Raw genomic sequence first — 72089 nt, forward strand, 5'->3', positions numbered from 1 at the left:
TGCCAATGTTTATTTGTGAACCTATGCTGTGTGCTCTATCTAGTTCTTTTGTTCTATACTTCCTCAGTGAAAATTTTCTATATTTTCCTGTGAGTAATATGCTCATTCATTGGAAGAATACTGAACCTCCTAAGTATCAACTGCCATTTTTCGCAGGTATTATCTACATTCTGGAGATATTGAACGTGCCCAGAAATTTTTTGAAGAATACATGAAATCAAGGGAAGCAAGCTATGGTGGAACTATATGTGGTGAGTTCTATATTATCTGATATGCCAACTCATAATTAATTGTCATTGCCCTGTGTTTGTGCAATTTGAGGATTATCAATGCACCTCTTTCACAGACGCTGAATGTGCTATCGTATTGCTTTTCCATAGGAGCCATCATCGAAGCTTGTTTACTATACGGGAAAGAAATAAACCTTCTCGTATAATCCTGTTGATCAAGTCTGCGCTCCTCCGTACGACGTCGCTTTACTCCCTGAAAACACAAACGTGAGCTAGCCAGCGGGTGTGTACCGGATACCCCTCCAATGCCTAAGTCAGCAAAATCAAAGTTGTGTTACCTGTCCATAGGTGATGCTATGAGCTTTTATAGGTTCCGGGTGGCATAATCCTAGTAGGACTCTTACTCCTCCACGTAGAGTCCTCCTTGGAATCATATTCCTGAAAGATAATGCTTATCCTTCAACACTCCACTCACTACTTGAACCAAGTGAGATGGTTTTACCATGGTCGGATTCCAATATGACCGAGGTAAGCATGGCTATGCTAAGCCGCAGAGTAGATCGAACTATCTAGTTCGGTTCTTCCTTTCACTGCTCTTACCTCGGTTTCTCCTGTACAACCCATGGCGTGCTTAGACCGAGCTAGCAAATAGCAAGGTTCTAACCGAGCTAACCACAGTACGCTATGACTGAGCTTACTGCAAAGCTCTCTTGGACCGAACTAACTTCATGGTTTTCTCAAACCAAGCTGACTTCAAGGCCTTTTTTACTCAACCCTTCTTACTATGGCCCACAACGGCCCATTACCCAGCTCGGCCCAATTTAGATATAAATTACCCTCTCAATTGCCCCTTAATTCCATCTGCGCAGCATGATAGGGATTACCTATCTACTAACCGAGCTAAAAATCTTTAGCCCTCCAATCAAGCTAAAAGCTTCTAGCTTTCCAACCGAACTAGATCAACACCGAGCTGTCCTCATGTCCGGTCAAAACGTCTCTTCAGTCTCTATAACTGAATTTATTTCTATTCCAAGGACACGTGGCAGACTCTGATTAGCCCAATGCAGCTGTTACGCCGTCTTCGTACTTCATGTTTTTTGAACAATCCCGCCTTTTTGTCCTTCCCTCTACACAAAAACAAACCCTTCGTTTTTTAACCAAATACATCACTACTCATTTCCCTCTCTCTCTCTCTCTGAGCTTTTATCTCTTCCAACCTTGTTCTTGTAGACCTTGCGTTTGTTGCTGTTACTACCTCCATCTTCAGTGCTCTCTCCTTGAACTGGTGAGTGAATCTTCTTCCTTTCTATTGATTTCGCACCTCTTTTGCTACACAAAGCATGTTTATTTGTATGTTTTTCAAGGCATACACAATTTTTGCTTTCATTTTCTAAAAAAAACCTTTGTAACACAACCACTGTCTATATGAATAACCTGGAAAATGATAGTTTTGATCCAAAATCATTGCTCAACCGAACTAGGATACTGTTTGTAATAGGTACGACCCAGGCCGGACTAAACTACCGAACGAAAACTTCATACCCTACTCGTAGTTTTAATAGGCCCTACCTCTTAGCCGGGCTATCGAACTGCATTAAGTTTGCGCAATACCGCGCTAGAAAGCCCTAACCACCGACCGAACTAAAACTTGGAGCTAAACGAGCTCCCATAGTTAAAAACCGAACTAAGAATGCTGCCCCAAAAGTTCAACCGGGCTAATAGCCCCTTGCTCAAACCGAGCTAAAAACCCGTAGCACCTCACATAGCCGAGCTTTATTTATCTTGCCTTTGTTTCTTTTAGCACGGTCCAGCGATCTGTGCTTAACACTTTTGTTTTTCACTTTGCAGACTTAGGTTGCCCAGGCACTCCTTTGAGCACTCAACTGAGCTACTCAGCATCATACTTCAACCGAGCTAATACTCCTGTTTAATTTATTTATAAATTAAACCATAAATGGGAAAGTATAGGCTCTTAGTTAACTCACCAGGTGCCATGGCCGAATTCTGAAAGGATTATAACATTCCTGATGATGTCCACCTCACCTTAGCCGACCTAGATATCATACCATGGGGAAAACACGGCTTCGTTCCCTTTACCCTTCTGTCCATAGTAGAAACCAGACTAAGATTCCCTGTACAGCCTCTTCTCTGTGAATTCCTTAGGCAGACCAACCTTTGCCTAACCCAATTTTCCACTAATTCTTACCGTATAATAAATGGTATTGCCGAGCTAAACCGCCGGGCTGGCCTCAATCTCGGTTTAGCCGAGCTCTTCTATCAATATTCTATAGGCTCCACCGAAGATAGATGGGTCTATTATTTAAGAATAAGACGCTGGCGTGAAAAGATAATAAAGGATACCCCGGATAAAGACGTGAACGATGATGATTTCTTCTGGGTATCTGGGAATTTTGAGGACCAACAAGCCCAGATCCCTGGTGACAGAATAAATTGGAACAAGGGTGTAGCCGGTAAAGTTTCCTCGGCTTCATTCTATGCCTTTCTTTACTTCGGTTTTCTCATCTTAAACTGCACTAACTGTTGTCTTCTTTTATGCAGATTTGAACTTTCTCAAGTCCCAATACAGCTACCCAACTTGAATGTACTTCGCGCCGCCCTGCGATATTCAAACCGAAGTTGGACCAAGCTATTGAGCTTTCAGCCGACCTACCGATATAGTGGCAAACGACAGACCAAGGTAACTGACTTTTTGTTGGAAGCCTCTCCTGAACCGGACCCAAACTTGCCCCAAATCAAATTGATCCCTCTAACCGCTGAGCAAGAGATGGCCAAGAAACGAACTGTAAGGGCACTCCTGACCGAAACAAACTAGCCCGAGGTACCACCAGCCGGTCAGACTCAGGAGACCGTGGTGACTCTTCCATCCCATCAACCCTCATCATCTCGTCCCAATAAGCGTGCTTGGACTTCCACAACTGAGCCACGCCTTGTTGATGAAGAAGATCCTATCCTTCCGCCCAGCCCTCCACCGAGCCCACAACCAGAGCGTTCTGACCGAGCTAGCTCTTCCAAATGGGCTCCCAAGATCACTTTTCAGAACCGTGCTATACGGGATACTGATTCAGTGGTCACTGAAAAAAACCACCTAATGGCATTCAATCTGGCCAAGAGCGTTTGCCTTCCACCCGACATGGAGCACCATGACCACCTAACCGAGCTGAAGGCCCTTCGCTCGTCTACAAAATCCATGGTGCTAGTAAGTAGCTCCCTTGCTTATCTTTCAAATTCTTATAACTTTCTGCTCGGTCGTACTTAAAAGTTTCTTTCCATCCATTTGCAGGCCATACAGAAGAACCAAATCGCTCACAAGCGAGTGTTGGAACTTCGAAAAACCACTAGGCAGGCCATGGCAAAGGCCAACGAAAAAACCGCCGAGCTAGAACAGGCCAGAAAGCAGATAGTCGAGCTACAAACCGAGAATGGTCGTCTGACTGGTCTTGTTAGCTCGGCTGAAGCAGACAAGCAAAAGGCTGCGGCCGTGATAAAAGATAAATATCTTCGCGAGCTAGCCAAGCTTGAAGGAAAAAAGAATGCCGAAATAACAAAGCTCGAGAAGAAGCTGGAAGATACGGAGGACCGTGGTTTCAAAGAAGGTGAAGCCCTGTACATCGAGTAGTGTGAAGCTGGGAAGGACATGTTCTTTAAATGCGGGTGGAGGAGGGCTGTTGCGCAGCTCGGTCATGGACCTAAGACCGAGGTCTTCAATTCTCCTCCATATTTCATACCGAGCTTACTGGCGAAGTATGCTGCTACCGTTCAGTAACAATTTCTGGAAGAGGAGGATGAGGATGAGGCTCTAGAAGGCAACACCCAGCTCGGTCGCCAGTCTACCTCCCCCACTCCAGAGGTCTCCATCCCACCCTTGCCTGCTGATGCGGTGCTTTCGACCGAGCCTCCCCAAGGGGTGCTTGCCACAACCGAGCTATCCCTAGGTGAAGACCAGATTGTTCTTGATGCTGACTTAGATGATCTTTTTGCTTTTGGACAAAAAATTGTAACCGGGCTGAGGCCCCTCTTTTGTACTTGATTTGAATCTTCAATGAAAGTTTCTTTTGTTTTTCAACTGTTATCTCAGTTTACATTTATGCATATGTTTTTCTTTCTAACTGTAGTCAGAATGAAGTATAGTTTCCAGCCGAGATACTTATCTCAGTCTTAATCTTGATACCTCTTACCATGCCAGCCAACCTCTTCAGCCTAGGTCTTTACTTCGACTAAAGATTATAACAAGCCTTGCTGCTTATCTCGGCTGAGGAGTGCTAAGTGTTGGTTTTTCCAGCCAACCATTCTTCAACCTTGATCCTCATCTTGGCTGAAGAATAATAAGTGTTGGTTATTCTGACCAACCTCTAAGTTGGTTATTCCTGCCAACTTTGAGTAACGTGTTTGGTTATTCCGACCAAGCATCCTGTAGCCTGGATCCTTATCCTGGGCTTAGGAGAGGTGTTGGTTATTTCAGCCAACCTCTAAGTTGGTTATTCCTGCCAACTCAGAGTAAAGTGTTTGGTTATTCCTACCAACTCAGAGTAAAGTGTTTGCTTATTCCAACCAAACGTCCTGCAGCCTGGATCCTTATCCTGGGCTTAGGAGGGGTGTTGGTTGTTTCAGCCAACTTCTAAGTTGGTTATTCCTGCCAACTTAGAGCAAAGTGTTTGGTTATTCCGACCAAACGTCCTGCAGCCTGGATCCTTATCCTAGGCTTAGGAGGGGTGTTGGTTATTTCAGCCAACTTCTATGTTGGTTATTCCTGCCAACTTAGAGCAAAGTATATTGTTATTCCGACCAAACGTCGTGCAGCCTGGATCCTTATCCTGGGCTTAGGAGGGGTGCAAAGTTGGTTATTCCGGCCAACTATGCTTACAATGTCCCTAACTTACTAAAACAATCTTTTATAGAATGAAACAACTATGCTGAAAAGAAGCAACTTGTTTTATTGAGAAAGAAAAAAGAAAATTACAAATACTTAGAAGAAAAGCTAAAAATAAAATAGTTTGAGATTGGCAATGTTCCATGGCCTGGGAATGGCTTTGTTGTCCTCATCTTCTAAGTGGTATGCCCCTTTTCCTGCTGATCCGACCACTTTGTAAGGTCCTTCCCAATTGGGCCCCAACTTGCCATCTCCGGGTACCACGGTGTTTCCCATTACTTTGCGCAATACCCAATCTCCAATCTTGAATTGCCTTGGGTGCACTATCTTGTTATACTTTCTGGACAACTATTGCTGGTATGAAGCGATGTGAACCAATGCTCATTCTCTTCTTTCTTCTGTAAGGTTGAGCTCCAATGCTATGGCTTCTCTATTTAAGTCTGGATCAAAATTTTTGCTTCTGATGGTGGGGAGGCCAACTTCCAGTTGTATTATTGCTTCCATGCCGTAGGCCAAGGAAAATGGTGTTTCGATAGTTGACCACCGTGGTGTGGTGCAGTAAGCCCATAAAACATGGGGGAGCTCCTTCGCCCACTTGCCTTTTGCTTTCTCTAACCTTTTCTTTAGTCCATCCAAGACGACTTTGTTTGATGCTTCCGCCTGGCCATTCGCTTGGGGGTATACTGGTGTAAAATTATAGAACTCTATCTTGTACTCTTCACAAAAGCCTCTGAAAATTTTGCCGTCGAACTGAGTGCCGTTGTCAGATATCAGAGCTTTTGGTATGCCAAACCGAGTGATGATGTTTTGCCAAACGAACTTCTTTACCTCTTTCTCTTTTATTGATGCTAGTGCTTCTGCCTCCACCCACTTTGTGAAGTAGTCTGTTGCTGCAAGAAAAAACTTTTTGTTGCTGGGTGCCGTTGGAAGTGGTCCTACTATGTCCAAACCCCACATTACAAAGGGCAATGGACTAGTTAAAGGTAGAAGCTCTCTGGCTGATTGATGTATTTGGTGTGCGAACTTCTAGCATTTCTCACACTTCTTGACATACTTCTCAGAATCTGCTTGCATGTATGGCCACCAATATCCTTGCGAAATGGCTCTGTAAGCTAATGATCTTCCTTCTTGGTGGCTTCCGCATACGCCTTCGTGTATCTCGAACAAGAACGCTTCAACTTTGCTAGAATGGACACTCTTTAGGTAAGGTCCTGTGAAGGATTTCTTGTACAAGGCCATTGATGGAGAGAGCCAAAATCGCTGCGACTTTGCTCTTATTTTGTTGGCTTTTTTCTTCTCTTCTGGTAGGACGTCGGCTTTTAAGAATGCTATGATGGGATCCATCCATGAAGGGCCTAGTTTGGCGCAACATACTTCTTCTACTTCAGGTTCTTCAATGCTTGGTCTTGGTAAGTAGTCAATCAGTAACGGATGTGGGACGGATGTATCTGCCATTGAAGCAAAGCCTGCTAGTTCGTCCGCTCTATTATTTTCTTCCCTGCCGATTTGCTCTATCCGCACTACTTCAAATTTCTTGATCTCTTTTCTGACTAACTCTTGGTACTTAGCCATCCTGTCGTCCTTTTCCTCGTAGTCACCTGAAATTTGGTTTACCACCAGCTGTGAGTCACTGTAAACCATTAGCTTGGTGGCCTTCATGTAGGATGCTGATTTTAAGCCTGCCAGAAGCGCTTCGTATTCCGCTTCGTTGTTTGATGCTGGGAAGCCAAGGTTGACTGCTTGTTCTATCACTAGGCCATCTGGTGAGATGAGGACTATGCCTAGTCCTGCACCGTGCCTGTTGGATGCTCCATCCACGAAGAGCTTCCACATCTCTCCAACGAACAGTTTCCAACAAGTGGAGGGATCAGATGATGATTTGGGATCAAGAGTGTTGCTGGTGTTTTCTTCAAGGTCCATACTTGCCTTTTGCCCCTCGCTATCTAATTGTACCAAGTCTTTATTTGTTGGTGAGTGTTGGCTTGGTGTAGTATGATTTGCTTCTTCCTCCCTTACTTTACTCTGGTCTGCCTTAAGGTCTGACTGGGTATCCTGCACCAGGGGTTGCGCTATTCTGGCGTCAACTTCCAACCTTAGTTCGAATGTATCAGTCAGGTTGACTGGGAAGATATGATGACTTCCTGGGGTGAATTTTGCGACAAAGTCTGCCAAGGCTTGGGCTTTTATCGCGGTTCGAGGTTGGAACTTGATGTCGAACTATCCCAACTCGACTGTCCATTTCAAGACTCATCTAGAAAAGTTCACCCTCTCAAACAAAGCTTTTAATGGAAAAGCTATGAGGACGATTATAGTGTGGGCGTGAAAGTAGTATGACAATTTTCTTGAGGCCATCATCAAGGCTAAGGCCAGTTTTTCCAATGGTAAGTACCTGGTTTCTTCGCCCAGCAATATCTTGCTAACATAAAAGATGGGCAGGTGTTGGATTCCTTCCGCTCGGACTAACACTGCGCTGATTGTGTGCTATGAAACTGCTAGGTACAAGAATAGTTCTTCTCCAGGTATTGGGGTCACTAGCAATGGCGGAGAAGACATGCATTCTTTTAAACTTTCTAGGGCGCGGTCCCATTCTTCATCCCACTCAAACTTGGCCTTTAATGCTTGAAAAAATGGTCGACATCTGTCTGACGACCGACTGATGAACCGATTGAGCGCGGCTGCCATACCGATGAGGTGTTGTACTTCTTTTACTGAGTTGGGCCTCTCTAGATCTTGAATTGCTTTGATTTGAGAAGGGTCTGCCTCTATACCTCGGTTGGTCACCAGGAAGCCTAGGAATTTGCCAGATCCTACGCCGAACGCACACTTGGATGCATTAAGGCATAGCTTGTGCTTCTTTAGGATCTTAAACATCTCACCTAGGTCCTTGAGATGGTCATTCTTATCCTTGCTTTTGACCACCATGTCGTCGATGTAAGCCTCCATTGTTCTGCCTAACAATGGTTCAAACATCTTGGTGACCATCTGTTGGAATGTTGCCCCTGCGTTCTTAAGGCCAAAGGGCATGACCTTGTAACAATATAGTCCTCTTGGTGTCGTAAAAGATGTAACCTCCTGGTCTGGCTCATACATGGCGATCTGATGGTACCCTCTGTACGCATCAAGAAAGCTAAGACGGTTGTGTCCTGCCATCAGATCTACCAATTGGTCTATCCGTGGAAGAGAAAAGTTGTCCTTTGGGCATGCCTTGTTGACTGTTTTGTAGTCCACACAGACACGCCATTTTTCATTCTTCTTCGGTACCATTATTGTATTGGAGATCCATCTAAGGTAGTGCACCTCTCTGATAGTTCCTATTTCTTGGAGGTTTTCCACTTCTTCCGCCACTATCTCGGCATGGTGGAGTGTCGATCTACGAGGGTGCTGTATAATTGGTCTAGCAGTTGGGTGGATATTCAATTGGTGACAGATGAAGCTTGGGTTAATGCCAAGCATGTCACACGACGTCCAGGCAAACACTTCGATGTTAGAGATCAAGAATTCCATGACCTCTATTCTCTCAGTGCTGGACATAGATGAGCCAAGCAAAAAGAACTTATCCGGGTTCTTTTCACCTATTCTTACCTGTACCAAGTCTTCCACTGCCTTCTGTTCAGCGGTTTTGCTAACATCCGCAAACAATTCATTACTCTCGGGTTTTTCCACCATCTGAACAAACCCTTTGGCAGCTCGGCTACTATTTACTGTGACGAAGCATTGTTTGGACATAATTTGGTCTCCATAGACCTCTTCAATTATTCCGGCTTCGTTAGGGAACCGCATTACTTGATGGTAGGTTTTGCTACCGATCGCATGGCGTGTAGCCATGTCCTCCCCAAGATTATGTTGTAATTGGAAGGGACTTTTAATACCCAGAATTCCACCTGTTTCATCATGCTTCCTGCTCTGACTGGGAGAATAATCTTGCCCACTGGCCACTCTGGCATTGAGTTGAATCCGATCAGGGGAGATACGGCAGGTGCCAAGTCTTTGTCTTCCAGTTTCAATTGTTTGAAGGTTTCGTAATACATTATCTCACATGAGCTCCCTTGGTCGATCAAGATTCGCTTGATGTCGTAATCCTTGATGTGGACAGTGATGACCAGTGCATCATTGTGAGGGCAATATATCCTTGCCAAGTCTTTGTCTGAAAAAGACATGACATTCATGGCCTCTGTTTTCCCCTTTTTGATGGTGGGCTACGCACTTAATACTTCCCTTAAGTGCTCAGCCTTCTTCATCATTCCCCTGAGTTCACATACTCGCTCAAGCTCGAATACCCCATGTATTACGTTTATCATGCCTTGAGGTGGGGTGTCATTCGGTGTTCTGTCTGGGTGATTGTGGTTTTGGGGGGCTGGCTGCGTCCCTCATTCTATGTACCGATCCAAGTGACCAGTTGCCACTAACTCCTTCAGATGCTGTCTCAACGGTGTGCAGTTTTCAATGCGGTGCCCCTTTTCTTTATGGAAGGTGCACCGAGATCTTTCATCGTAGTCCTTCTGTGCCTCTCCCAATTTAGCTGGCCATTTAACGAAAGGTTCATCGCGTATCTTGCTGAGAATTCGATAGATTGGTTTCTTGAATACCATGGTAATGGCAGTGCAGACTCTCAACCATCTTTTATCTCAGTCCTCATCGTTGTCTCGTCTGCCTCGTCCATTCTTGCTTGAACGGTCTACCGTGTTGATTTTTGTCGTAGTCTTCTTATCTGGTGTTGTTGTTGCACCAGATTTTGCCTTGGCACGGGCGTCATCCTCCTCCACCCGAATATGTTGGTGCACTCTCTCCATCAAGGCATCCATCATGAGGGGTAGAGTCATAGTAATTGAATCCCTCAATCTGTTTCCAACTGGAAGTCCTCTTTTGTATTGTGCAATGGCGAGATTGGTGGGGCAGTCCCCTATCTGTTTGAATGTCTCCCAGTAGCGACTGTTGTAGGATCTTAATGTTTCCTTGTCGCCCATGTCAATGGAGAGTAGCTGATCGATCTCCACTGGCGTCTTGGTGTTCGTTCTGAACCTTGTTACGAACGCCTCCACTAATTGCGCCCAGGAGGCTATGCTGCCTTCTGGTAGCCTTTCGAACCAGGTTAAACCTAGGTCGCCAAGGCTGGATGGGAATAGGATGCACATCAAAGCTTCGTTCCGCCGGTATACTGCCATGACCAGGCAAAAGTGGCTTAAGTGCATGTAAGGGTCTGTCTTCCCTTCGTACGTGGTAAATTTAGGCTGGATGAAGCCTGAGGGTAATGGTGTGTTCTCAATCGCCGAAACGAACGACGAGCTATGTAGTCTTGCCAATGCTTTATCTGTTGGTTTGTAGGCAAGATGCGATATTGGCATTCCAACCTCGACGCTTCCATGCGTCCGAAAAGCCAACCGCTGAAGGGCTGAAACTCTGTGCGGGTCGCGTGCCCTGGCATCCTCCTTTCGCCATGCCCTTTTTTCAAGCACAGTCCGTAAGTCGGACGATCTAGGCAACTCCGTTTGTCTGGAGGATGTCTGGTGCGTATGTGAGGGCCGATAGGTACTTCCCTCAATGTAAGACCTCAATGATTTCATTCTCTCAGACCTGGAGTAACGAGTTCTGGAAGTCCTTGACTGAGTGTCGCTTGTCCTGAGGCTCCTACTCTCTGCTTACAATGGCGTGGTATGTCTACCACAATCTTCTGAGTGGCGAAGAGGCGTATTACCTTTTGCGCCCTTCTCCTGTTGTCACCCCTTTTCCTTTGATCTGGCGCTTCATGGCCTTCATGTCCGCCGCCATCTTCCTTATTAGTTCATCTTGCTCTTTTACTCGATCCTCCAGAGCTTGAGGGTCAATTCTTCGCCTTTGCCTTGTAGGACTTTGTGAGCGAGAGTGACGAGAGCTGTTGTTCCACCTCCCCCTTGCATCTCTCCAGGGATTCTATCGCTGGGGCTCTAAGTCCGCCATGGGAGGGATAGAGGGCAATCCTTTGTGCCTCCCACTCCCCTCTGGGGTTTGTCCGTTGATGGTGGACTGCAGCAAATCTTCGTTGTGCGCCATTCAACTAGCGAGGGAAACTTGATCAAGAGGTTTTGTTCTTTGTCTGATATTCCCACAGATGGCACCAATTGTACCGGAAAGAAATAAACCTTCTCGTATAATCCTGTTGATCATGTCTGCACTCCTCTGTACGACGTCGCTTTACTCCCTGAAAACACAAACGTAAGCTAGCCGGCGGGTGTGTGCCGGATACCCCTCCGATGCCTAAGTCAGCAAAATAGGCAAATAGACAAAAGCTCTGCGTATTCGGGAATCAAAGTTGTGTTACCTCTCCATAGGTGATGCTATGAGCTTTTATAGGTTCCGTGCGGCACAATTCTAGTAGGACTCTTACTCTTCCACATAGAGTCCTCCTTGGAATCATATTCCTGAAAGATAATGCTTATCCTTCAACACTCCACTCACTGCTTGAACCAAGTGAGATGGTTTTACCATGGTCGGATTCCAATATGACCGAGGTAAGCATGGCTATGCTAAGCCGCAGAGGAGACCGAACTATCTAGTTTGGTTCTTCCTTTCACTGCTCTTACCTCAGTTTCTCCTATACAACCCATGGTGTGCTTAGACCGAGCTAGCAAATACCAAGGTTCTAACCGAGCTAACCACAGTACGCTATGACCGAGCTTACTGCAAAGCTCTCTTGGACCAAACTAACTTCAAGGTTTTTTCGAACCGGGCTGACTTCAAGGCCTTTTTTACTCAACCCTTCTTACTATGGCCCACAACGGCCCATTACCCAACTCGGCCCAATTTAGATATAAATTACCCTCTCGTTTACAAATCATATTTGGTTTTTAAAATTACAGAAAGGTCTCCCTAAACCTTTCCTGCCTTTAGAACGAACTTACTTTTGTTGTTTAATAAGCTCAGTACATTGGCTGGATATGCATGTACCTGGAACCACTACCAATCTGTAAGTGCCTGTAAATAGAAATTATTAGTTACTCTTTAAAATGTCTTGCCGACCGCTTGTGTTGTGTTCCTCAACTTCATTTTTACTTATTTTATTACGTTGTAAGCTATGTTTTTTTATTGTTGTTATTTGGACTTCAACACTTCATAAAAAACAAGATTTGGTGTGTGGACTTTAACTTGCATGGCTGCAGACTCTCGCAGAGGGTGCAATGGTGGGGTATACTCCCAAGGGAATGCAACTTCCTCTTGAGACGCTGGTAAGTTTGGGTTTGCTGTTGATTTGGTATGAACTACTCAATATTTTGATTATTTTTTTGATCTACACTCATGATATGATACCCCTGCCTTCTCCAGGAAAATATGACCTCGAGGGACTTTTTCTTGAGCCCAAAAATGGGAAATGATCTCCTGCTTGTAGCTGCCGGTGAAAAGGTAGTTTCTCTAAAGAAAAAGCATTAATTTCTTGCGGTGCTATGTATTCAAACTTGTTTTTATTATCCCTAATAGGGGGGTCAGTTTATTTGAGATTTACATATTTGTTGCAGACTGGTGGATATACCATGGCCAATTACGTATGGGACCTGATGCAAGCTCGTAAAATTATCCCTTCACCCCCTTCTGTTGAAGCATACTACAATGGCTTAAAAGTGAATCTCCTTGCCTTATTAATAAACTTATTTTATTTTAATCTCGTAAATTTTCAATTTGTAATATACCGGAAAAGAAAACATCGTTCACAAGATTTTCAATTTAGCCAAATGCTTCCGTATCCACAGAGTGGGGATCTTTCTGGGAAATCATTATCATTAAACATGTCTGAATAGGGATTTGGATAAGGTTGAGAACTTTATTTAGTATTTCATCACAAAATTAACATTTTTTTTAGTTGTGCATGAGGAGCACACAATAGGGCAAAGATGAGCATTAAGTTGGAACCCTTGTCAAGCTTGGGAAACTAAAGCTGGAGATGCTATTTGGGAAATGAGATATAATCACCAGAAATATTTTTAGACAACTTAGAAATTAGGTGCTTATTTCTCAGTGGCAATCAAGGATGGATTTTTTATTTTGAAATCCATCATAGAGGGAGAAACTAAACCTATTCTTTTGCATGAAGGCCAGTCTTAGACCTAACATTCCATGAGGTGCACACTTGTAGTCTCTGAAGGATGAGAATAATATTGGAAAAAATGATTTTTGGAGACTTTAATTTAATATTAAAGTGAGTCCTAACCATTTTTTGTGTTGGGTCCAAGTGAGTCGAAAACCATTGGGTTTTGAATAAGAAATTGCCAGGAAATTGCTTCATGATGTTAGATTCATGAATAGGATTTTAAAGAGTATTTAAATATTTTTTCTTGGCTAAAGGGTGTGAATCCTTTGGGCATCCATACTTTTCATTTTGTGGAAAGGGGCTATGGATACTTGGTGTTTTAATAAATAGCCTTAAAGGCTGGAGGCTTTTCCTCTCTCCCCTATACATGTATAAATTGAGACCCTCCTGTCAAGTTTCGATATAGAAATTTTTGCTTCCATTTTACAAGTCAGTTTGCTTGATAGTTCCTATTGTGAGAGAGTGCTGCCATTGTTTTGTTCGCTAAGCTAGACAGATAGTGCTTCTGCCGTAGCTGGTTTTGACCGTCGTATCCTGGGAAACAGATGCCGGGTTTCCTCAAGCACTCGACCCGTGAGGCGGCGAAATCTGTTTTAAGGAAACTGCTTCCGTGCAAGCTTCGGTTTTGTCTCTTTACCCTTTATTGTTTTTTGTGTATTTCTGTTGAAATTTAGTTGTAATTATCAGCATATGTTCTTGGTATATAATTTGTTTTCTTCATAAATCTATTTATTTAATTTCACAATTTTGAACAACAAGCTTAAAACAGACTTTATATATCTTTTCTATGAAATTGATTAAATAGATTTATATAGACTATTAGGTTAGCTTTGTATAATGTTACTAGGAATTGTTGCGGAATTGCTCACTATTTCAATAATTGTAAATTATGCAATGGTACTCTCTAATTGCTTAGTTTAATTAGAGTGTTCTATTATAATTTGCATACTTAATTGTATTAGTATGATCTTGTTTTATGCGTATGGTTCATCATTTCCCTACCATGATTTGCATGAATTTTAAGGTTATAAAATATAATTTATGGATGTTGCAATTTTGACATGCTAATTCTATTTTAGTCTCAATTTGTTACATGCTTATTATTTTCTAGGCTAGATTACATAATTTAATGTATTTGGAGTTATAGAGTTTTATGAATTGTGTACATGATTAATCTAAATTATCTAATTGTGTGCATTAATATGAATTATTTAATTGGTTGCATTAATCTAAATTATCTAACTGGGTGCATTAATCTAAATTATTTATTTGGGTGCATTAATCTGAATTATTTAATTAGGTGCATTAATCTGAATTATTTAATTGGGTGCATTAATCTAAATTATCTAATTGGGTGCATTAATCTAAATTATTTATTTGGGTGCATTAATCTGAATTATTTAATTAGGTGCATTAATCTGAATTATTTAATTGGGTGCATTAACTTTGAATTTGACTTATCTATTTGGAGTTATTAATTTAAATGTTTATTATGAATTAATTTCATTCATGACTCATGAGTATTGAACTTTATTTTAAAGTTGTAATTTAATTTTGAAGTTACAAATTGTATTTTGTTTTGATACCTTATATTAATTGGTTACTTATATAATTAATAGTTGGCTAGATGGTTTCAATTATTTATTATAATTAAATTTTTTAGATTATTTGTTTGTATTCTGTTATGGTTTGCTACTAACTTTCTTTGTAGGGATACCAATGCAAAAAACAAATATAAAACCAAATGAATAGAATTTGGAATGTTAAAACAAAAAATGTTTGAAGCATGTTTACTTGAGATGTAATTGATTTGTTTACCAATTTGTAGTAGCAAGTTTTATTTGCTTATATTGTTGTAGCAATGGTTTTACATTGCTTGTAAAAGTTTTGGACCCTGGTTTGCTTTAACCTAGTTCATCCCTAAGAAAATTTAATTTTTAATTTGTTTATCACGGACTAGGAGTCAACATGCTCTTAAAAGTTTTGTCAAAAGGTTAACTGGGTTTTAAGTGGGACCGATGTGACCCCTCCAGTCTTCCTGGGAACTTTCTTGACCATGTTCGATTCTAGGTTTTGTGGTGAGACTAATTTTTGAATTAATTTTTCTTCTAAGGGATTTTCTAAGGGTTAAGTTTAATTTCTGGAAACACAGAAGTGATATTCTGATGTAATTTTCAGAAATGGACACTATCACTGATGCTGCTGCTACTGCTAATGTTAGTGAGGATTTGAACCCCGGGGCAATTGGATTGCCAACCCCTACTGCTGTGACCTCTGTGGTCAACCCTAGTGTTACTCCGGCTGTTCCGGGAGGACCGCTTAGTCACCATGAGCGCCCAGAAAAATTTGCTGGGGAAAACTTTAAGAGACGGCAGCAAAAGATGCTGTTTTACTTGACCATGCTAAACCTTGCCAAGGTTCTGAGTGAGGATCCTCCAGCCGTGGCAGAGAATGAGCCTGACAGGCAGAAAGTCATGGCGCTTGACACATGGAAGCAGACAGACTATCGTTGCCGGAACTATGTGTTCAACAGCTTGGCAGACTCACTCTATAGTGTCTTTTGTTCCAAGAGCTCAGCAAAAGAATTATGGGAATCTCTGGACAAAAAGTACAGGACTGAGGATGCCGGGACAAAGAAATTTGTAGTTGGCCGTTTCCTTGATTTTAAAATGGTAGATTCTAAAACTGTGATAAGCCAAGTCCAGGAGTTCCAAGTGATTTTGCATGAAATTCATGCTGAGGGGATGCCTTTGAACGAGTCATTCCAAGTTGCTGTGATCATTGAGAAACTTCCCAATGGTTGGAAGAATTTCAAGAATTACTTGAAACACAAGCGCAAGGAAATGTCTGTTGAAGAGCTGGTTGTCCGACTCCGGATTGAAGAGGATAATAGAAAGAAAGGAGGGAGTACCTCCTCAGTAAAGGCCAATGTCATTGAGCATGGCAAAGCTTCTAGGATAAGGAAGAAGCCCCCTGTGAACAAGAGCTCTACGCTGGGGCCAAGGGGTGGTGTTGCAAAGAAGTCGGCTTACAAGCCGCAGGAACCTGGTTATCGGTTCTTTGGGAAGTGTTATAACTGTGGTAACGAGGGGCATCGGGCTAGTGACTACCGCAAGCAGAAGAAGCCATACATAACCAAACCTCGTGCTCATATGGCAGACTTACAAGAGCACTCCCATGAGGAGGATGATATGCACTTGTCTGCCGTTGTCTCTGAGGTGAATCTGGTGGGTTCAAACCCAAGAGAATGGTGGATTGATACTGGGGCTACACGCCACATCTGCTCCGAGCAGAAACTGTTTACAACTTTCGAACCGGTTACAAACGGTGAGAAGTTGTTTATGGGAAACTCTGCTACCTCGATTGTTGAGGGGAAAGGAAATGTGGTCCTGAAGTTGACGTCAGGAAAGGAGCTGACCTTGAACGAAATCCTGTATGTTCCGGACATTCGTAAAAATCTTGTCTCAGGGTCTCTTCTTAGTAAACATGGTTTTCGCATGGTTTTTGAGTCCGACAAGGTCGTTCTTACCAAAAGCGGAATATATGTGGGTAAGGGTTATATGTTGGGGGGTATGTTTAAACTCAATGTTATGACTGGTATCCCAAAGATGAATAAAGGTGCATCTTCTTCTGTTTACATGCTTGAGTCTTCCAATTTGTGGCATGGTAAACTAGGACATGTGAACTTTGAATCTTTACATAGATTAATCAAGTTAGATCACATACCATCTTTTAAGATTAATCCGAAACACAAGTGTGAAACTTGTGTTGAAGCGAAGTTGACAAGATCTTCGTTTCATTCTATTGAAAGAAGTTCAGAACCGTTGGATTTAGTGCATAGTGATGTGTGTGACTTAAAATTTATACAATCATGTAGTGGCAATAAGTACTTTATCACTTTTGTTGATGATTGCACTAAGTATTGTTATGTGTATTTGCTCAAAAGCAAAGATGAGGCGATTGACAAGTTTGTTCTTTATAAGAATGAAGTTGAGAATCAAGTAGGCCGCAAGATTAAGGCTCTAAGAAGTGATCGTGGTGGTGAGTATGAATCTCCGTTTATTGAGACTTGTGCTCAATCTGGGATTATCCACCAAACCACGGCGCCTTATTCTCCTCAGTCTAATGGGATTGCTGAGCGGAAGAATAGGACGCTAAAGGAAATGATGAATGCAATGTTGATAAGTTCTGGATTGCCACAGAACTTGTGGGGGGAAGCAATTCTCTCTGCAAATTACATTCTGAATAAAGTACCCCAGAAGAAGGTGGACAAGACGCCGTATGAGTTATGGAAAGGCGTTAAGCCTTCGTATAAATTCTTACGAATGTGGGGGTGTCTTGCAAAAGTGGCGATTCCTACACCCAAACGGGTTAGGATAGGCCCGAAATCTGTGGATTGTATATTCATTGGTTATGCACATAATAGTAGTGCATATCGGTTTCTTGTTCATAAGTTTGAAATTCTAGACATACACAGGAATACCATCATGGAGTCAAGGAATGCATGTTTCTTTGAAGACATTTTTCCTTGCCGAGGTCTTTGGAGCAATTTGATGAGCTTGCTAGTGAGGATGATCATGTTGATGATCCAGGTGATGATCAAATTGAGGTTTTAGATGAGCCCAGACGGAGTAAAAGGGCTAGAACATCCAAATCTTTTGGTCCAGACTTCTTGACTTATATGGTTGAGAACGAACCTCAAACTTTCCACGAAGTTGTGACTTCTCCTGAGAGTCCTTTATGGAAAGAAGCGATCAAAAGTGAGATTGACTCCATCTTACAAAACCACACTTGGCAGTTGGTAGATTTACCTTCAGGTTGTAAGCCTTTAGGCTGCAAATGGATTTTTAAACGAAAGATGAAGGCTGATGGGTCTATTGACAAGCATAAGGCGAGGCTCGTTATCAAAGGGTACAGGCAACGAGAAGGCCTGGATTACTTTGATACGTACTCACCTGTAACTAGGATAACATCCATTCGCATAGTGATTGCGTTAGCAGCTTTGCGCAATCTTGAGATACACCAGATGGATGTAAAGACAGCTTTCTTAAATGAGGATTTGAATGAAGAAATCTACATGGAGCAACCTGAAGGATTTTCAGCTACAGGACAAAGCAAGAAAGTCTGTAAACTTGTCAAATCTTTGTATGGTTTGAAGCAAGCGCCTAAACAATGGCATGAGAAGTTTGACAATGTAATGTTGTCAAAAGGGTTTCGAAACAACGAATGTGACAAGTGTATTTATGTCAAAGACACTGACAGAGGTTATGTCATTTTATGTCTATATGTTGGTGATATGCTCATTATAGGTAGTAACGATGAAATGATCAAAACTACCAAGAAGTTGTTAAACTCTAAATTTGACATGAAGGATATGGGCATTGCAGATGTTATTCTGGGAATTAAGATTACCAGAATCTCTGGCGGAATTGTACTTTCTCAGTCTCATTATGTTGATAAGATACTTGAGAAGTTTAGTGGATCAGATACGAGTGTGTCATCGACACCTGTAGACTTAAGTCTACACTTTACCAAGAATAATAAAGAGAGTGTCTCTCAGTTAGAATATTCTCGGGTAATTTGAAGTTTAATGTATCTGATGAGTTGTACTAGGCCAGATATAGCTTACTCGGTTAGCAGGCTTAGTAGATACACAAGTAATCCTAATGCTTCTCATTGGAAGGGCATTGTGCGGGTATTAAGGTATTTACGCTACACTCGGGATTATGGGCTGCATTATACTCGATATCCAGCGGTGCTTGAAGGATATAGTGACGCGAATTGGATATCAGATATAAAGGACTCAAAGTCCACTAGTGGATATGTGTTCACTCTTGGTGGAGCAGCTGTGTCTTGGAAATCTTCCAAGCAAACGTGTATATCTAGATCAACGATGGAATCAGAGTTTATTGCTTTGGATAAAGCAACGGAAGAAGCAGAATGGCTTCGCCATTTCATTGAAGATATTCCACGTTGGTCTAAACATGTGCCAGCTATTTATATTCATTGTGATTGTCAATCTGCAATTGGTAGGGCACAGAGTAATATGTATAATGGAAAGTCTAGACATATCCGTCGTAGACATAATTCCATACGACAACTACTCTCGAATGGAGTTATCTCTTTAGACTATGTAAAGTCTAAGGACAACATTGCGGATCCGCTAACCAAAGGGTTAAGTCGAGTGTTAGTCGAAACGTCGTCAAAAGGAATGGGGTTAAGGCCTTTGGAAGTTACCGGAATGGAAACCCAACCTAGTTGACTGGAGATCCCAAGATCTAGGTTCAATGGGACAACCTAATTGCGTGTAATGGTGGTATGTCACTGAGGAGGTTAAACCTCTAGCCATTCCTTCTATTAGTGATACCTGCAAGTGTAGAGGATAAGCTGAGCTTTTAATGACTCTTATGTGTTAAGCTGTTAAGCTAAGTATTGCAGGATACTTTAGTAGAGTCACCTATGTGAGTTTGAAGTGGGGCCGCTTCTAGAAGAATTGGGCAGGCCAAGATTCTTTGAAACCACTCGCTGAACCAGGCTAGTGTCCAGGGCCACACAGGGCACACCAGTGAGAACATAATGGTGGTAGGAGTAATTCCCGTGTGAGATCTATTGTCTCAGTTTACATAAACGGTAGAGCAGTTCAAGATGTCTTATTCACTGATCTGCCAGTAAACTCGATAGGTTTTCACTGGGAGAGGTTCAAAGCCAAAAGCTACCTTCTCTGATGTCGGGGTTAGTCCGTTGTACTCTCTCTCAGAGTCTTTATTGTTGAACGATGTCCATTTGTTGAGTCATTCGGTCAATTTTTATTCATGTGGGGGATTATTGGAAAAAATGATTTTTGGGGACTTTAATTTAATATTAAAGTGTGGTGACTTTAATTAAATATTAAAGTGGGTCCTAACCATTTTTTGTGTTGGGTCCAAGTGAGCCAAAAACCATTGGGTTTTGAATAAGAAATTGCCAAGAAATTGTTTCATGATGTTAGATTCATGAATAGGATTTTAAAGAGTATTTAAATCTTTTTTCTTGGCTAAAGGGTGTGAATCCTTTGGGCATCCATACTTTTCATTTTGTGGAAAGGGGCTATGGATGCTTGGTGTTTTAATGACTAGCCTTAAAGGCTGGAGGCTTTTCCTCTCTCCCCTATACATGTATAAATTGAGACCCTCCTGTCAAGTTTCGAAGAAATTTTTGCTTCCATTTTACAAGTCAATTTGCTTGATAGTTCCTATTGTGAAAGAGTGCTGCCATTATTTTGTTCGCTAAGCTAGACAGATAGTGCTTCTGCCGTAGCTGGTTTTGACCGTCGTATCCTGGAAGACAGATGCCGGGTTTCCTCAAGCACTCGACCCGTGAGGCGGCGAAATCTGTTTTAAAGAAACTGCTTCCGTGCAGGCTTCGGTTTTGTCTCTTTACCTTTTATTATTTTTTGTGTATTTCTGTTGAAATTTAGTTATAATTATCAGCATATGTTCTTGGTATATAATTTGTTTTCTTCATAAATCTATTTATTTAATTTCACAATTTTGAACAACAAATAACTATGTAGCATCTGCAACGAGAATTCATGTTTATGTTACGTCATTAGCCCAATCCTTTGTAGGAACTAACCGTATTTTAACGAACGTGCAAAATTGATGTGTATATCATAAAGTGATTTATTATTCCTAACCTTGCTTCACTGTAGTTATTTGAACAAGAATTTTGTGCCTTGGACGCATTCTGTGCACAAGCAACATGAATTGAACTCTAAATGGGAGGAACACACATTTATTTGTCTTTGAAACTCTAAATACGATTTAACAAAGTCTATGCTCTGCCTCTTAGGAATGTGGCGAAATTCTTAAATCAAATTGTACATTATGGAAAGTTTTTCCTTAAGTTGACATCTCGATTATTGACTGATTTGTCCATTTGTCTTTACATCATTGGTAATTTTTTCTCTCTCTTTCTTTCCAGGAGCGTGATATACCTGAAGACGATCAACGAATGATCATAGTCACCCGAACTTACAACAATTTGCGCCAAAAAATAGGACCGGGACCTGGCCGTGGACAATCATAGTTGGAAAGAAAGTTGTCTGATGGCATGACCCGTCAATTCTTTTTCGGTTGTACCCTTTGTTATTGCTGCTTTGAACAATGTACTACTCGAATAATTAATTGCTTGATAGATTTTTGTATTAGTTTAATCTTTATTTTTTCAGAGATGATGTCTTATTATGAGTCAGAATTCTCAGTAGATCCAAATTTATCCATCTTTGGTCCGGATGTCGTATGAATCATGTTAGGAAATGGTTTTTGCATAATATTATCCTTAAATTTTTGAATCAAATTTGAAAAAATATTATTAAGACAAATAGATGAATTTTTCTCCCGTCTAAGCCCAACTAGCCTTAAAATAATTGCTCATAGTTGTACTTTTTAATTTTATTTTTGACTAATATATATTTGAAAAAGGAAAATGTGAAAATTCACTATATCAAACTGCAAATTTAAGATTTTTAATCTTTATTGTTATCAAATTAACCCCTCAGTAGGTCCAAAATGAAATATTAGTCTTTTATTAATTGATGATTAATATTACTCAAATATAGAGGTGGGCATAGGATTATCCGACCTGTTCAACCCGTCCTACCCTACCTTACCCGACCCGCAGACCTTTGGATAGTTTCGCAAACACGTTAGGGTCAGATGCGGTTTGGATTATGGCTGAATTTCGAATTGCGGGCGGGTTGCGGGTTTGAACCGAACCCGTCCAACCCGCCCGCTTAAACAGAATTTTTTTTAAAAATTTATTTTATATGTAAAATCTGGACCGTTGATCTTCATCTTTTTTTTTTTTTTTTTGGTTACAGATCTTCATCTTTAGGCCTCGTTTGGGAACAGGCTAATTTAGTAATTTTTTGACTATTTGGCTAAAATATGAGCTAAAAAAAACTAGTATGTTTGGGATGACTTTTTGACTTTTTACGAAAAGATGTGCAAAAAGTAGAGAGAAAAGAGAATCTTTGACTTTTTGATATGGATTGTTGACTTTTTGACTAATTTAGTAACTTTTTGGTTTTTTGGCTAAACATGAGGGTTCCCAAACGAGGCCTTAGTATAACAAACAAAAGTAAAAAAAAAACCATAATCTCTCACAATCAAACACGTTGGTGCCGTTTCGTAACACTTACGTTTTCAGTTTTCTGTTTATATTTACAAAAATTTAAAAAACTCAAATAAAAACTTGTTTGGTAAAATTTTTGATTTATAAATCAATGATCTCAGTTTATAAATTTGGCCAAAAAATGAAAACACAAAAAATGTGTTTCCGTTTTGAGTTTTGAGTTTTTTTTTTTTTTTACTACCCAACACTAGCCACCCCCGCCACCATTTTCCACCACCGTCTTCGCCACCACCACCCACCTGCCTCCACCCGCCACCACCCACCACCCGCCACCCGCCACTACCATCCACCGCTCGCCACCACCACCTGCCACATACTTGCCACCACCACTCACCACCCACCTGCCACTACAATCCACCACTTGCCACCACCAGCCACTTACCACCCATCCGCCACTAACACCAACCACCTGCCACCCATCCGCCACCACCACCACCACCACCATCACCATCACCCACCACCCACCTGCCGCCACCACCACCACCACCACCATCACCCACCACCCACCTGCCGCCACCACCCACCACCCACCACCACCACCACCCACTCGCTACCACCTACCACCCGCCACCGTTACCCACCCACCCACCACCACTATCACCCACTGCCACCCGCCATTCGCCACCCACCTGCCACCACCACCACCCACTCGTTACCACCCACCACCCGCCACCGTCACCCACCCACCCACCATCACCACCCACCACCCACCCGCCATCACTACCCACCACCCACCCGCCATCTGCCACCCACCTGTCACCACCACTCACTACCCGCCACGTCACCCACCCACCCACCATCATCACCCACCCACCACCACTCGCCATCCGCCACCTACCTGCCACCACCACCCGCCACCACCACCACCCACTCGCTACCACCCACTACCCGCCACTGTCATCCACCCACCCACTACCACCACCCGCCACCTACCCGCCACCACCACCCACCCGCCACCACCTGCCACTACCACCCGGCACCCGTTACTACCACCACCGTCACCCACTCAGCACCACCCACCACCGTTACCCACCCACCCGCCACCACCCATCACCACCAGCTACCCACCACCCACCGTCACCACTTTCCACCACCGTCTTCCACCGCCACTTGCCACCACTTGCCATTTCTCACTCTTTTTTATATTTTTAAAATTTTTTAAACATTTTGTCAATTACCAAACGCGTTTGTAGTTTATGTTTCTCTAAAAATAAACTAAAAAAAATAAATAAAAATAAAAATAAACAAAAACCAGTCAGTCTCTCTCTCTCTCTTTCATCGCACCGATCGCGACTCTGCTTTCAACTTTGTTTTCTCATCGCACCGATCGACCTCTAGTTTGTCATCGCACCAATCGACCTCTGATTCCTTATCGCACCGATCGATCTCTGCTTTCTCATTGCAACTCTGTGCGTAGCTTCACTTCGAATCTCACTCTCTCGTGCTTCGCAAGATCGACTCTGCTCTGCAATTCACAGGTAAGACTCTGCTCTGCTCTTTAGATCTGTCTATCTGTTTCTCTCCACCGTCTCTTTTATTTTTATTTTTGTTTTTTTTAATTATTTTTTTTATGCAATCAGATGTGTAAGCAATAGATCTGTGTTAAATCTATTAAATTTGTATTAAATCTATGTTAAATCAAATGTTTTTATGCAATCAGATGTGTATGCAATCTGATTTTTTTTTTATTTGTTTATTTGTTAAATCTGTTAAATCTATGTTAATATGTGTTAAATCTGTTATTCAATTTGTGCGATATGTGTTTGAATCTGTTATTAATCATTAATTATTAATTATGTTGAATTTGTAATTATTAATTATATATGTTATTGAATTTGTAATTAGATATGTTATTCATTCTGTTATTCAATGTATTATTCAATTTGTTGAATCTGTAATTATTTAAATTATGTTGAATCTGTAATTATTAATTATGTTGAATTTGTAATTAGATCTGTTTATGCAATCAGATTTTTTTTTAATGTAAATTATGCAATCAGATAATGTAAATTTCGTAATGGAATTTGTAATGTAAATTATGCAATCAGATTTTTTTGAAATGTAAATTATGCTAGGCAGTCAAATCTGTTTAGCGTTTATGCAATCAGATTTTTTTTTTTTTTTTTTTTTTTTTTGTAGCAACAGATCTTTGAGATTGAGATTAAATCTGTTCTTGTGTGACTAAGATTCTATTTGTGTGACTAAGATTTGTTTCAATGGTGATTGGAATTAAATCTATTCATTTTTAAAGTAGTTGAAGAATGAGATTGATGATTTACTTTAATTGTATTGTTGAGTAATAGATTAATTTTGAATGATTTTAGGATTTTGAATAATTTTGAATGATTTTAGGATTTTAAATGATTTGTTTGTGTTAAGAATTGATTTTGAAGCATTTTAGAAAATTGATTTTCAATGATTTGTAAGTTTTAATGATTTAATTATTAATGTTGAAGCATTTTAGAAAATTAGAAGAAAATGACCCAAAATAAATATTTACAAAATGGGGGAAAAAATTCAAAAATTAATTTTTAAAGGGAAAAATTCAAACCGCAAACTGCCCGCAACCGCCGCACATCCGCAAACCCTATCCGCGCAAACCGCAAACCGCACTGCGGGCGGTTGTGGTTTGACTTTTTTCCAAACCACAGAGGTGCGGGCGGGTCAAAATCGAACCGCAAACCGCACAAAACCGTTCCTAGGCTGAACTTCACAAATAATCTTTTGGGGAGGTCAACGTATTGATTGTATGTTCAAAGATACTATACGCTCTATGAAACTAAATAAACTGGATCTCTTCGGCATATAAGAGCATCTCCAACGGTAGTAGGCATTTTACATATCTAAATATTACTATAAAGTATATATTTTATTTTGTCTATCGACTGTTTTATGTTTTTACTCCAACCATGCTCTTTATTTTAGCTATTTATCCAAATACTATTAATTTTATAGAATGCCACGTCAACAACAAAGATAGAGGGAAATGATCCTAATGATTGAATACATTTTGCCTAGCATTGAAGGCTAGCTACATGTAGCTAGTGAATATGAGTTGAGGCAAAATGCCTAATCACATGCCTAGTGCATTGGAATTGAAAAAAGTGAATCACACTAGGCATTTTAACTAACAAGTATTATATGCCTAGTGCATTGGAGATGCTCTAATAAGTTTCACATTTTTGAAATAATTACATTGAACTCTCATAAAGTTTAAATTTACATAATATTGAGCTCTTTTTCATTACTAATTCATTAGTCAAATAGATAAAAAATAGATTTTGTTATCTTTTATACATTGAAATATATATTTTACTTTATTTACTTTTATGTCTTCACACTATTTGTATTAATTTTGGCTTCTTAAATCTTTAGGTAAATTATAAATATACCTCCTGAAATTTATTTAAAATACAAAATTTCTCCTGTGATTTTAGAAATTATTAATTTTTTATTTAACAAAATTAACAAAAAAAAAATCTTAACTACCCTTTTACACAATAATAAAATTACTTTGAGATATATTTATAACATCATTAAAAACTATAAGACATTTGCAAATAAACCCATCTCAACTCCCCAGAATGTAACAACAACTATGTGGGGTTGGCTAGATCAATCCCCTTTCTTGATTCGGCTTTTTGAAAGGAAACATGTAATTTAAATGGGTTCATATGTTTGTCTTTGAATTTTATTTCCATATGTACTTGGGTTGATACTGGCTTTATAAAATTATATTGGTTTTGTTTCTCAGTTTTTATTTAGCTTTTGAGCTATATGCTTCAAAAGAAATCTTTTTTTTTTTCTTTTTTCTTTTTTTCTTTGGGTTCTGTGAATGCTTGCTTGGCCTACGTAAAATTCTAGATTTTTCTGTAATTGGCATCTCTTTTATGTTAATATATGAATTTGTACATTTTACAGTGTAGTTATTTGATACTTTTAAAGGTTAGTATCCTTGAATTGTTAGAGGCATCATTTTGTGGTTTTTTAAAAGGGCTTAGTGCAGTTGTTTGTTTTACTCAGGTTGTTTGTATCAAATTAGAATGGTTGAGGTAGAACAAGAGGCAAATAAAACCACTCTGCTAAAGGAAGCAAACCCGAAATCCAGCGATGAAAGGACAGAAAATAGGAAGAAGAAAAGGAAGAGATAGTTATTAAAGGAAGCTGCAACGGCTGACAACGCGGGGTTTGCTACTTAAGTCGGATTCCTCCACACATGGATCCTTTGAAGCTACGACAGATTCTCTCTTAGTATGGAGAAATTCAAAGAATTTACCTTACACCCGAAGGTTCACACAAGTACCTTTTTTTAAAAAAACCAAATGATGCAAACTTTGCAAGAGATCATCAAGCATTTAATTGTTCATGTGTCTTTGTTGTACAACTTTTATTTTAGATTTGAAGTCGTACAATATCATGTATCTATCTTGCTTGTACTTTAACAATTGAAGTACTCAACTCCTCACATTGGTTTGAGCAAGAATCATCTAGAGTTTTTTTTTCCTAAAGTTTCTTAGAGTGGTGTGTTGTATGGTTGAGATTTAATGACAAGTCATATCAATTTTTTAGTATTAAATCTCACCCATACAACACACCACTTTAAAAAACTTTAAGAAAAAAAAACTCTAGAGGATCCTTAGTGCATTGGTTTATGTACAGATCCTGTGGCTCAGGTGCATCGTGAACGAGCTGGTGGATTTCAAGGAGTAGAATTTTCGGAAGGGTATGTGATTAACTTTCTTAATGGCTTAATGCTATATGCCAAACAGATCCAGTTAATTTAGTTTCATAGAGCGTATAGTATCTTCGAACATACGATCAATACATTGACCTCCCCAAAAGATTATTTGTGAAGTGTTTTTCTCCAAAAGGAGAAATATTTTGACATTGTCTTTACTTTTTTTGTTCTAGTTTTATATCAATGTGGCACATAGTTATTACGAATGTACAATCATATAATAGCCTTTGGTGTGTACAGGTGGGTTGAATTTTCTAAAAGAAGTATCGCCAAGAGGGTTGCAAAGATGTTAACTGGTGAACAAATAGGTATATTGTAGATTATTTTTTCATCCGAGCTTTATTAGCTTATTTTTTTCCTGGATTTTATACTTATGATGAATTTCTAGCTATTTTATTAAGTGAAACAGGCAAGTGGGCTATGCTTAGGGTCTAAAATTGATTCTGTGTTGGCTCCTGTTTTTTGGTGCCTTGTGTCCTTTATTTTGTGAGCTTGATAACATTTTTTGGGTTAAACATGCGAAGTGATTGTAGGCTTGTAGCAAGTACATTATGCGTTATGGAATGAAGTTTTTTTTTTTTTTTTTTTTTTTTTTTTGGGTTTCAAATTTTTTTATTGTTATTTTTTTCATGTTTAGGTGGGAGGAAGAGGTCAGCGTTCTGTTATGATCTTTGGAATATCAAGTACTCAGAGTAAATTCAAATGGGATGATCTTACTGAGGAGATTGGTATGGAGGTTTTTAACCATTTGCCGCCTGTTGGGATTTGGCTAACTCCAGAGCCAATTCCTTACGTAAGCGCTCGTTCTCAGCCATCATATCTTCTAGACGCTGTTCGTTTCATTTTGCTTGATCCATGATCGTCTGCACAGTCTCCTGCACAGAAGTTGAGAGTGAGGTTTGAGCTACTGGGTCAAAGTTCAGGGCCCGTCGTGCAGTGATATTCTCCTGTCCAAGCATGTTTCTTGGAGTAATGTCATCTCTTGGTGTAATATCGTTAGCAACTATCGAAGGATCATCTCTCACGCCTGCCATGGACGTACTTGAGTATTCCTACAAACGGCACCAACTGTGATAAAATGGTTTGGAAATACTCTTGGATCCAGTTAGATGCTCTTGATCCTCTGATTGCTACCTGAAAAAGGGATGAACACTACGATCGGGGGTGCCAGAATTAATATTCTGACGAACAAGTCAGTATCCTCTCTACTTTACTTCTATCTCAAGTTATCTTGTGTATTCTCACATACCTCTCTTTGACTGACGCTTCTCCTTTTTATATTGTTCTTCAAGGGCCTACCTTCTCATCATCAGCTTTCGCCATCATATCTGGGACCCCCAGGTACGTCAGAAGCTTTTCGGCATACTCAGCCTGCGGGCTGGATTCTACTTGGCCTTGCTCTTGTTCAAATGGGTTTGGCCATGCCGAGTTAGCCTCACCAGCATTCTCGGCGTCCTATTTGAACCTCTTCTGAGCGCACATTTATTCGGCCCCGACAAATGTATATACCAAATAATTATGCAGTCAAAGTATAGAATTACTTTCAATATTTATAAATAAAAAAAAATAAAAAAAAAATACTTGTCAAAAAAGAAAAACTTATCAACACCTTTTTTATTATCTCAAATTCAAATTAATAAAATAAATCATAGTGATTTTAAGATAGATTTTATAAACTAAATTTATTTTAGTGTAAATATATTAATTTGTTTGATTGCAATCATTGTATTTTTTTTTTTTTAATTCAGAACATTTTAAATGTCATAGAAAAGTTTAACCATGACAAAACCATTATGAGATGAGAATATTTGTTAGAAAATATTTTCAAATAAATCAAAACATAATGTAGTATCTTATAAAATGACTTACTAAATAAAATTTTGTAAATTATTTTACATGATCCAATATAAAATAATTTGTTAAAAATTATTTTATTAACATATTATGTGGTCAAATATCACAAAATGCAAAAACTATTTTTAATGAAAATAATTTACAACAAATAATATGAGTCTAAATGTTATGATGTCTACAATATCAATTTAGTAATTTTTTTTTTTCTTTTTAATGTGATATTATTGTAAATATGGCTACAAACGAGTCGAGCTGAATTTTAGTATGTTTGGGTTGTTTATTAAGGGTGTGTTTGGTAACGTTTACGTTTTCAGTTTATATTTACAAAAATTTTATAAATTGGTTTTTGTTTATTTTTTGTTTATTTTTAGAAAAACATAAACTACAATCGCGTTTGGTAATTGACAAAATGTTTAAAAAAATTTAAAAATATAAAAAAGAGTGAGAAATGGCAAGTGGTGGTAAGTGGCGGCGGAAGACGGTGGTGGAAAGTGGTGACGGTGGGTGGTGGCGGGTGGGTGGTGGTGGTGGTGGTGGTGGGTGGGTGGGTGGTAGTGAGTGGGAGGTGGTGGTGGCGGGTGGCGGTGGCAAGTGGGTGGCGGATGGCTGGTGGTGGTGGGTGGCGGGTAGGTGGCGGATGGTGGGTGGTGAGTGGCCGATGGCGGGTGGTGGTGGGTGGCGGGTGGTGGTGGTGGGTGGATGGGTGACGGTGGTGGGTGGTAGCAAGTGGGTGGTAGTGGTGGTGGTGGTGGTGGTGGTGGTGGTGGTGGTGGCAGCGGGTGGGTGGCGGATGGCGGGTGGTAGTGGGTGGGTGGGTGGGTAACGGTGGCGGGTGATGGGTGGTGGCGGGTGGTGGGTGGTGGCGGTGGTGGTGGCGGTGGCAGCGGGTGGTGGTAGCAAATGGGTGGCGGATGGCGGGTGGTGGCGGGTAGGTGGCTGGTAGTGGTGGTGGTGGTGGTGGTGGTGGTGGGTGGGTGGGTGACGGTGGCGGGTGGTAGGTGGTAACAAGTGGGTGGTGGTGGTGGTGGTGGTGGCAGGTGGGTGGCGGGTGGTGGTGGTGGTGGTGGTGGTGGTGGTGGTGGGGGGTGGGTGGGTGACGGTGGCGGGTGGTAAGTGGTAGCGAGTGGGTGGTGGTGGTGATGGTGGTGAGTGGTGGGTGGTGGTGGCAGATGGGTGGTGGGTAATGGTGGTGGTGGTGGTGGTGGTGGGTGCGGGTGGGTGGGTGGCAGGTGGCTGGTAGTGGCAGGTAGTGAATGGTGGTGGCAGGTGGGTGGTGAGTGGTGGTGGCAAGTAAGTGTAGGTGGTGGTGGCGGGCAGTGAATGGTAGTGGCAGGTGGTGGGTAGATGACAGGTGGGTGGTGGTGGCGGCGGCGGCGGCGGCGGCGAGGGGTGGGTAGTGGTGGCGAGTGGGTGTTAGGTGGGTGGTGGCTGGTGGGTGGTGGTAGCGGGTGGTGGCTGGTGGTAGCAGGTGGGTGGTGAGTGGTGGTGGCAGGTGGTGGTGGAGGGTGGGTGGTGGTGGCGAAAGACGGTGGTGGAAAATGGTGGTGGGTGGTGGCTAATGTTGGGTGATAAAAAAAAAAAAACTGTAAACTCAAAATGGAAACACATTTTTTGTGTTTTCATTTTTTGGCTAAATTTATAAACTGAGACCACTGATTTATAAATCAAAAATTTTACCAAACAAGTTTTTATTTGAGTTTTTTAAATTTTTGTAAATATAAACAGAAAACTGAAAACGTAAGTGTTACCAAACGGCACCTAAGCTTTTAAAAAGTTCAAACTCAAATTCGAGCTCAATAAAAATTTAAAGAATCAAGCTCGAGCCAAGTTGGCTTATACTTCACTCGAACTCAAGCATGTTCACGAGTTTTAACAAGACAAAAATATATATATATATATATATATAAATTCATACTTGCATATGAGACTAAAATGACAACTGAAACTTTGATTATGCAATTATATATACAATATATATAATACTAAAAAAAATTAATATTTTACCAAAATAATAATATCTACCACCACTATTATATAAATGTATTATCTATAGTTAGTTATTATTTACGTTTACATTTTTTAAATATATAAATAACATATTTATCTTTATTTTTTTTATATATTTTCACATTATGTAATATATAAATAATAAATATTAAAAGAGCCAGCTAACAAGTCGAGATTTAATATGGTTGGCTTGTTTATTAAAATTTTAATGAGTTCGAGCTTGAACGCGAACCTAAAAAAATAAATAAATAATTTAACAAATTGAGTTCAAATGAGCTCTTATCGAGTCGAGTTCAAGCATGTTTCACGAACGCCTCTATTCATTTGCCGTTCTAATTTTAAAACTAATAAAACTAACAAAATTGATGATGAAAGTCATTGATATTTTCTTTTTTACTGAAATGTCTTTGAAAAAAATAGACTTTTTTTATAAAAAAAAATTATATATACATCATTCACTGACCTTATTCAAGTACTCCTATAAGTAGACTGTTAAATTCCCTCGCCCTTCCTCATTTTTTTTTTTTTTTTTATATAACAGCCTTACATTTGCTTTATCATATTTTTGTAAAACTATTTTAAAATTATAATTTTCTTTTACATATTAAAATTAATAAACATAAACATATAGGGTGGAATTATTTCAAAACATATAAAAAAATAATGCATTTATAGATGAAATAAGAAAAATCGTTAGAGGAATAAAAAAAAAATAAAAATAAAAAACAGAGATCATAAAAAAAATGCCAAAGGAAGAGGAAAATTTTTTTTAAATAGAAAGCCATCTTTTCAAGTACAAGGACACTTGACAAAATTCTAAGCACTACAACAAAATTGACCTTTTACAACACCACATCAATGGTATATAATAAATGCACGTTAAAATTTCTCACTTTTACGACTTGTTTTATATGCACGTTGTAAATACTTTTCCAACCACGGCGTGTCTACTGCGTAGGCCGTGAATGGCAATAATGACGATTTTTTTACGGCTTGCAATATACACCGTAAATAATAAAACTTTCTACGATGTGCATATGGCGTGCCGTTCATATATCAATTATACAGGACGCACATACGCCAACCGCGAAAAGTGAATACCTTTCACAGCGTACACAACGTCCGCCGTTAAAAGTATTACATTTTTGATAATGCACACATCACCTGTTTTTAAAAATACTGTCTTTTATAACGCACAATGCATGTCGTGAATTGTATGATTAAAATAAAAAAAAAAAAAGGCCAAAAAGAAATTTGAGGCGCCAATCACCAAAAAAAAAAAAAAAAAAAAAATATATGAAAACAAATAAATAACTATTTTGCCTTCCTCTGTTCAGAATGGAACATGTTTCAATCATCTTTTCTCTGCGGTTGTGTATCCGAAATCAAAGGTATCTATCATCGTCTCATGCTTCTCTTCTATGTATCTGAAATCCCTAATTCATTCTCACTCCCAGCCGAGTCCTACCCTAGTCTCTTTCGCTCCTCTCTCTCTTTCAGCGGCCGCAACACCGTGTCCAGTACCCCATACAGCTACGTGGTGGTGCCGCCCTGTTTCAACCACAACAATAGAGTCTCTCACCCCTGGCATCCTCTCCAAACTTCTCCAAAATCTCAGCAACACTATCGCTGAAGGGTATTGAGAAGAAAGTGGGTGTGAAATGAGAGATTGAGGGTTTGGAGAGTCTTCGATCTTCAAAGCCATTGGTTAGCCCCCAATCACATTGTGGGTCGAATACAAAACCTAATTTGGGGGTTTTTGAGAAGGTCTCTGTAAAAAAAAAAAAAAAAAAAAAAAAAGAGAGAGAATTTTATGGATGGGTTTGATGAGTTTAAGATCGTAGAGAGATGGGTTAGAGAGAGAATGTGCTCCTTCATTGCAGAAGTAGCAATTTTTGAGAGTCACAGCAACAATGGCCGCAATGGCTGCTCTTCCAAGCTCCTTCACTTCTATTTCTCTCTCTCAAATTCCTTCTTAGGCCAACGCTTCTCGTCCCTCTCCCTGGTATTTGCTCTGCTCTCTCAAATTTTGTTTCTCTTTAGCTTTTAAACCCATATTCTCATGGAACTTGAATTACCCATATTAATTTAATTTCAATTTTTTTTGTGATTTTCATTCAAATTATGATTTTTTGTTGATAATATCATATGAGTTTATCACAATTTGGAGTAATTGTTCTTTACCTGGTCATATATCAATTATTAACCCTCAAGTACTTTGGCTTCAGTGTTTAATTTGAGCTCTTGTTCATAATTTTTGAATAGGTATGATGAGTAGATAGTTGGTTAATCAACCTTGTTTTTTTTCCTTTTTACTTCTCAAATCCATATGTTTTTTTTTCTTCTTCTTGATTTGAGCAATAATACCCAGAATCTATTGTTCAAATTGATTGTCGATGAAGACAACGTGCTCGAAATTCTCAACTGGGTATCTCTGTTTTTGGCTTGCCTTTTGTTGTATGTTTTGGGTTTTTCTTTTTTGCTTTTTGATCGGTAGGGTTTAAATTTGCTGGATATATATATACATACATATATATATATGAAATGGGTTTGTTTTGTTTCATTGTGTTTGTCTTTGATTTTGATATAAATGGGAAAGGTAGCTCTTGGAAGAACCCAGTTCTGAACTTGGTTGAAAATTTGAAACTGTTTTGGATTTTTTATATAAATTTGAAAGGGTATTTTACAGGAAAAATCTAATTTGGGATTTGATTGAAATGAAAAACTAGTTGAATAAAGGAATGGTTGCTCTTGCCTTTGATTCTCATTCCTTTCTTTGGCAGTGACTTTTAAGTGGGAAAGGTAATTTTTTGCTAAAGTTGTTTAATTTTTCATCACAAGTATTGACAAGACAGGAATATTTAAATGGATTTGTTTTAATTCACTATCTTTGCCACAGGGTTTGTTATTTATTTTGCTAGAATTTTATCGCTAATGGTGTTTGTGTTGCATGGTTTAGATGGGGTTTGTTTGTTTTACTGTTCTCATCTTAAATTTTGAATTCTTTGAAGGTTGATTAAGATGCCAATGTTTATGGTTAAACTCATTACAATTTTAATCTGGGATGTCTCAATTTTTGTTAAATATGCATCAAAATGAAGAATATTTGGTTGAGGTATGAGTTGTATGTCAGAGATATTAGACCGGAAAACAATGGTTCTTCCACTATTATTTTGTTGGTAATGTTGTTTTCGTAATATTGTTCTTTGAGTAAATCATTCTTTGTTTAGTAATATCATTTTCTTTGTGTAGTCCTTCACTAATGTCAATAATCGGGATGGTACATGATTTATACCCACTTTATGTCTTGTCCCTTTTCTTCTTCTTATGGTTTCCAATTTGCTTGAAAGCAACTGTTTTTGTTTTTAGTTTGGAATTTTGATTCCTATATATATATTGTGAGTGTGTGGGGCTCAGGATTGGGTGGGGGGGCTCTCCATGTCTAGTGTTGATTCATTAGGAAATTTTTTGGATATGATTTTTTTTTCCCCTGGAATCTTATTTAATGGTATGATGAGTTTCTGGACTCAATCATTTACTTAGAAATGTTTCTCAAAATCATATTTCCTTTATTTTGATGAGTTAAAAAAAGGATGTTTTTCTCTTTTTTCGGTTCTTCTCAAGATATGGAAATTTGTTTTTTGAACCACATGCAAATTAAAGGCTGGTAACCATGGACAAAGGCAAATTATATAAGGATGACATGACCTTATTATGCAAGAGGAAAAGTTTGTTATTTACTTTTGATGTTTCATAAATAGTTGGTGAGAGAATCTATTTAGCCTTGTTATGTAAAATAGTTGTGGATGCCCATGACAGAATTGGATCTGAGGTGTGTAATTTTTAACCATTAATTTGCTTAAATGCTCTAGTTAATCCAGTTGATTTATGTGGTTGAAGGCTAAGAAGATCCTAGCTTTCATGGGTCCCATTTTAGAGATTTTTAAGTTTGGAACTTATAGCAAGATCACTAATAATTCATACTTTATCATCTTGTTATTGAATTGCCCCTTGTGATCAGACTAGAGGGTTGATTCAACAACTAATGGCTATCTTAGAAGGACATTATCGTGGGATTCTGGGTTAGCTTGGGGTAAGTGCAATCATGGCCTTGCCTTTCTAATGTAGAACACTGCAGGGAAGAGGAGAGAATAAGAAGAAAATGGCCATAATCCTAACACAACAGCCACAACCTTAAAACAAACAATATTATTAATCCATACTGCATAATACAATGTATGATGCTTGGGGCTTGGAAGCAGGGATACTGACTGGAGGGTTGCTTGCTTTTGAAATGTTTGGTTAATTTGAATAGAGTTCAAGGCAGCAGGGTTATAGGTCTATTTTGAATGGAGTTACTTGTCTGGCTGCTGTGCTGGTATTTGTTGATGTTGCACTGGTTTCTGGTATTTGCTGAGATTAACCCATTGGTTCCTCAATCATATGTCTGGTTAATTTGTCTTGCTGTTGTGCTGGTATTTTTAGGATGATTGGAGGGTTGCTTGTTGTTTTGACATGTTTGCTTAATTTGAATGGAGTTCTAGGCAGCAGGGTTATAGATCTATTTTGAATGGAGTTATTTGTCTGGCTGTTGTAGTGGCTGTTGTAGTGGTATTTGCTAACCCATTGGTTCCTCAATCATATCTATCTTGCTGATGTTACACTGGTATGTGTTGATATTTTGTGTGATGCTGATGTTGTTGGCTCTTGCTTAGCAGTGGCTGCAACCTGAGGACTGGTGATAGGTTCTGGTTTTCCTGCCCTGTTGCTCAGCTGGTTTTTCTTTGCCTTTGCTCTGTTTGCTCTTTTTGTTGGTCTCTCACCAACTAGGAGGTTGGAGCTTGAAATAGCTCCAAGCTCCTCTTTATTGATGTAATTCATCGTAGTTTGTATGTGTTTCGTCAATAAAGTCTTCTTTTTGCCGATCAAAAAGAAAAATAAAAAATAAAAAAAAATGCCAAAACCTAATGCTTTTACATTATTACATAGACTAAAATTCCTAATACAAAATAGGAAACTACTCCCTAAAAATAAGAAACTAAATATTGATAAGATATTAAATTAAGCTATAATTAAAAATAAAATAAGTAAATTTTTGGATTCTTGGACAAGGATGTAGGTACATGTACAGGAATGAATTCTTGGATCGTCCTTTGATATGGGCAACAGTTACTATGTATTTACCCCAAGTTATGATCAGCTAGTGACTTGAATTCATTTTTATCTTTGCATAATTTCATGATGATGGATCCCTCGTCATTGTATTCCAGTTCCAGGAATTTTTCTAATCAATATGGAAACATGAGGCTAGACGTCGACGACATGAGTTATGAGGTGGTTAAATTTAACTGTAAAAAAAGTCATTTTTGCAGTCTTCCCCAGCTGTTACTAATGTGAAATTGGCTTTGGACAGGAACTTCTTGCTCTAGGGGAAAGGATAGGAAATGTCAACACTGGCTTGTCTGAAGATGTGATTTCGAAGTGTTTGAGAGAAACAAAGATCTATTCAAATCGAAGCCATGAAGAAGGAACCTTGCATCTGTCTTGTAAGTTATTACCGTATCTTGCCTCTTTGATGTGACCCAAAAACGGTATAAGGTTTCATCTGTGATTGATACCCGAAAAATGAAGAACATGTCTATGATTATCATAAGATGGAAAAGGGTGTCTAAAGAAACTTGCATTTTAGGCATCCTCTTTATAATGTTAGATTTGACAAGAATTTTGCTATATCAGCTCTTGAAATGACCCCCTTTTAATGTAGCTTTGCGTATTTGCTTCTTAAAATTGCATCAGGATTGTAAAAATGCAGTAGTTGTTGATATGAGAAGTCGATGGAACTATTTTGATTAGACAAATAAAGTTTCAAATTACTGAATTAAGATATTTCTTGGATATTTTTAGATGGAAAAATTCATATAGTAAACATTATTTATTTTAGGATATTTGTTGTTGTAAACATGTGTTATTTAGTTTGTGCTTAATAGTAAACATTTGGACCTTACCAAATTCCACGGAAGGTCATTAGCACAAGGACATGACCCATTTGAACCTGGTTGATCATAACCTGAATAAATGTAATGCCAGACATTTTGGAAAATCCTTTCATGGGATGTTGCTAAAATATTAGGCATGCACGCATATTACTAATAATCACAAATTTTTAGTTTTTTCTTCGTTTTCATTGAAGTAGATTAATTCCACTCTTCCTCTTTTTAAATTTGATTTTTCTCTTGAGCTTCTTATGGCCTGGATTTAGTAGCAAACTATTGAGATATTGAATTTTTGCTAATTTTTCATTATGACATTGCTTTTATGGGGCCATTGAATTATCTTACTAATTTTGGAAATGTTTTGTTGATGTTTTAAAATTTCTTGATCGTCTCTTAATATCTCAAGAAATATTTTTGTTCCTGAGTTGTTGGTTTTTGTACTTATGTGAAGTTTCCTTTGTCATGCAGACAAAAAATGCAACAGGTTAATTGCTCCAGTTATTGCCGCGGGTTTAGGTGTCTTAACACATAAATTGGGCACCCTTGTCCTTCTGATAGGAGCAAGTGGATTTGCTACAACTGCAGCTACTATAGGAACTGTTGTTGATGGTTTTAGATGATCTCTTAATAGTTGTCGATATGTTTATAAAGTTAGATACGCATAGTTTTGGATGGTTTAAACTTTTTGTACAGTTTAGAATTTAAGGATATAGTTTTCGAATGTTTGGAATGTATAGACAATTGTTGAATGTTTATAATATATAGATATAGTTTCTTTTTGATGTTTCAAACAATATTTTGGTGGCTGATTGATGTTTTGTGATACTTGTTTGTAATATTTGTTAGATTGTACAAAATTGGTCAAATAGAACCTGCTGAATTAAAAAAAAATAAAAAAATAAAAATAAATAAAATAAAATAAATCATATTCTATGGGAGGCACGATAAGTCATTGTATTACATATTTTACGGCGCGCAATTAGCGTCGTTATTTGCCTCACTAATTAATGGCGTGCAAAAGTAGTTATAGAAAAAATAATGATGACGCACAAAATTTACCGTTAAATAGTTTTTAATGGCATATTCTAACACGTAGAAAAAGTAATTACGACGCACAAAATTTGCCGTTAAATAGTTTTTAACGATGTACAAAACATGTCGTTGAAAGTAAATGACTTTCCATGACTAGTTATAATATGAAGTGCACTGCACGTCGTAGAAAGGTTTTTACAGTGTGTATTATGTGCCGTAAAAACTTTTTTTTGTTGTAGTGACTAGATTTCCAAAAAGGTTTAAAATATATGTATTGTTTTATTCAAGAGTTTTGGATTGTAACAAATGAAATCCTGGTGACACCACTGTTCTAGTAGTCTTTCGTATTAAATTTATATGGTCTCGTGTGGACTTTAATGTTAGGTGTACATGATAGCTCGTATAAAATTAAAAAATTGAGATGACATTAATAATGACATATCAAATGACCCCCACTTATTAAAAGTCCTAGCTACGCCATTGCATTTGTTGTTAGTTATGTTCATATATACATATATATTTATGTATATATATATATCAAGTTGGTTGTTTTTAGGTTTGTATATTCTAACTTGTCAAAGCAATTGACAATGAGATTTGTATATTCCCAATTTGTTTGATTATGCAGTGAAGGTGTTTGTTGTTATGCTTGTGAGAAGCGATTAGTAAAAATTTTATGATCATATTTGTAGAAAAATTTTATAAACACAAAGAAAATTTGTCAAAACACAACACACACACACACACACACACACAAAATGTGAGCAAGTCAAAACTATTTGTGAGCAAACCAGAAAATTTTCAAATTAGATAAATTTGTTTGTATTTTAAAATTTCTCTGAATTAAAATTTCTTTGAAAAAATATTGAAAGACCCCAACCACTATAAAAATATTACATATCTTTTATCTTAAAAAATTTTAATACAAGAGACCTAAAAAAAATTGTCCTTTTCTAAAATCCGCTTAGTTGTAATTCTCCCTAGTTTTTATTAAGAAAATGAAGTTTAAATCTCAAGAGAGACAAGATAACATTAATAAATCTCCAAACAAACATAGCTTACACTCAACTTGCTTCATCACTAGACCAGGGCTAGCCTTGAGTTTCCGAAGGCCTAAGGCGAAATAATTTTTTGAGGCCTTTTTAGATATTTATAAAAATAAAATAAAATCACTATGTTTGGTTTAGAGTTTTTAAAAATAATTATCTGAGTTTGCAATTCATATATTTTTATATTTTTTTGTATTTGCTAACTTTAAAAAAAAAAACACAAATATTATAGTTTTTAAACGTATCTAAATTAGATGTATCTACAAAATAAATAAATAAAAATTGTGTAAAATATTTTTTAAAAAAATACTAAAAAACACATAATTAGGCCACAAAGAGAAAAAAAATAGGCCACACAAAATTAGGTTAGCAACTAATACATATACATATATTTTATATTTTATTTTTTTAATTGGACCAACAACTAACACTTATAAATATTTTTTTAATTGAGTCTTTTACCAATTGGGTCAAATAGATTTTTTGAGACCCCTTTAAAATGACCTAAATTAATTAAATAGAATTAGGCCATTTTAAGTTTTTAATATAGTGCAAGACTAACAAATTTAGGACCTTTTTTTTGGGCTAATTTTGGGGGCCCTAGGCACAGGCCTCATCAGCCTTAGCCCAGGGCCGCCCTGCACTAGACCAATAAATAAAGAAAAGAGAAACCCAATTGAAAATATTTTATGTCCTTTAAGCTATAAAATTTTAATACGAGAGATTTTAAAAAATATTCCTCTATAGAAAAATGATTCACAAACCAAAAAAAAAAAAAAAAAAAAAAATTCATACAAAAAAAACAATAAAATTTAAAAAAAACTGTACCTTTCTTGGCCACATAATTAAAGAAAAATATTTTACAACTAAAAAAAGTTATACAAAAATGAAAATGACAATTTAAAATTTTCATTTTAAATGAATAGACTTACCTACCGTCTCATTATTGTGACATATTTGATCTTAAATTTTGAATCTTATTCCAAATAAGCACAATTAAAAATATCATTAGATTTTTTAAAGGTAAAATTGTCAATTTAATAAAATATAAATTAATTTGACAAAAATAAATGTCAAAAAAATATTTTTAATTTTTTAAATATTATTTTTATCCACCAATGATAAAATTAATAAAAATTACATGATTAATTTTTTAAAATTAATTTTCCATGATCATCATCCAAACACATAATAAAAATTAATTTGATAAAAAAAATAAATAAATATCTAAAAGATTTATCTATTTTACATAATTTTATTTTTAGTGGGTATAAATAATTTTTAAAAATTCAAAAATATTTATTTGACATTTATTTTTGTCAAATTTAGTTTATATTTTATCAAATTGATAATTTTACCCTTAAAAAATCTAATAATATCTTTAATTGTCCTTATTTAAAACAAGATTCAAAATTCAGAGTCAAATGTATCACAATTGAAAAGTCAGGGACCAAAGTGACACAAGTCCCAAACTATAGAGACTAACTGCCCATAAATTATTGGTAAAAAATCACCATCCAAACTTACTAATTTGTCTGACAACTACCCTGAGTTGGGAGAATTACTGTTAACAGTTGGCTAAAGAAAAAATCATTTACAAACATGGAAGGATGCAATTTTCATAATTTTTCACTTGCACCCTACATTTCACCACAGATTCATTGCATTTCCCATATTTTAGTAATTTTTTTCTCTATCTCAGGTTCACTTTTATTTCTCATATTTTTATAATTTTTTTTCCCTGCGTTACTGTGATTTACTAATTTTATAATTTTATGCGCATAAAATTTAATAGATAAATAAATTTAAAAAAAAAAATCAGAAAACATTGTAGTGAAAAATGGGAACCACAATATGAATTTTCCATTATGGAGCAACAATCTTTAAACTTTACAGTATATACAGTCACCTTCTTCTTCCGATCTAACCTCAGAATATCAAATTTCTCAAACTACTACATCTAATAGGTAGAGAGAGAAAAGAGAGATCAACTCATTTTTCATTTAAGTGGGGGGGTTCAATTGGGACCCCAACAGCTTAAATACATGACTTTCCTGAGAGACTCCTCTGCCTGCTTTGCCTTCTCTTCTCTTATTTTACTAGAAACCACGGCGGACGACGAGGGAAACAGTTTCTTGGCCTGAGAGTAAGCCCTCACGTTGTTCTTGGCGTGGTGGTGTATGGATCTCATGGCATAGTTCCATCTGCAGAACCCTTGATCTTTGAGTGCCTCCACAGCCCCAACGCTTGCTGCCACAATCCAAGCTCTGCTTGCCGAACTCATCTTTTTTCTTCTTCTTTCTTTAAATTGCTAATGATCTTTGAGTGACTGATATGAGAGGTTTTTGAGAAATTTCGGATTTGTTGATGGAATTTGCAATCTGAGTGGGTCTATATATATAAAGAGGTGAACACTGAATGCGAAATGAAACAAGAGGCGGTAGGTACTAGTAGCTGTTTTATTGGTGGTTTGGGGACAGGTAAGCAAATGGGTTTGAGTGAGACTGTGGGTGAAAGATTTTTTGGAACCTTTTGGATTAGAATGACTGTTTTACGCATTCTACTTTTCCAAGTGGTATTGGACTTGGGAGTGAAAAGATTGGTTGGATGAATTGGGATCCTCCCCCTGATGTCCCTCCTTCATTCCCTTCTTGTAGGGGCTTTCGGGTCCACTTTGAGGCCTAATTTTGATAATCCGAATCGTTCATATTTTTAGATTTATTCAGTATATCATACCTGTAAAAAATCAAGTTGATCGAATATCATAAAGTATGTGTTCGAAAAACTGTTTATTAAAAAATAGTTTGTAGTCCTAATTTTCTGAACGCATACTTTCTGATATCCGATCAACTTGATTTTTTACAGGTATAATATAATGAATAAATCTAAAAATATGAACGGTTCGGATTATCAAAACTAGGCCTCAAAGTGGACCCGAAGGCCCCTGCAAGGAGAGAATGAAGGAGGGGCTCAAGGAGGGGATCTGGACTCTGGTTGGATATGTTACCTTCGTATAATTTACTTCGTATGTCGATTTTATATGGTGGTTCTATTTGGACCCGAAAAGATTGGGTGGATATCTTAATTTAATGAATTTTTTTTACTATTATTATGTTCTTATTTAATGTGATTAAAAAAATACTTGATATTAAAAAAAATGTAAATCATAGTGTTTTGGCGATCCTATATCATAATCAATCTCAATCTTTTTCTTTATGTTTTCACTTTCTTCATTTTGTATTTTCATACTCAACATATTTTTCTTGAATCCAATATTCTTTGCATTTTATTTCATATTAAAGTCAACAATAGACAATAAAAAAAACGTTTTCAAACTTGTTTTTTTTATTTTTTTATTTTATAGGTGAGGTACATTTCTCTTCCTCTTCTACTTTTTCGATAGTGGGGTTTACAAAATTTTTGACATTGAATAATCACACATTTCATTTTTGAAAAATTTAGTCAAAATTCCTCTATTTGACCATTTTAGTGAAAATGACAGTCTAATTTATTTTACTTCATAAACCCTCTAAAGAAAAGACGCATAATTGAGTAAGGACAAAATAAATATTATTTTATTTTTTTAAACAATATTATCAGAGTAATATGTAACTGTGAGATAGAGTAACATCTTACTATCAAATAAAATAACATGTTACTGTTTACATCAATTTCGACGGTAATATTTCTTTTTTTAAAAAAAATTCATAGTCAACATGAATCTTATTTGATGTATCTTGATGAAAAGATTCTAAAAATATTTATTTTATTAAAAATTAACATCAAGATCAAAAGTTATATTATTTTAAAATTTAATATTTTGGTAATAATAATATGTGTTAGACTTTTTAAAAAAAAAAAATTATTTATTTGTCCTTATACATTAAAATTTTATTATGAAAAAATTTTGATCAAATCCTTTTCATTTTTCGACACTGAGTATCCGGATGGACGTTCAAAAAGTATCCGAATATATTTTATTTATTTATTTAGAACTAAGTATCCGAAACTATTTATTATTTTCGACATTGATTATCTGGATGGACGTTCAAAACTAAGTATCCACATATATTTTATTTATTTAGAAATGAGTATCCAACACTATTTATTATTTTCGGAAGTGATGCCTCGTTTGGGAACAGGCTAATTTAGTAACTTTTTGGCTATTTGGCTAAAAAGGTAGGTAAAAAAAACTTGTATGTTTGGGATGACTTTTTGACTAATTACGAAAAGATGTGCAAAAAGTAGAGAGAAGAGAGAATCTTTGACTTTTTTGTATGGGTTGTTGACTTTTTAACTAATTTAGTAACTTTTTTGCTAATTGACTAAAATAGCCTCTTACCAAACGAGGCCTGAGTATCTCATATATTTCATGGGTTCGGCATTGAGTATCTAGACGAAGATGTTGGGACCAATTTATGATCTTCGGAACTGAGTAAAAGTAAAAAGAAAGAAGGATCTATGGGATACCATAGAATATCAACGAGCTCCGGCGAGGGTGGGTTTCAACAGGTAGGCTTTGACGAGTGGGCTTCAACAAGGTGGCTCTGATGATGGCTGAAAGGTTGCTCTGTTTTGGGATATATTAAAGTATCCCTCTAGGGTTCTTAAGAATATAATAGGTATTATTTGGTGCGTTCAAAATAATACAATAAATTTTAAATTTTATAATAGGGTGTGTGAAGTATTAGGTTATCCAACTAATCTTTTAGGGTGCAAAAATATAGCCATCCAATTTTATGTCAATTTAGTTTAAAAGAGAATTAATCATTTTAAATTTTAGGGTTGGTTTAGAAAGTGGGTTGACTTTTTGACTTTTTGATTTTTTTTTACTATTTTAGCCTGGGCTAAAAATTTGGTTTGAGAATGACTTTTTAACTTTTTAATTTTTTTGACTTTTTTTTTTTTTGAGAAGAGTGTAATGATTATGAGTTGGATGTGATGTTTTACTTGTTGTGGCTAAGATAACTTATTTTGCTTTTGTGGCTCTTTTAGCCACAAACCATCTTGCCAAACGAACCCTAAGTAGGTGTAAATTCTCAATTATTTTGAAAAAAAATGAATGCACTATTTTTCTTATTAATTTAAATTTAATATCTATTCGAGAGTTTATCAATTTAACTAGATTAATATAATGCGAAAATTTTGAAGATAAATTGATACAAATAGAAGTATAAAACATAAAGGGTAAATTATAAATACACTCATTAAGCTTTACTTAAAATATGGATTGCTCCTTATGGTTTAGAAAATTACAAATCTCCCTGGTCATAATTTTTTATTTAATATAATTAACTGAAAAAATGAATTCTGAAATGTTTTGTTATACAATGATAAAATTACCTGAATTATTAATTAAAATGAATTTTTAATATTATTAAAATTTGTTAAGTGACTTAATGGTTTATTAATAAATGAGTCATTTATTATGAAATGAGAAGCTTCAAGGGACGATACATAATTTTCAGAATCATAGGGAGCAAATCGTATCTTAAGCAAATCTCAAGGACTATATTTGTAATTTATCCAAAACTAAATTAATACGAGAAAAATTATAGGATCATGACTATAATTTATTTATTTTTGATAAATTACATTTTTCCCTCTCAAATTTTTACTCGTATATTTCACTCAAATTTTACTATGATTTATTATATATCAATTTTTACTTAAATTTCAAGTTATTAGCTAACGGGAGGATGACATTAAAATATGATTTAAAGTCTAGAGCTTTAATTGTTAAAATTAAAAAATGAATGATCAAAAGTAAAATTTGGATAAGCTCAAAAAAAAAAAAAAAAAAAAAAAAAGAAAAACAAGTAAAATTTGAATGAAAGTTGAATTGTAAAATGTGCAATTTATTTATTTAGTTTATCAGAAATGATTTAGATTTTTAAATAATGAGGTCTAAATCCACCATTAGTGAGGTGGAAAATAAAAAAAATAAAATAAAAAAAAAGGCACAACACATACTGTGGCAGTGGGTGGAACCGACTGTCACATCATTAGTGGTAGCTGTAATTAGTGATCTCAAGCATTATTATTAATTTATTAATTTTAGATAGTAAGGTGATGAAGTGAAAAGTGGGTAGAGTTTTAGGCAACAATTGTAATTGTGATGCTCGTGCACCCAGAGTCTTCTTGTGTGGTGTAATTGTGTCGACTCAGGAAAGTATTTCAATTTTTCCTTCGGGGTGGAATAACGTCGGTGTTGAAAAAATAGTTTTGTGCTAATTTTAATATGAAATTAAAGTAGGTTTTAACTATCGGTTGAGGTGGAATTAAATGGGTTTAAATTCTTTGTAATAAGATATTTATATTACAAAAAGAATGACAAAAAATTATTAAGATTGAAATGAGAAATTGTTTCATAAAATTGACCAGGTATTAGCAATTGTGTATAACTACCAATCTCACATTGATTGTTGTGAGGGTAATTTGTATGGAAAATTGGGCCGAGCTGGGTAAATGGGCCATTTTGGACCGCAATACGAAGGGCTGAGTAAAAAAGCCATGTAAGTCGCTCCGGTCGTATGGATATTTGGAAGTTAGTCCAGTCCTAAAGCCGTGAATCTAGTCCGGTCTGACAGAAGATCGAAGTTAGATCGGTCTAACGTTACTGCGAAGTTAGACCGATCTTGGAGTTACACCGGTCATGGCTTGTTAGTTCGGTCTAACCACGCCATGTGTTGTGCATGAGAAGCCGACGTAAGAGCAGAGCTAGTTCGGCTTATTCTGCGGTTGTGCATAGTCATGTTTACTTCGGTCGTATTGGAGTTCGGCCGTGATAAAACCATCTCACTTGGTTTAAGCAGTGAGGGGGTGTTGAAGGATAAGCATTATCTTTCAGGAGTATGAATCCTAGCGGGACTCTGCATGGAGGAGTAGAAGTCCTACTAGGATTGTGCCACACGAAACCTATAAAAGCTCACAAGTATCACCTTTGGAGAGGTAACACACAACTTTGCTTTCTGTATACACAGAGCTTCTGTCTATTTGTCAAGTTTACAGACTTAGGCATCGAAGAGGTTTCCGGCACACACCCGCCGGCTAGCTCACGTTTGTGTTTTCAGGTGATAAAGCGACGTCGTACAGAGGAGCGCAGACTTGATCAACAGAATTATACGAGAAAGTTTATTTCTTTCCCGTACTATTAGCACCGTTTGTGGGAAAAACAGACAGAACAAAACCTCTTGATCAAGCTTTACCTCTTAAGAAACAATGGCGCACGATGAAGAATTACAACAGTCCGCCATCGACGGGCAAACACCAGATGGGGGGGGTCAGGCGTGAAGGATTACCTTCTATCCCTCCCATGGCGGACTTGGAGTCCCAACGACATAACCCTAGGAGAGATACTAGGGGAAGACGGACTCACAGCCCTCGTCACTCTCGTTCACAAAGTCCTGACAGACAAAGGCGGAGGATTGATCCTTAAGTTCTGGAGGACTGCGTGAAGGAGCAAGACGAATTGATAAGGAAGATGGCAGCGGACATGGAGGCCTTGAAGCGCCAGATACAGAACAAAGAAGTAACGACAGAAGAGGGGCGCAAAAATAAGACGCCCCCTCGCCACTTAGAAAATCGTAGTAGGAATACCACACCCTCGCAAGGAGAGAGTAGAAACCTCAGGATAGGCGATACTCAATCCAGGTCTTCCAGAACTCGTTACTCCAGGTCCGAGAGGACGAGATCTGAAAGATCATACACTGAAAGAAGTACGTATTGGCCCTCACATACGCACCAAACCAGATCTAGACAGACGGAGTTACCCAGATCATCCGACTTACGAACCGTGCTTGAAGAAAAAGCACGATGCAAGGAGGATGCCAGGGCACGGGATCCACACAGAGTTTCTGCCTTACAGCGGTTGGCTCGTCGGACGCATGGAAGCGTCGAGGTTGGAATGCCAATACCGCGCCCTGCCTACGAACCAACGGACAAAGCATTAGCAAGGCTGCAGACTTCGCCGTTTGTTCCGGCGATTGAAAACGCGCCCCTACCATCAGGCTTCCTTCAGCCCAAATTCACTACATATGAGGGGAAGACGGACCCCTACTCACACTTGAGCCACTTTCGCCAGGTCATGGCTGTATACAGGCGAAACGAGGCCTTAATGTGTATACTCTTCCCATCTAGCCTTGGCGACCTAGGCTTGACTTGGTTCGAGAAACTTCCAGAGGGCAGCATAGCCTGTTGGGCGTAATTGGCAGAGGCGTTCGTAACAAGGTTCCGAACAAACACTAAAACCCCGGTGGAGATCGACCAGCTACTCTCCATCGACATGGGCGATAAAGAGACCCTAAGATCCTACAATAGTCGCTACTGGGAGACATTCAATCAGATTGGGGACTGCCCTACCAATCTCGCCATTGCACAGTATAAAAGAGGCCTTCCAGTCGGGAACAGACTAAGGGACTCGATCACCATGACGCCACCCCTCACCGTGGAAGCCTTGATGGAAAGAGTGCATCAGCACATCAGGGTAGAAGAGGATGGCGCACGTGCCAAAGCAAAATCTGGGGCGACCACAGTACAAGAAAGGAAGACCTCAGCGAAGGTTAATACGGTAGATCGACCGAATAGAAACGGACATGGCAGACGAGATAACGGAGAAGACCCGGATAAAAGATGGTTGAGAATCCGCACTGCCATAACCACGGTGTTCAAGAAACCGATATATCGGATTCTGAGCGAAATAAGAGATGAGCCTTTCGTCAAGTGGCCAGCTAAACTGGGAGAAGCACAAAAAGACTACGACGAAAGATCGCGGTGCACCTTCCATAAAGAAAAGGGACACCGCACTGAGAATTGCACGCCATTGAGACAGCACCTGAAGGAGTTGGTGGCAGCAGGACACTTGGATAAGTACATTGAAGGAGGAACGCAACCAGGCCCCCAAGACCATAATAACCCCAATAGGATGCCAATCGACGCCCCGCCTCAAGGCATTATCAATGTGATACATGGAGTCTTTGAACCTGAGCGTGTATGCGAGCTCAGAGGATCAATCAAAAAGGCTGAACACTTAAGAGAGGTGCTAAGTGCCCAACCTGCCACCAAAAAGGGGAAGATAGAGGCAACAAACGTTATGTCTTTTTCTGATAAAGACTTAGAATGGATATATTGCCCTCACAATGATGCCCTGGTCGTCACTCTCCGAGTCAAGGATTTTGACGTCAAGCGGATTCTGATTGACCAGGGTAGTTCATGTGAAATCATGTACTACGAAACATTTAAACAACTGAAGTTACAAGACAAAGACTTGGCGCCTGCTGTATCACCCCTAATTGGATTCAACTCCATGCCAGAATGGCCCGTCGGCAAAATAATTCTTCCAGTTAGAGCAGGAAGCGTGACGAAACAAGTGGAGTTCTGGGTATTGAAGGTCCCCTCCACTTACAACATCATCCTGGGCAGAACATGGCTACATGCCATGCGATCGGTGGCGTCATCCTACCACCAAGTAATGCGGTTCCCCAACGACACTGGTGTAATTGAAGAAGTCTATGGAGATCAAATCATGTCGAAGCAATGCTTTGTCACGGTAAATGGCAGCCGCGTTGCCAAAGGATATGTTCATTCGGTGGAAGAACTTGAGAGTAATGAGCTATTCGCAGATGTCGGCAAAGCGGCGGATCAAAAAGCAGTGGAGGACTTGGTAGAGGTAAAAATAGATGAAAAGAACCCGGATAAGTTCTTTTTGCTCGGTTCGTCGCTGTCCAGCACTGAGAGATTAGAGGTCTTGGAATTCTTAACCTCTAACATCGAAGTGTTCGCCTGGACACCCTACGACATGCCAAGCATTGATCCAAACTTCATCTGTCACCAACTCAATGTCCACCCATCTGCCAGATCAGTCATTCAGCGCACTCGCAGATCGGCACTTCACCATGCCGAAATAGTGGCAGAAGAAGTAGGTAACCTGCTGGAGGCAGGAGCAATTAGAGAGGTGCACTACCCAAAATAGATCTCCAACACGGTCGTAGTACCAAAGAAGAATGGCAAATGGCGTGTCTGCGTCGACTACAAAACAGTCAACAAGGCGTGCCCAAAAGACAGCTTTCCTCTTCCACGGATAGATCAACTGGTAGACCTAACAGCGGGGCACAACCGACTTAGCTTTCTAGATGCATACAGAGGCTACCACCAAATCGCCATGCATGAACCAGACCAGGAGGTCACATCCTTTACAACTCCAAGAGGACTATACTGTTACAAGGTCATGCCCTTTGGCCTGAAGAACGCAGGGGCAACATTCCAACGAATGGTCACCAAGATGTTTGAACTATTGTTAGGAAGAACGATGGAGGCTTACATCGACGACATGGTGGTCAAAAGCAAGGATGAGAATGACCATCTCAAGGACTTAGGAGAGATGTTTGAAATCCTGAAGAAGCACAAGTTGCGCATCAATGCATCCAAGTGTGCATTCGGAGTAGGATCTGGCAAATTCCTAGGCTTCCTTGTGACCAACCGGGGTATAGAAGCAGACCTCTCTCAGATCAAAGCAATCCAGGATTTGGAGAGACCAAACTCGGTAAAAGAAGTGCAGCATCTCACCGGCATGGCAGCTGCGCTCAATCGGTTCATAAGCCAGTCGTCAGATAGACTACGACTATTTTTTCATGCCCTGAAGGCCAAGTTTGAGTGGGATGAAGAATGCGACCAAGCTCTGGAAAGCTTGAAAGAATATATGTCTTCCCCACCACTGCTTGTTACCCCAGTACCTGGTGAAGAACTCTTCTTGTACTTGGCAGTCTCTCAGCACGCAATTAGCGCAGTGTTGGTTCGTGCAGAGGGAATCCAGCATCTGCCTATTTATTATGTCAGCAAGACATTGCTAGGGGCCAAAACAAGGTATTTGCCACTGGAAAAATTAGCATTGGCCTTAATGATGGCCTCCAGGAAATTGGCACACTACTTTCACGCCCACACCATAGTCGTTCTCACAGCTTTTCCATTAAAAGCTTTGTTTGAGAGGGCGAACTTTTTCGGGCGAATCTTGAAGTGGGCAGTAGAGTTGGGACAATTCGACATCAAGTTCCAACCCAGAACCGCAGTGAAGGCCCAATCTTTAGCAGACTTCGTCGCAGAGTTTACTCCTGGAAGTCATCATGTCTGCCCAGTCGACCTAACTGACACAACCGAACTAAGGATGGAAGATGACGCCGGAATAGCGCAACCCCTAGCAGAAGGTACTCAGTCAGACTCTAAGGCAGACCAGACTATAGACAGCAAGGAAGAAGCAAACCAAGCTATAACAAACCAAGACTCAACAACAAATAAAGACTTGGTTCAATCAGATAGCGAGAGGCAGACAGCAAGCATGGACCTTGAAGAAAACACCAGCAACATTCTTGACCCCACGACATCATCTGACCCCTCCACTTGCTGGAAGTTGTTCGTTGGTGAGATGTGGAAGCTCTTTGTGGATGGAGCATCGAACCGGCATGGTGCAGGACTTGGCATAGTCCTCATCTCACCAGATGGCCTGGTTGTGGAGCAAGCAATCAACCTTGGCTTCCCAGCATCAAACAATGAAGCGGAGAATAAAGCGCTTCTTGCAGGACTCAAATCAGCATACTACATGAAGGCCACCGAATTAATGGTCTACAGCGACTCACAGCTGGTGGTAAACCAAATTTCGGGCGAATATGAAGCAAAGGATGATAGGATGGCCAAGTACCAAGAATTGGTCAAAACAGAGATCAAGAAATTTGAAGTAGTGAGGACAGAACAGATAGGTATGGAGGAAAACAACAGAGCAGACGAACTAGCAGGCTTCGCCTCAATGGCAGACACCTCCATCCCTCATCCACTACTGATCGACTACCTACCTAGACCAAACATTGAGGACCCTGAAGCAAAAGAGGTATGTTGCGCAGAACTAGGCCCCTCTTGGATGGATCCCATCATCTTGTTCTTAAAAGATGGCATCTTACCAGAAGAGAAAAAAGAAGCCAACAGAATAAGAGCGAAGTCGCAGCGATTCTAGCTTTCCCCATCTTTGGCATTATACAAAAAGTCATTCTCAGGACCTTACCTAAAGTGTGTTCATCCCAGCAAAGTGGAAGCATTCTTGTTCAAAATACACAAAGGGGTGTGCGGAAGCCATCAAGGTGGAAGATCGTTGGCTTACAGGGCCATTTCACAAGGATACTGGTGGCCATACATGCAGGCAGACTCAGAGAAATATGTGAAGAAGTGCGAGAAATGCCAAAAATTCGCACACCAAATACATCAACCAGCTAGAGAACTCCTACCATTGACTAGCCCATGGCCCTTTGCAATGTGGGGCTTGGACATTGTAGGACCACTTCCAACAGCACCCGGAAACAGGAAGTTCTTTCTCGCAGCAACAGACTACTTCACAAAGTGGGTGGAAGCAGAGGCATTGGCATCAATCAAGGAAAAAGATGTGAAGAAGTTCGTCTGGCAAAACATCATCACTCGGTTTGGCATACCAAAAGCCCTAATCTCAGACAATGGCACTCAGTTCGACGGCAGAATCTTCAGAGGCTTTTGTGAAGAATACAAGATAGAGTTCTATAATTCTACACCGGCATATCCCCAAGCAAATGGACAGGCAGAAGCCTCAAACAAGGTAGTCTTGGATGGGCTGAAGAAAAGGTTAGAGAAAGCTAAAGGCAAATGGGTGGAAGAGCTTCCTCATGTTTTATGGGCTTACCGCACCACACCTCGGCGGTCAACAGGAGAAACACCATTCTCCTTAGCCTACGGCATGGAAGCAGTAATCCCACTAGAAGTTGGCCTCCCCACAATTCGAAGCGAAAATTTTGATCCAGACTTAAACGGCGAAGCCATAACATTAGAACTCGACCTTGCGAAAGAAAGAAGAGAAAGAGCACTGGTTCACATTGCCTCATACCAACAAGAGTTATCCAGGAAATACAACAAAACGGTGCATCCAAGGCAATTCAAGATCGGAGATTGGGTACTGCGCAAAGTGATGGGAAACACCTTGATACCGGGAGATGGCAAGTTAGGGCCAAACTGGGAAGGTCCTTACAAAGTGGTTGGGTTAGCAGGCAAAGGGGCATACCACCTAGAAGACAAGGACGACAAAACAATCCCTAGGCCATGGAACACTGCCAATCTCAAGTTATTTTACTTTTAGCTTTTTTCTTTTCAAACATGTGTAATTTTTTCTATCCTCAATAAAAACAATCGATCCTTTTCAGCATAAGTTGTTCTCTGTAAAAGTTAGCTTTAGTGAAGTCAGGAACATTGCAAACATTCTATTCTAAGTTGGCTAGAAAAACTAACTTAGAGGTTAGCTGGATTAAACCAACGCCCCTCCTAAGCCCAGGATAAGGATCCAGGCTGCAGGACGTTTGGTCGGAATAACCAAACACTCTATTCTAAGTTGACTGGAAAAACCAACTTAGAGGTTGGCTGGATTAAACCAACACCCTTCCTAAGCCCAGGATAAGGATCCAGGCTGCAGGACGTTTGGTCGAAATAACCAAACACTCTATTCTAAGTTGGCTGGAAAAACTAACTTAGAGGTTGGCTGGATTAAACCAACGCCCCTCCTAAGCCCAGGATAAGGATCCAGGCTGTAGGACGTTTGGTCGGAATAACCAAACACTCTATTCTAAGTTGACTAGAAAAACCAACTTAGAGGTTGGCTGGATTAAACCAACACCCTTCCTAAGCCCAGGATAAGGATCCAGGCTGCAGGACGTTTGGTCAGAATAACCAAACACTCTATTCTAAGTTGGCTAAAAAAACTTAGAGGTTGGCTGGATTAAACCAACACCCCTCCTAAGCCCAGGATAAAGATTCAGGCTGCAGGACGTTTTGGTCGGAATAACCAAACATTTTATTCTAAGTTGGCTGAAAAAACTTAGAGGTTGGCTGGATTAAACCAACACCCCTCCTAAGCCCAGGATAAGGATCCAGGCTGCAGGACGTTTTGGTCGGAATAACCAAACATTTTATTCCAAGTTGGCTGGAAAAACTAACTTAGAGGTTGGCTGGATTAAACCAACCATTAGTACTCTTTAGCCGAAGAAAGGACATCGGCTAAAGAGTGGTTGGCTGGATTAGACCAACTCTTAGTACTCTTTAGCCAAAGTAAGGACATCGGCTAAAGAGTGGTTGGCAGGATTAAACCAACCCTTAGTACTCTTTAGCCGAAGTAAGGACATCGGCTAAAGAATGGTTGGCTGGATTAAACCAACTCCTAGTACTCTTTAGCCGAAGAAAGGACATCGGCTAAAGAATGGTTGGCTGGATTAAACCAACTCTTAGTACTCTTTAGCCGAAGTAATTATATCGGCAAAAGAGTGGTTGGCTAGTAAGGTCAGACAGCTCGGTTAAATTAAAGTTAGAAAGCAAGCACGAACTGAAAAGTAAACCGAGGTAACGATTGGAGCAATAGAAGCTATAGCAAAGTCATTACAAGTGCAAGCATACAAATCAAAACCGGAATAAGAGTTGAGCACAAAAAAGGATTTTCATTAAAGAGGTACACAAGAGGGACCGCAGCCCGGTTACAAGTCCAAGAAAAAGAAAAATACAAAATTAGTCAAAAAGATCGAGATCGGCTTCAATATCAACACCGACTCCGATTTTAGAGAGGTGAACAGTCTCAGTTGGAAGCATGGTCTCTGTTGGAAGCACATTTTCGGTCGTCAAGTCTTCAACTACTGGCTCCAACTGAGCTAATTGATCGTTGACAGCCGCGTTGACAACTGGAGTCTCAGTTTGCTCATCTTCTTTTTCATCCTCAGACGCTTCAAGAAATTGTTTCTGGAGGTCGGCAGCATACTCCGCCAGTGAGGCTGGAATGAAATACTGCGGAGCATTGTAGACATCGGTGTCAGGCCCACAACCGAGCTGCTCCACAGCACCCCTCCAGCCGCATTTGAAGAACAAGTCCTTCGCAGCTTCACACTGTTGGATGTACGCAGCCTCGCCATCCTTGAAACCCTTCACCTCGGCGTCCTCAGCCTTCTTTTTCAGAACTGTTATTTCGGCGTCTTTAGCGCCCTCAAGCTGTGCCATCTCCCACAAATATTTGTCCTTCACTTCGGTAACAGCTTGCCGTTTATCACTGTCAGCCGAGGCAACTAGTCCGGTTAGACGAGTTACCTCGGCCTCCAGCTCAGCCATCCTTTGTTGAGAACGTGTTAGTTCGGCAGTCTTGGCTTCGGCTTCAGCCATTGCCTGTCTCGTTGTTTTCCGGAGCTCCAGCACTTTCCTATGTGCAATGTTGTTCTTCTGAATGGCCTGCAAAATAATAACTCTCTTTAGCCGGACTAACAGTTGGGAAAAAGTTAGACAAAGAAAACAGAGAGCCACCTACCAGGATCATTGATTTTGTTGACGACCGGATGGCCTTCAGCTTGGTGTTTAGTTGCTTGTTGTGGTGCCCCATATCTTCTGGAAGGCAAACACTCTTGGCTAGATTGAAAGCCATCAAGTGATCCTTCTCAGCAACAACCGAGTCAGTTTCCTGGATATCTCAGTTTTGAAAGGTGAGAATTGGAGCCCATTTGGAGGAGTCAGCTCGGTCAGATTGCTCCGGTTGAAGGCTGGGTTGAGGGCTCGGTGGAAGGATGGACTCGTCTTCGTCGACTAGGCGTTGCTCGGTTTGGCTAGTCCGGGCACGCTTGTGCGCACGAGATGTTGAGGGCTGTTGAGAGGGAAGAGCCACAACGGTCTGTTGCGTTTGGCTTGGTGGTGGTACCTCGGCCCTGTTTGTCTCGGTTAAGAGGGCCCTGACTCTACTCTTTTTGGCCATCTCTTCTTCAGCGGTTAGTGAGATTAGTCTAATTTCTGGCAAAGTTGGATCCGGTTCTGGTGCGTCTTCAAGAAGGAAATCGGTCACTCTGGCTTTTCGACGACCGCTATATCGGTAGGTCGGCTCAAAATTTAACAGCTTAGCCCAACTCCTTTCTTCAACCCGTAGTGCGGCATGGAGTGTGTTCAGGTTGGGGTAACTGTACAAGGATGCAAGATGAGCTAAGTCTGCGAAAAGAATACAACTGTTAGATCGGTTATGAAGCCAGAAACCGAAGTAAAACAAAAGCATGCATATAGCCGAAGTAAGTTATACCGGGGATTCTTTTTTTCCAATTTATACGTCGGCCAGGAATCTGGGCTTGATGATCCTCAAAGTTCCCAGACACCCAGAAAAAATCGTCATCGTTTAAATCTTTGTCCGGTGTATATTTTATTATCTTCTCTCGGCGACGGCGTATTCTTAAATAGTAGACCCACCCATCTTCTTTTGATCCCAAGGAATATTGATGGAATATTTCAGCTAGACCGAGGTTAAGACCGGCTTGGCGGTTTAATTCGGCTATTCCCATTATTATACGGTATGAATTGGTGGAAAGCTGGGTTGGGCATAGTCGTGTTTGTCTAACGAATTCACAAATTAATGGTTGGACTGGGAATCTTAGTCCGGTTTCTATTATTGAAAGAAGGGTAAAAGGTACGAAGCCCTCGTTCCCCCATGGTGTGACATCTTTTTTGGCTAAGACAAGTTGGACGTCGTCAGGGATGTTGTAGTCCTTACGGAATTCGGCCAGGCCTCCAGGGGTTTCTACCAAAAACCTATACTTCCCCAATTATTTTTAAATTATAAATTAGTTCGATCTGAAAACGGTGCTCAGTATCTCGGTTGAGCGCGCAGAAGAGTGCCTGGGCAACCTAAGTCTGCAAAGTGGAAAACAAAGGTGTTAAGCACAGATCGCTGACCGTGCTACAAAATCAAAATAAAGATAAAGAAGTCCTACTTCGACTGTGTGGGATGCTACAGGCTCTATCTCGGTTTCTGCAGGGTAGTTGGTAGCTCGGTTTGAGCAGGGTTTTTATTAGCTCGGCCTTTGCAAGCGTCTCGATATCTCGGTTGTGAAAATGGTTCTGTTAGACCGGTTGATCGTCTAGGGGCAGCTTTTTGAGTTCGGTCAGAAAAACTAAGAAAGCTGGTTTAGCCCCAATGGCGTAGATCGGTTGGAATCCAGGTATCTTATGCTAAGTGCAAACTTAGTTCGGTTGGTTACCTCGGCTGAGGTGATACAAGAAGTGGTTTCTTATTAAAACTACTGGTGTAAACATGAAGAGTTAATCCGGTTGTGAACTTACTAGATTTTCACCTAGCATAAACAGTGTCCTAGTTCGGTTGCATCATGATTATGGATCAAACTAAGTGTTCTACACACAGCTTCATGAAGTTCATGGGGTTCTCTTAAAGTTTTTCCCAGAAAATGCAAGGTGGAGCAAGAAAATACGTTTTGCAAAAACATAAACAGTATGCCAAGAATGAAAGAAAGCAAATACTAAGACCACAAAAGCAAAATAGGTTTGAAAAACTCACCAGGTGAAGAGAAGGAAATGGAAGTAAGAAATGGCAGCAAGCAGGAGCTTCACAGTTGCAGAAGATGGAGAGCAATGGAGGCACAGAGAGAGAAATTGCAAAGTATGTCAAAATGAAGGGGCTTGATTTAGGTAAAGGGAAAAAAAGGCGGGACTGTTCAAATTTCACGAAGTACGAAGACGGCGTGACAGCCGTCCTCAGCCAATCAGAGCATGCCATGTGCCATTAGAATGGGAAGCGTTTCAGTCTGTGATTGAAGAGACGTTACTACCGGACAGCCAGAGCTCGGTGTGAAAGTAGCTCGATTGGAAAGACTGAAGGCTTTTTAAGTCGGTTGGAAAGGCTAAAAATCTTTAGCTCGGTTGTAAAGGCTGAGAGTTTATAGCTCGGCTGGTTGGCAGATAATCCCAATCATGCTAGGCAGGTGGAATTAAGGGGCAATTGTAAGGGTAATTTGTATGGAAAATTGAGCCGAGCTGGGTAAATGGGCCGTTTTGGACCGCAATACGAAGGGCTAAGTAAAAAGGCCATGTAAGTCGCTCCGGTCGTATGGATATTTGGAAGTTAGTCCGGTCCTAAAGCCGTGAATCTAGTCCGATCCGACAGAAGATCGAAGTTAGATCGGTCTAACGTTACTGCGAAGTTAGACCGATCTTGGAGTTACACCGGTCATGGCTTGTTAGTTCGGTCTAACCACGCCATGTGTTGTGCATGAGAAGCCGACGTAAGAGCAGAGCTAGTTCGGCTTATTCTGCGGTTGTGCATAGTCATGTTTACTTCGGTCGTATTGGAGTTCGGCCGTGATAAAACCATCTCACTTGGTTTAAGCAGTGAGGGGGGTGTTGAAGGATAAGCATTATCTTTCAGGAATATGAATCCTAGCAGGACTCTGCATGGAGGAGTAGAAGTCCTACTAGGATTGTGCCACACGAAACCTATAAAAGCTCACAAACATCACCTTTGGAGAGGTAGCACACAACTTTGATTTCTGTATACGTAGAGCTTCTGTCTATTTGTCAAGTTTACTGACTTAGGCATCGGAGAGGTTTCCGGCACACACCCGCCGGCTAGCTCACGTTTGTGTTTTCAGGTGATAAAGCGACGTCGTACAGAGGAGCGCAGACTTGATCAATAGAATTATACGAGAAAGTTTATTTCTTTCCCGTACAATTGTAGAGAAAAGTATTGGTGGGTATTTAAACTTCAAGATTTTGATAAGGGTATGAGTTTTTTGGGACATCCAAATTTTTTGAAAGAAGAGAGTTATGGATGTTTTAAGTATGAGCTTGGACCAAAACTATGTTCTAAGTTGGTTATACAAAAATTGTCACATGCGAGCGCCGCCCACCCAGACTGGACCAGACCGGGTCGGGTCCGAGGTCCGTGGATCTTGGGTCTGGGCTTGAGGCTTGCTTTTTGGGCCAGGTTTGCATGGTGGCTGCAGATATACACACGTGTATATAGAGTATGTAACTCACACGTTTATTCCATATCAGTTTTCCTGCATTACTTCTTCAGTTTTGCAGAAATTGAATTATGTATTTGTTGTAGGAAAGCTCATTCTCTCTTCCCCATTGTGTATAAAAGGAGACCTCCTTGTTGCTCTTAGACACATAATTTTTTTCTCTCATATTATAGTCAATCTGCTCTTACAATACATTTTTCTTGTTTGAGAGAGTGCTGTCATTGTCAGTTCACCGGAGCTAACAGAAGGTGCTTTTGGGTTAGCATATTCTAGATCGTCGTATCTTAGAAGACAAATGTCGATATACCTACAGCACCCATGGTGAGGTAGAGAATCTATTTTAAGGAAACTGTGATATCACACAACCTTCAATTTGCTTCCTTTACTATTTTATTTCAATGTTTGATTTTGTTAAATATTTCTATTCATAAAAATGTAATCTCTAGCATGAGTTAGATTTATGATTTCTTATTCTACAATATAAATTTAATTAATTATGAATCTATTTATTTTATTCAATTTACACAATTTGTAAAACAATCTTAAAACAGATTATATGTGTTAATGTATATATGGTATATATTCCTAGATATATTAGGTATTGATTTCTTAGATATATTTAGGAATAGTCATAGTTAGGTTTCTTGTATGATACTCTTTCTCATAGTTAGGTTTCTACTAGAATACGCTTTCTCAGCCTATATATACAGGCCTTCAATTATATAGAATAATTCATTGAATACAATACATATTGTTTCCTTTCTCTCTCTCTCTCTCTCTCTCTCTCTCTCTCTCTCTCTCTACTATTGTAACATGGTATCAGAGCTAGGTTAAGTACCTAGTAATTTCGCTTCATCAGTAGGCAGCAGCCTTACTTTGGCCGCTCACCGGACCTCAACCCATTCTACTGCAATATTTTTTTTTTCAGTATCGCTTCGTGGTGATCTCTTCATCTATCCACTAGTTATTCATATCCCAAATATCTTTATCATATATTTTTTTTTATGCGCGATCCATTTTATTGTGTGTTTCTACTCCACTTTGTCTTTCTCTATATTTCAATTTCAAATAGGTTTATATCTTCAAACCTATTTGAGTTTGAAGAGGGGGTATTATACCTATATCATGGTGAGCATGGTGACATATCATGTGAACTACCTAAGCCGTCCCCTCTGGCGCACAATCCAAGCCGCCCCTTCAAGCGCACAACCTAAGCCGCCCTCTGGCGCAATTTCTCATAAGTCACCCCTTGGCGCACTTGGTTATCGGTTGCCATCATCATTCAGCACTACGTCATAAGTTATGTGTATGTCACGCTTGCTGGTTTAATATCTAGTCTCTACAACGATCCAACATGACCCCTTAAACTGTCCCGACATTGATTCCGGTCAGTTCCTACAACAGTCTGACATGACCTTAAACTGTCTCGGCATTAGTTCCAGCCAATTTCAATAACGGTCCGATACGACTTCAAACTGTCCTGGCATTAGTTCTAGCCAGTTTCTACAACGGTCTGGCATGACCTTAAAATGTCCTGGCGTTAGTTCCGACCAGTTTCTACAACGGTCTGACTTGATCTTAAACCGTCACGGCATTAGTTTCCGCCAGTTCCTACAATGGTCCAACATGACCATAAACTGTCTCCTGGCATTTGTTCCGGCCTCTGATATATCTAAGGCACCCTTACGCTCCTGTTCAGACTTTGCAATCTATTTGCCTTTTATTTTGTTTAGTTTTATTTCATATTATAGTTTCTCTCTTCAAACTCAAGATGTTTATCCTCCTTGAGTTTAAGGGGGGATGTTAATATATATATATATATATATATTTGGTATATATTCCTAGATATGTTAGGTATTGATTTCGTAGATATATTTGGGAATAGTCATTGTTAGGTTTCTTGTAAGATACTCTTTCTCATAGTTAGGTTTCTAGTAAGACACTTTTTCTCAACTTATATATATATAGGCCTTCTATTGTATAGAATAATTCATTAAATATAATACATATTATTTCCTCTCTCTCTACTATTGTAACAATATATTTTCCATAAAATTAGATAAATAGATTCATTTTTAATTTCAATAGATTACACTGCTTTGTATCTGTTACTCGGAGAAAAAAAAATTACATGTTACTGTTTTTCGAAAGACTGCACTGTTTTGGTTTATGCTAGTAAATAAAAAGTAAAATAGTTTCATGCTGGATTTTTCTAGGTGATTTATACACTGTTCTAGTCCTGTATTTCGATATGTATATTAGGAACTTACATTCATTTAAATTAATTTGCATGCTGCTATTTTGTTTGCTGTGAGTCATAGATGTATAGCCACTGTTTGTTACATGAAATCCATGATTAGACTAATAAAATATTATACCAAACCCACACTGTTCCAATTCATTTAAATGAATATAGTTTTTAGTATGGGTGTATAATTTTGTGTTCAATTTCTAATTTCTTACCATGATTTGCATGTTTTTGTATTTTATAATTTTATAATATAATTTGCATTCTCATGAGTCTCTAGTGTTCAAGTTAAAATTGACATACTAATTATTTTTATTTTTCTAGTGTAATATTTATGTTCATTATATTCTAGATTCTAATTTAATTCACATATTTATTATTTTCTAGATTTTAAAGATAATTTGCATGTTCTTTATTTTCTAGAGTTCTAGAATTATGTACATGTTTTATTTCTAAATTTTAGTTTAATTTGCATGTTAATTGCTTCTAGTTTTCTAAAATTATTTACATGTCAATGCTTCTTAGAATGGCCTGCTAATAGTTTATTCTCCTAGAATAATTATGCATAATTTTGCATTCTAGAATTATTTACCTGTTTATTGTGTAATAATTCTTGCCAATTAATTTTAATTTAATTTTTAGAGTTATAAGTTTAATTGTGTAACTTGTCTACCATTTTAATTTTTACTTAATTTTGCTATTAAATTAATTTATTGCTTTTACAGTTTCTTTCAACTATTTGTTTTATATTTCGTTATGTTTTTCTGTTAACTCTCGTTTCAAAAATACTTATGCGAAAGGCAATGAAAAAAAAAAAAAAAAACAAATCCAAATGAATAAAATTTGGGATCGCAATAATAAATAAATAAATAAAAATTGGACTACTAACCTTTTTGTCGAACAAAAATACCTAAGAGGGGAAAGGAATTTTTTCGACCATAAGAATCCTAAGTTGGATTGGTTTTTATTCTTTATATTTGAAACAATTTTTTGCTTGAGTTCGAGTAGTAGTTATTTACCAATTTGTTGAAGAAAATTTGTTTGCTTGTAATTTCTTGAAAACATTTTATTTGCTTGTAATTATTGTAGCAATTTTTGAATCGCTTGTAATTTGGTTAGCAACGTTTTAATTACTTTTAAGTTTTGAAACTTGATTTGTTTTAACCTAATTTATCACCTGGAAAACTTAATTCTAATTTTTTTCCCCATGGACTAGGAGTCAACATATTCTTGAAAGTTTTGTCTAAGGTTAACTGGGTCTTAAGTGGGACCGGCGCCCCCTCTAGTCTTTTTGAAAATTTTCCTGACCATGTTCGATTATAGAATAAGTGATGAGACTAGTTTGAATTAAATTTCTAACTTTGGGATTTCTAGTGTTAAGTTTAATTTTTGGAAACACAGAATAATGAAATTCTGTTGTATTTTTCGGAAATGACAACTGTCACTGATGCTGCTGCTGCTGCTACTAATGTTAGTGGGGATCAGAACCCCGGTACAACTGGCTTGCCAACCCCTACTGTGACCTCTATGGTCAACCCTGTTACTACCTCTGCTATTCCGGGAGAACCACTCAACCATCATGAACGCTTGGAGAAGTTCACTGGAGTGAATTTCAAGAAGTGGCAGCAAAAGATGCTATTCTACTTGACTACTCTTAGCCTTGCAAGGTTTTTGAGTGAGGATTCACCAACCGTGAAGGAGAATAAGCAAGACAAGAAGAAGCTCATGACTCTAGATTCTTGGAAACAGTCAGACTTCCTTTGCCAGAACTATGTTCTGAAAGACCGCGCCTATATTGGGTGATTGCAAGGTTGGCCGGGCAATCAAGGATCTCGTTGAAAGTCTCCCAATACTTAGCATTATATGCCTTCAAAGAGTCACCCGATTCCATCTTGATTCCCAAAAGATGGTCAACTTTCTTGGATGTTTTGGTGTTCATTTTGAATCTAGTGAGAAACGCCTCCACCAATTACTGTCATATCTTAATAGTTCCCTCCGGTAGCCTCTCAAACCATTTCAAGACCAATTCTCCTGTACTTGCTAGGAAAATTAGGAAAAAGAGGTGACACTCAGCCTCACCAAATCCCTATCTAGTGGCAAGTGTGCCACCAAGCACGGTGACAACATTATGACCTTCTCACTGGCACGACCTTCAGTGGCCAACCGTTGCAGTGCCAACACCTTCTGAGCCTCCCGCCGGCACGCTCGCTTCTACAATACATCCATCAAATCTCTCGATTGATCAGAATACAAGTATCTTGACATCATCGACGGACTGAGAGATGATAGTTATTGTCTCAAGTGCGAAACACCTCTGCCAATGCAACAAAGTCATCAGCTCTGAAACTCCTCGAGATGAAAAATGAAGGAGTTGGTCATCTACTCCGAATGCCAAAATGGCAGGACTAGGCGCACTCACTGTGGTTTCCCACTCCAGCAACGTTATTTCCCCGATCAGTTGGCGCTTCATGGCCTCTATCTCTGTCCCTATCTTTCTGATGACGGCATCTTGGTCTCTCAGCTTGCTCTCCAGATGTTGAATGTGTGACTCTCGTTGTCAGCAGCACCTTTCTGGCTCAATGAGCACCCATAACTCCTTGCGTATTTGTCTCTCATGTCTTTCAGGGGGCCCTCGTGTGGAGGTCTCCAAACCAGCCATTGTCGGAACAGCGGGCAACTCATCGTGCCACCAAATAGACTCTGGCGTAATTTCGTCGATAGCAGACATCGGAATGTTATCGTTGTTCGCCATTGAAGTTGATCAGAAAAGCTTGGAGGACAAGTTTTTGTATGTCAAAATTTTCATAGAAAGTGCCAATTGTACATGAAGTAAGTATTCTTCTGTACTCCTTGCGTCCAAGCTCCGTGTCACTCCAAACTGTGTCATACAGCCTGAGAGCAGAACGATTGTGAGCTACCCGTTGCGTGTGTTGCCGGAAAACCCCTCTGACAATCAAGTTAGCACCCTTAGAGAAGAAAAACAAAAACAAAGATAGCTCTGAGTAAAGAAAGTTACATACCTTTTGCATGGAGACGCCGCAAGGCTTACATGGTTTATGCTCACACTACCTTGCTCGTCCTTTCTTGGACGTATGGATGTTCTATCTTCTATTTGCCTTACACGTGCATGCGTCAATACTGCCAAACAACATTAATTGTACCTCTAAATGGTATTGACGAGTACGAACGACAGGTTCTCTTTTTCACACTCCAATTGGGCCACTCGGCAATTCCCACTGAGTTATCCACAGCACAATGCGATGTCGTCCGCCATTTGAAACAACACTATTTCCAACTGGTCCAGATCTGAGGTGCCTAGCTAGTTACTTCTAGCCCGGTCAGACTATGTGAACCCACCCAAGCCAACCTCGCTCCACTTTGAAGCGTGGCCAACCCACTTAGCCCGATTGCGAGCGGAGTTGCCGACGTCAACCACTCTTCAGCTCGGTTGAATCTTGTTCACCTTCCAAGGTGAATTTCGCTTAGCTCCAGAGCTCGGCCAAAGTCATTGGCCACCAACCCTTAGCCCGGTTGAAAGCTTGGTTGCTATTTGACCGAGCTTGACCCTTGGCCCATGCCAACTAGACATCTTGGACCTGGGCATCCTTCCAACTCGGTTAAGAGATTCAGGACAATAGCCTAAAATCTAAATTTTGCTCGACCCATATGTTCGGCACAAATTCTCTTCTCAATAACTATTGCTTTATAAGGAATTAATTTTTTTTTTCCCAATTGATAAGAGACTGCTTATAAATAAAAGAAGAATTAATAACCTATGTTAGAGGGACTGCACCATTGGTGACAAGAGAGATAATGGTTGTAGCGACATGGTGATTAGAGACAAGTGACAAATCGACAGAGAGGAAAGATGAAAAAATGACACACTAAGTGAGAGAGAGATGGCACAACAAGGAGAAATTTTAAACAAAGTTTAGAATTTTAAATGGGATATTTAATCTAACATCCCTCTTCTACGTTTAGTAATGTGAGAGGTACATAATTTTATTTTATTTTAATTTTATTTTTTGTAGTTTAAGGTCCTTCACTCTTCAAGAACTACACATCGTGTGAGATGATCCTCTGTGGAGTCGAAGTGGCCATTCGTAGCTTTTGGACTCGAGTTCGAATCTTGATTTGTTTGACTCTCCATCGCAAGAGACAAGCCTTCGTGAAGTTGAAGTGGCCATTTGCAGCTTCTGGAATCAATATGATTGTAACCTAGACTCAAGTTCTTGAGTCGAATTCGTAGGTACTCTGGATTTCGAATATGATTTATGCATCTAATTGTATGCCTTTTCCTTTGTCGTATGTTACTCTCTATTCTTTCGTTTCACACATTTCTCTACAATTAAATGGATTTCTTTCATCCCTCTATTTTTTCTCCATCCAAACTATAATCCTGATTTTTCTTGTTCTTGGCCTTTTAGGATTAGCTTTCTTTAAATTCTGTTGTTAATTATGTTCCTTCCAATTGGGTTCTCTGATTTTAATCTGGGTATTGAGTTTCTTTACTAGTTTAGTTCCTTGATTTTTGCATCTGATTCTTGATTTCATTCATTGAAGCTGCTATGGATTGTTCATCTATTTCAAACAAATTGATCTATAGTTTATGAACTCTATAGATTTCTAGTTAATTAAACAAGTTAATTTGAAGGCTTGTTTAGTAGAAAAACAAACTAGATGATGGAGAGGACAATCATGGTTGCAGAGCGAAATGAAAGGGAGTGAGAGAGAAGGGTTGAGTTGGTGTCTAACTTCTATACTTTTTTTAAAAAATATATATGTTCAATTTTCTCTAGTTTGGTTACAATATAGAGAAAATTGTGAGTAAACCAGATAAATTTCAAATCAGAGAAAATTGGTTAAAACATAGAGAAATTTGTGAGCAAAATTTTTACCAAGAGAAAATTAGTTAAAACACAGAAATTTGTGAACAAACTAGAGAAATTTCAACCGAAATAAATTTCAAAACACAGAAAAAATCAAATAAATAGAGCAAATTAGAGAAATTTCAAAACATAGAGAAAACCATGTTTTGAAATTTTTCTAAATCAAATTTTTTTTTGAAAAAAAGTTGAAAGATCCCAACCACTATAAAAAATATTGCACGTCATTTATCCTATAAAATTTTAATATCAGGAACCTTAAAAAAATTCCCTTATAAAGTTATAAAAATGTTTTTGAGCATATATATTAAATTTTTTCTTTATCCTTCTATAGTTAACAAGTAAATATTCAATGTCTTAAAATTTTAACATGTAAATAGATGTATTTTTAATTTCTCTTAATTATAAATATTAAAAGTACTATATCAAATTGACTATTTAATCGAAAATAAACAACTAAATACAACTTTTATAATAAAAAATAAATAAATAAAAAATTAACAAACTCTTATGCACAAAATTTGAAAGAATATCGCTATTTAGATTCAAAAGTTAGGTTCACGTTTAGACTTAGTGATGTGTCTAAAAGATGATTGATTGATAAATAAATATTCTCTAATTATCAATCAATTATCTTCCTAATACATCATTAAATCTAGCTAAAAAATAAGCTTAAAAGTAAATTTATATATCATTTTTCAATTTGAAAACCCTTATTAAATGGTTTACTTTCCTTATGATAAAAACAAAGAAATATATGAAAAAATTATTTTTTAAGTTGAGTTGATCCAATTCCCAAATTTTCATTCAGCAAATATCTCCAACTTCACTTCTCAACTGAAATTGGTATTATAATTTGACATAGGTGGGCCCATAGAGGCTTTTGACCCACCACTTAGAGCCCAATACACGGTTCAAACACTAAAGCCCAACATTACTGGAACCCAATGTTGCACTAAGAACCAATGGCATCTAAACACTTGTCAAGGGGATAACCAGCCACGTAAGCAGACAAAGATCTTGCAGAGTTATTGCACCACACATCAGCCATTAATGAGGTCCCCTGCAGCATTTAATGCGATAACCCCTTCACGTCGGAACATAACAGTCTCACCATGAACAAGGCAAGCTAGAGCATAGACTTTTGGCCAACATGACAGCTCGGAGTGGATAAGGAAATGATGAACAAAGGATATAAGAAGGCTTCTAAGACAAAAAGAAGGTTAAGTTCCTTATCATTACTCTATTTTCTATACACCATTAATCTTTCTCTTCTAACTTGCTCGTCGGAGGGTTCGCAGGGGCACTCCCGTTCCCCGTTGGACTTTTGTGCATGTATCTCAGTGAGCCCAGCGACCGGACAACGGTGTTGGGGGCGTGGATCAGCCCGACCCGTTCATTAGGGACAAGTAGTATTATCAGTTGGCACCGTCTGTGGAAAACCTTTCACTCTGTGTGACAATTGTGTTCATTGTTGCCAAAGACCCGTTCTCGATAATTCCTCCTCGCCACCCACCAAGGTGGATGGTCACAACAAGATCCATGGCTTCTCAACACAACGTTGCCGACCCCTAAGCCGACCCTCCTAACCCAAACAACCCATCTCAGTATTTCATAGAACTCACCAACAGCATCAACCGCTTAGCCGAGCAAAACCAAGCCTTAATCAGTGCGTTGTTTCAGCGAGATCTCCATGTGCCTCCTCCACCACCACAAGATATCCCACCTAACCGAGAACGAACCCCGAGCCATCCCTTCCAACAAGCCTACCTCTCCAACCTGAAGGGTTTGCGACCCTCACCCTAAGATATGAACCCGCCACCTCGAGGTCTACATCCATCAGTCTAAGCACCTACTCCCGAAGGAGAGACCAGTAGTGTCCAGCCTCCATTGCATTCTGGCGGTGACAATGTTCCTATCTGGGATGCGGAACTCCGAGCCATGAAACTCCAGCTTCAAGGAGTCATGTAGAACATACAGAATAAACCCTCCACAATAGCCAATTCACCGTTTGTCGCCTCCATCAGGGACAAATCCCTACCTCCCAAGTTCAAAATGCCCTCGATTGACTCTTTTGATGGCACAACGGACCCAGTTGACCACTTCGAGACTTACAGGACCCTAATGATCCTTCATGCTTTTCCTGAAGAGATCATGTGTTGAGCTTTCCCCGTAACGCTTAAGGGGTCGGCTCGACTGTGGTTTAGTCAGCTGCCGACGGACTCCGACTCTACTTTCCAACACCTAAGCGATTTCTTTCTTAGCCATTTCATTGGTGCTCAACGCCAGTGGCGCCCGGCGACTCAGCTCCTCAACATCCGTCAGACGGAGGGGGAGTCGCTACATAGCTTTGTCACCCGTTTCAACACCAAAGCCTTACAGGTGGCGGAAAACGACGACAAGGTCATTCTCACGACTTTCATGGCTGGTTTACAATCATCCGACTTCCTTTTCTCCCTCTCCAAAAACCCTCCAACCTCCATGGCCACTCTCATTTCCAAAGCCCAATAATATATGAATGCTGAAGATTCTCTGGCAGCCCGCCAAGATACTACAACTAAAAACCCAACCCCCAGAGAGAAGAGAAAGGAATCTGAAATTGGAACCACCCAATATACACAACAAACACCTCAGTATACCGACCGAATTGCTCGAACCAACCGATCGGCACCTACCCGACCGCCCGGTCGGTTTGAGCAGTACACTCCTCTCAATTTCCCCATGGAATAAGTCTTGAACCAGATCCAGCGAGATTACAACTTGAAATGGCCACAACCCTCATGATCTCTTTCCAACCAACGAGATCAATCCAAATACTATCATTTCCATCAAGACCACGGCCATAACACTGAGGAATGTATTAACCTTAAAGACCAGGTAGAGAGTTTGATACGCCAGGGGTGCCTTAGTCGGTTCACAGTCTGTCCCCAGCAACGGCCAAGGACCGAACCACATAACCTAACCGAAGCAATGATCGGCCCCCACCACAACCCCGAGCACAAGGCAACCTTGCTCTCCCCGTTAGAGAGATTAGAGTCATCGCTGGCGGGTTTGCATGCGGAGGACCATCCTGCTTAGCCCAACGAGCCGAACTTAAAAAAATCAGACAAGGCTCCGACAAGGAAGTCGCGACATTGGATCGCCCCTTCAAACAACTCAAACAGTAGATTGAACCCATCACCTTTACAGAGGCCAATTGCATAGGCGTTCGTTACCCCCACGATGACCCCCTCGTCATCTCTGCTCTCCTGTCAAATTACAAAGTCAGACGGGTGCTTGTCGACAACGGCAACTCTTCAGACATCATCTTCCTAAACGCCTATCGCCAGCTCCAGGTCGGAGAAGAAAAATTGTCCCCTCTCTAGACCCCGCTGGTCAGCTTAACGGGGGATCAGGCGACCTCCATAGGCTCCATCAATCTTCCCATCACCATCGGAGAGTATCCACGGCAGATCACCAAGTTACTCACTTTCCTTGTCATCGATTGTCCTTTTGCTTATAACATAATCCTCAGCCGCACAGCCCTTAACTCCTTTCAAGCTGTCACATGCACATACCATTTGGCCAAAGAATGCTACGTCGCTTCACTCAAAGAGGTCAAGCTGAATGAGGCTATGATCATCAAAGAACTCGACGTTAGAGACGAAGACGAGTTAGTCAGAGGGGAACCAGTGGAAGAACTTGTCGAAGTCCCTGTCGACCCTACCAACTCAACAAAAATAGCCAGGATCGGCAGCCAACTATCCCTCTAGTCCAAGGCCGACCTCACAGCCCTCCTAACCGAGCACAATGATGTCTTTTCCTGGACCCATTCCGACATGCCGGGCATCAATCCCTCTTTCATCACTCATCATCTCAGTATCGAGCTCCACTTCCGACCTTTCCACCTGAACCAGCGTATCTTCCACTCGGAACGCAATGCCCTCAGAGCATTGCCTCTGAGGTAGACAAACTACTGAAGGCACAGTTCATCAAGAATGTAGACTACCCTAGATGGCTGTCAAATGTAGTCCTGGTCCATAAAAATAACGGTAAATGGCGACTCTGCGTCAGCTACTCTGACCTTAATCGAGCTTGCCTCAAGGATAGTTATCCCCTCCTCCAGATAGACCTACTTGTCGATGCCACTGCCGGACATCAGATGCTTAGTTTCATGGACATCTTTTCTAGTTACAATCAAATTCTAATGTACCCGGCTGACCAGGAACACACCTCCTTCATCACAGACAGAGGAACTTACCACTATCATGTTATGCCGTTCAGATTGAAAATGTCGGAGCAACTTACCAACGTTTGGTCAATGCCGTCTTTCACCACCAGATAGGCCGGAACATAGAAGTCTACGTCGATGACATGCTTGTCAAGAGTAGACTCTCCTTTGATCATTTGGCAGACCCGTGAGAAACCTTCAAAACCCTACGCAAGTATCAAATGAAGCTAAATCCGAAGAAGTGCGCCTTCGGCATAGGATCTGGGAAGTTCTTGGGCTTTATGGTCAGTTTGTGGGGCATCGAGGCCAACCCTAAAAAGATCAAGGCCTTGATAGAAATGCAGTCTCCCAGAACGGTCAAAGAGGTTCAACAGCTTACCGGCAGAGTCGCCACCCTCAACCGTTTTATTTCGCGCGCAATAGACAAGTGCATTTCCTTTTTTAAAGTCCTACGAAAGGCTTTTGAGTGGACCACCGAATACGAGGAGGCCTTTCAACAACTAAAGCAATGCATGGCCAACCCCCTCTACTCTCTCAAGCGCTCTCAGGAGAAACCCTCTTCCTCTACTTAGCTGCATCAAACATCGCAGTTAGTACGGCCCTCATCAGGGAAGACAGCTCAATACAGCGTCCGGTCTATTACATTAGTCGCGCTCTTAGGAGGCCAGAACAGAACTATCCTCTGCTGGTAAAAATGGTCCTTGCCTTGGTTATAGCCTCAAGGCGACTCTGACCTTATTTCCAAGCTCACTCCATAGTGGTTTTCACTGATCAGCCTTTGAAGAAGGTCAAGCAACAGCCAGAGTTGTCCGGTAGACTCATGCAATGGTTTGTCGAGCTTAGCCAATTTGAAATCTCTTACTGTAGACACCCCATTTCTGACTGTCCTCAAGACTTGGACGTCATCGTTTGAACACTCGATGATCATCCATGCTCGCGTTCGTTTTGAGTTCCCGGAGGTCTCGGCCGCGCGCCTTGCCTTAGGATCTCTCAACTTGTCTGTTTTGTGCTTGGTTGTGGACCAAGGGCTTGTGTTTTGCTTCTGAGGGAAGAGGGTGGCTTGTTAGCCATTCCCTCAACCCATCGGCCAAGGCTTTACGCCATCGGCCTTGCTTTTTTTCCATCGGCCAAAAATATTGGCCGATCGGCACTCTTTTTGGTCGGTCGGCACTTATGTTGGTCGATCGGCCATTTCTTTTGGCCGAGACCTTTTCTTTGTTTTTTGCAGAGATTGTGCTTCCAGCTGGTGCCAGCTATTGGCCACTTTCTGTCTCCTCCATACACGTGTATGGAGGAATTTCAACTAAGCTTAGCTTGCTTAGGAAGCTTTGGAATTGAATTCCTATAAGAAGGGAGACCCCTCTCCCTTCCCAAGGGTTCTGAAAAATTGGGTTAGAGAAGTTATAGCCCTCTCTCTCTTTATATTCCTCCCTCTCTTTCTATATTGGCCCTTGTTTGTGCTCTAAAATGAGAATTCTTCATGCATTTTGCCTAGAACCCCTTAGCCAAACCTCTTGACCCTGGGAGCTGAGGTTCCATAGGACTTGTTTTAACATCCTAGAGTTGGTTTTGGCACAGGAGAGTTGTTGGTTTTGTTATTCTACAAGGGTGAGCCTCTCATCCTCTTTTAATCTTTGTTTTGCTTGAGTATTTAGCCATATTTGCATGCTTCTTTTGGCTTAGCTTTAAATTGAAAATAGTTTTGTTTTGAGTTCCTTAACATGTTTATTTGAGGGCTCATTGGTGTTGAGGGGTGGTCTACCCCCTTTGTGCCTTATTTGGCCTTGTTTTGGGCCACCTCCTTTAGGCTTTTGTTTAGTCTTTGTTTGGCCTCTTCACCACTGAATTCCAGAGGAATTTCAGTGGTGGAAGTGAGGTTTTGAGACTTCAAATAGGAGGGGGTTGTCCCCCCTTCCCTTCTTTTGTATGCTTGTGGTATTGGCTTACTAAGTTAGCATGTTTTTGTACCTCTTTGTGGCTTCATTTCAGTATGTATTAGGCTTTGTTTTGCCATGATATAACACTATTTTAACTTGGTTTGACCATACCATGCATACCTTATGTACTCATAGTGCAATCCTCTCTATTGCCTTAACATGCTTTGTGCTTTAAGCCATGTTTTTAGTATGATTTTGGCTTGACCCAAAGAAGCTTTTAGCCTTGTTTTACCATGCTTAAGGTTTCTGTGGTGTTGTTTTGGTCATGCTTGCATTGTTTTGTATAGTCATGGTTCAACCTAGCTTGTTGGCTTTGAGTGTCCAAGTCATTAGTATGCATTACTAGGACTATTCTTATGATTTGGCATCATTCCATATGTGTTTTCAGTCCATGTTTCATGCTCAAATGCTTGCACTTATCACTCCTTTAATGCTTTAAAGAGTTGATGTTTTATGCCTCATGAATGGATCATTATGCATACCTCCATGCTTAGGTCTTTGGGATGCCATCTAAGTGGGTTTTTGGTCTTGTTTTACCATGCCATAACTTTGTTTTTCATTGGTTAAGCCATGCCATGTTTGGTTTTGATAGGTGTAGTATAACACTTCTTTTGTAGCCTTGCATGCCTCATGTTTTTGGTGTTGTGTTCTAGCTCGTGTTGGCTAGTTTCGAGCATATTTTTGGTCTCATATTGACCTGCCTTGGGACTGTTTTGGATGCCCTTGGCCCTTTGGGGCTTGCCTTGCATAGCCATGGTTTGAGTCCCTTGGCTAACCTTAAGCTTTAGGCTTTCTTGCATGCTATACTTGCTTTGTTTGGTTGATTTGGCATCATTCCTCACATATTTTCAGAGCTTATTGCATTGCCACATTCTCATGTTTGTCACGCCTTGCTCATGTTTGAGAGTTGTGTCTTGTTGCCTAGCTTAAGGGCCTATTGGCATGCATGTTTGTTTTGCATTTTGG

The 72089-nt window shown here is 39.5% G+C and overlaps 2 protein-coding genes across 8 annotated transcripts; both read left to right on the forward strand.

The window, feature by feature from the left end:
- Nucleotides 1-12194: 12194 nt before the first annotated feature.
- On the forward strand, nucleotides 12195-21480 carry LOC114267571 (pentatricopeptide repeat-containing protein At4g35850, mitochondrial-like). The gene is made up of 4 exons (XM_082879129.1): nucleotides 12195-12317; nucleotides 12415-12492; nucleotides 12606-12707; nucleotides 21137-21480. Exons 1-4 carry the CDS (start codon nucleotides 12270-12272, stop codon nucleotides 21239-21241), a joined length of 333 nt encoding a protein of 110 aa, XP_082735255.1. The 5' UTR covers nucleotides 12195-12269; the 3' UTR covers nucleotides 21242-21480.
- A 2104-nt stretch (nucleotides 21481-23584) lies between these two features.
- Nucleotides 23585-37731, forward strand: LOC114273922 (E3 ubiquitin-protein ligase MBR1). Of its 7 annotated transcripts, XM_082879134.1 has the most exons (7): nucleotides 23619-23826; nucleotides 26372-26637; nucleotides 27008-27071; nucleotides 27327-27394; nucleotides 36218-36281; nucleotides 36361-36493; nucleotides 37409-37731. In XM_082879134.1, exons 5-7 carry the CDS (start codon nucleotides 36249-36251, stop codon nucleotides 37558-37560), a joined length of 318 nt encoding a protein of 105 aa, XP_082735260.1. In that variant the 5' UTR covers nucleotides 23619-23826; nucleotides 26372-26637; nucleotides 27008-27071; nucleotides 27327-27394; nucleotides 36218-36248; the 3' UTR covers nucleotides 37561-37731. The 7 variants fall into 7 exon arrangements, with proteins under 7 accessions (XP_082735262.1, XP_082735261.1, XP_082735260.1 ...); XM_082879135.1 differs by lacking the exons at nucleotides 26372-26637; nucleotides 27008-27071 and having other exon boundaries at nucleotides 23591-23826; XM_082879136.1 differs by lacking the exons at nucleotides 26372-26637; nucleotides 27008-27071; nucleotides 27327-27394 and having other exon boundaries at nucleotides 23585-23826.
- Nucleotides 37732-72089: the final 34358 nt, after the last annotated feature.

Source organism: Camellia sinensis, chromosome 7 (assembly GCF_055761805.1).
Source record: "Camellia sinensis isolate YWXY chromosome 7, ASM5576180v1, whole genome shotgun sequence".
Lineage (NCBI taxonomy): Eukaryota > Viridiplantae > Streptophyta > Magnoliopsida > Ericales > Theaceae > Camellia > Camellia sinensis.

What these genes read in the sequence shown, in the direction of transcription:
- LOC114267571 (XM_082879129.1), top strand. Translation starts at nt 12,270, where the DNA reads ATGGTGGGGTATACTCCCAAGGGAATGCAACTTCCTCTTGAGACGCTG. An exon ending in AACTTCCTCTTGAGACGCTG is followed by an intron (nt 12,318 to 12,414) that starts GTAAGTTTGGGT and finishes TGCCTTCTCCAG; the next exon opens with GAAAATATGACCTCGAGGGA. An exon ending in CATACTACAATGGCTTAAAA is followed by an intron (nt 12,708 to 21,136) that starts GTGAATCTCCTT and finishes CTTTCTTTCCAG; the next exon opens with GAGCGTGATATACCTGAAGA.
- LOC114273922 (XM_082879130.1), top strand. Translation starts at nt 32,761, where the DNA reads ATGGATGGGTTTGATGAGTTTAAGATCGTAGAGAGATGGGTTAGAGAG. An exon ending in GCTTCTCGTCCCTCTCCCTG is followed by an intron (nt 32,953 to 36,360) that starts GTATTTGCTCTG and finishes GGCTTTGGACAG; the next exon opens with GAACTTCTTGCTCTAGGGGA. An exon ending in AGGAACCTTGCATCTGTCTT is followed by an intron (nt 36,494 to 37,408) that starts GTAAGTTATTAC and finishes TTTGTCATGCAG; the next exon opens with ACAAAAAATGCAACAGGTTA.